Below are 57,025 nucleotides of genomic sequence, written 5' to 3'. Positions count from 1 at the left end.
GAAATTTATATCCTAATTGAATATGTTGATACATGTTGATATGCCATTTGAGTTGATTGTTTACTAGACTACTATGTAAATGGCCGTATCTATTAGGTAAGACGTCTTTTGGTTAGGTGAGGTTTGTTCTATCTAGACATTTGTCTGAAAGGGTGGGGGCTCGGATGCCCTCTCACATGAGGTTGCCTATTGCACATGTAATTGGCAGTCTAATTACCCAGGATGTGGACTCGTTGGAACACTAGGAATTGCTTCACAGGTTTTGATCCATCATGCATATTAACACACAATGTTTTTGCATCTGCTTCATAACAATGCCTTGGACTCTAGATTTGCTATGATCCGTGATACACAGGGAAAAAGCTTAAGGTTCACCCCAATGGGATATAGCATATACTAAAAATCACCCGAAGATATTATTAGGGAGTTCAGGCCATATTATGATGAGACCAAAAAATTGCTGAAGACTCACCCAGATGGGATATTGTACAGCGGCACATTAGTTCTCATGTCCCACATTGGAAACATGTGGCTATCATAAACAAATCTAAAGATACAAAGACCAATCCTGAACAAAAACGATGCATCGCAAAGAAAAGGTGCTTTGCACCACGATTTGTAGCATGGTTTTCAGCTAAACGATTTCTAGCATTTACAATTTCTTATTAAACGACTCCTCCAATAGGCCTAAAATCTGTGTTATTGCAGCAAAGCAAAGCAAAAAATTGAATCCTCAGGCCTCTAAAACCTTCACCAAAGGCTACCATCAAGAACAAGATTCAAAAAGGAAGAGAGAGAGAGAGAGAGAGAGAGAGAGAGAGAGTTGAGACATATAACTGAGCAGTCTGAGCTATATAATGGATTACACAATTTTTATATACAAAGCTTTAAATTATTCCATATGTACAAATTCTGAGGTTTAGGCAAGCTATGTTATGCTGTAACAGCAGGGCACAAGTAAATTAACAGAGGTCCTCAACAGGATGGCTGCATGAGCTATTCAGTAAGCTGTAAGCCATCCCTGGAACCACCAACCCTATGCATTTAGAGCATTCAAATCCGGTTCAGCAACTTTTTGGCTAAATTTAGCAAAAAAAAAAATTACCTTTAATCTATTTTAGTTACCCACTTTTTTAAATTACTCACATCCAACTTAGCATTTTAACTTATCATTTTTATTATCTCATTTAAATATTCTCTCTATTATTTAAATATTATTTCTCTATTCTTTCTTTATTTTTTTTTTATTCTTTCTTTCTTAATCAACAGCATTTTATAATTTTCTCCCAAATTTGGAATCCTCCATGGTTGGCCAGCGACTCCGAATCATCCATGTCTTTGGATTGAAGAGAGACCCATCTTTGGAAAGATGCATGAAAGCAATTCAGATCAAAGAAACCCAGAAATTCAAAGAAACCCAGCATTGAGAAGAAGGGCCTTCTTCCAAACAAGCACCCAAAGAACTTACCTGAGTCAGTGAGTCTGGTTACCCCAAAACAAGACGTTTGTGGGGAAATTAGGAGATTCTGTGGAAAACCCAGAAGCCAAATTCTCTCCTGATGCCTCAACATCCTCTGCTACCTCAGCAGTACTAGCAGGGCCGACCCAATGTAATAATGTATTTTGGGAAAAACCTTAAATGGAACCTTATTTTTTGTTTTTAGTAAACTGAAGATCGGGTTGGAATAGTAAATGTTTGACGTTATAGATTGGTTTTTATTGTAAGATTTGTATGTTTTTGACTTTTATAGTGTAATTTTTTAACTTCGACGATGATTTTGTAGAACTGTAAGTGTGATTATAAGAGCTTTTATGTTTTTATCACTATTAATGAAATTAGATCAACTTTCCTTTAAAAAAAAAAAAAAAAAAAACAAATATATATATATATATATATTTTGTACAATTCTAAAAAAAAATTATAGTTTTAGAGCATGGATTAGCAATATCACATGATTAAGATTATAAAGCCAAGTCTGTTTAAGAGAAACAAAATTAAAGATGTGGCCGACATGATTATACAAAAATTCAAAAAAAAAAAAAAAAAGAAAAATTAAACCCCTCTCTCACACACACACGCAAGAGAAAAAAATTTCTCAAGCCACTCAGTGATTTCACCCCAAATTTTTTCCGTCCCCTCTCTCTCTCCGGCGGCAGCAAAGACGACGCCGGAGCCCAGCCCAGCCTCTCTTTCTCCGGCGACATTTGGTAAAAACATGGGGGCTGGGCTTGAGGTCCCAATATCGCTGGACGGAGTAAGGAACGAGAACTTGATGCAGTTGAAGGAGCTCGACAGGGCTTTCTTCGGCGAAAGCTACTGTGACACGCTCTACGCCGATGCCCTCGCTTCTGGCGAGTTCACCAAGCTAGGTTCGTTTTTTAATTTTTCCGTTTCTGGCTCTGGCTTAGTCCTTTATAATATTTTATTTTTCTGGGATTCGATTGTTTCGTTCTATGCGGCTGCCAACTTAGCGTCTGCCAAAAATTAAAAAATATTAATAAAAAAAATTTCCCTCTTTTCTTTTTTTTTTAGCTAAATTTCTAGGAGTTAATATTTAGGTTCTAATGCTTCAATACTTGTTTTTGAATTCAAAACTAAAACCTAGGGGTAGAAGATTAGGGATGATATCACTTAAAATGGATTCGATCATCCTAAATTTAGTACTAATGCTTCAAATTTAGTGCTAATACCTCAAATTTAGATTCCCCTATCTTTCTTCTTCAATTAAAAAAAAAATAAAAAATTGAAAAAAAAAAGAAGGAAAAATGGCTGACGCTTGGCTGACAATTTTGGCAGCCGGAAATCTCTACTCGGGTTTTATTGGTCTAGGCTTGTAACAGTTTCTGATTTTCTCAGCGACGTTTTGCTATGTGTTTGTAATGGGTTAAAGTAGATAGATATTATAGCCCATTTATGTTACTAGGTTAGTTGTTAGTTAGGCCTAGTAGTTGGCCCAAGTAGTTAGAGTTGAGTTTATATAAGACTCTTGAGATAATTGTAAAGGTATCAAAGAATTTGTAGAATGTTCATTGTGAACCTTGGAGGTTTAAGCATCCTTGAAATGCTTTGTAGGAGACTAGCCATCTCGAATTGGCCCTTTATTCAATGAAGAAGAAGTTCTTTCCTTATTTCCATTCTATTCTCTGTTCTTGAGTAGTTTTACTGTTACAGTGTTCATTGGTTATGCTTATTATTGAGATATATTTACTGGGATTTGCTTATTTTTGAGTCGTCTATGAGGGTTTTATTTGTCTAGGCTCGCAATAGTTTCTAACGTTCGTATGCTTCTGCTATGGATTCTATGAATTTTGCTTATTATTGCGATATAATTTACGTATGCTGTTTTCATAATGCAGTTGTTAATCGTGTCTTCATGGCTTTTGTTGTGGAATTTTGGTTTTTGGGTTCCCTCTTTAATGCATTAGAAAGTGATACTCTTTGACCATTTTTCTGAAGCATTTGGATGCACTGAAGGAGACATGCTTTCTTTTCTCGATAAGTGAAAAAAAAAAAAAAAAAAACAAAACAGATATGCTGTTGAAAAACCGTGGGATAGGCCCTAGTTTTTCATCAGTGCTTTGATGATAATGAAGGCCGTAGCTTTTTATTAATCAATTAAGTACCCCTAGACAGTAAAAGAGAATCTGCTTCGTTTGGTTGCTATCATTCAGGCCCTAGCTTGTGTTAGTAACCTAGTCTTAAGGCTTCACCATAAATGGGTAAGAAAAGGTGTTTGTTATAACATCAATTTTTGGTAGTTTTGGATATGTGTTCTGAGGTCTGTGTTTTTTATCATTTGGAACGTCTGGAACATAGGCTTAAATCTTGTGTTTCCTGTTTGATACCCTCAAAGCTCATGAGAGAATTATATTATTGAAGATAAAGGGTGAGATTCTAGTTCAGTATTGAAATGAAAAAAATCCTAGTGTTTAATTTTCGCTCCATCTATAGAGGAGTTCCTTTGAAACTGTAAGAGGCTTTATATACTGGTGTAGTCCATTCCCCTAAAGTTTTTTGATAGTTTCACTACCACTTGAGCTTTGTAATAAGGCCATTTGGGTCCTCTAAGATTGTTTTTTGGCATGGTTGAGATTGTTGGATAAAGTATAAGAAATATATAACATAGCTATTGTCAGAATTTTTTTTTCCCTTATAATCGTTGCAAGTTCTTGACTACTGTTTTAGTTCTAAAGTTACAATTAGTTCAAATCCAATTTGAGTGGTTATTGTATTTACTCTTAACTTCCCTATTTGTAGGGGAATTAGTGCAGTTTTAACAATTCATTTTATGTTCACATGAAGAACAACATAATTTTTAAGCCATTAGCTTCTTGAAGATATACACTGAGGTTGTTTAGATGTGTTAGGGATGGAAAAGGAAAGGTAAATGAACAAACCGAGAATAGCCTAATTCCAATCAATTTTGATTATCAGCTTGAATCCTTTTTTTTTTTTTGATAAGTAAGTAACTGACTTTATTAAAAGGGTAGGTGCCCCAAAGTACACTGAAAGTATACAAAGAGGATCACCTAACTAGAAAGGGAAAAACGTACAAGGAAATCGTCATAACTAATTGAAACCGGGAAAACAAACGCTACAGTCCAAAGATACAGAGTATGGAAACAATAGGATAAAATGTCCTCGAAAGACCTTTCCTCATCCTCGAAGCACCTATTATTTCTCTCTCTCCATATACACCAAAAAAAGCAAGTAGGCATCATCTTCCAGACTGCAGCACTCCCCCCCCTTCCTGTAGACCACCAATAGGCTAGCAACTCAAAAACCTGACCAGGCATTACCCATGATAACCCAAACCGGCCAAAAAAGGCACTCCACAAAGCAGACGCCACCTCACAATGAAGAAGAAGATGGTCCACCGTCTCCTCACTCATCTTGCACATCCAACATCTGTTTACCACAATCACATTTCGCTTTCTGAGGTTATCTAAGGTCAGAATTTTCCCCCAAGCCGCCGACCACGCAAAGAACGCTGCCCTTGGAGGAGCCTGTGTCCACCATACACTCTTCCAGGGGAACCTCCTCCCTTTCGAGCATGCCAAGGAGAGAAAGAGAGCCTTGACCTTGAACGTACCTCTTTTAGAAGAGTTCCACCATAATCTATCTTCCGACCCTCTTCTCACTCTAGTAGAATGTAACACCTGGTAGAAAGAGGCAAAGGCATCCACCTCCCTCGAAAAACTCACATTCCACTGGTTGGACCCACCTAGCATCTCCACGTTATCCGCAACTGAGGCATCCTTCGCACAAGCAATACTATAAAGGATCGGGAACACTATCTTGAGCGCTGAATCTCCACACCACCAATCATGCCAAAAGCTAATCCTAGACCCATCCCCCACTTCAAATCTCGTAAAGCCTTTGAAAGTTTCCCACCCTTTCCTAATATTCTTCCATAACCCTACCCCAAACGATCCTCCAGGCTCAACAGAACACCACCCTCCCCATAAGCTTCCAAACTTCGCATCTACCACAACTCTCCACCAAGCATCTCTTTCCGACCCATAACGCCCCTAGAAGAGCGCGGTTGAAGACCAATAAGTTCCTGATCCCCAACCCTCCTTCCGTGATCGGTGCGCAAACCTACGACCACTTCACCAAGTGGTATTTGAACTCTTCGCCTATCCCTCTCCAAAGAAAATTGCGCTGAAGCTTCTCAATGCGCTTAGCAACACTCACCGGAATAGGGAAAAGAGACAAGTAATAAGTGGGCAAGTTAGCAAGAGTGCTCTTGATTAGGGTGACCCTACCCCCTTTCGATAAATACAACCTTTTCCAGCTGGCCAACCGATATTCAATCTTTTCGATCACTCCATCCCAAATATGCTTGGACTTATAAGAGCCTCCCAATGGGAGACCAAGGTACTTCACTGGCAAAGTAGCTGCCTCACACCCTAAAATACCGGCTAACGAATCCACTTGCTTCACATTCCCCACCGGAATAAGCATCGATTTAGCCAAATTAACCTTCAACCCGGAAGCAGCTTCAAACAACAAAAACAAACTCTGCAAGTAACGTAACTGGGCAGGCCCAGCATTGCAAAAAATCAAGGTGTCATCTGCAAATAAAAGATGAGAGCCTGTAGTGTTGCCGACTTTGAAGCCTTCTAACAGCCCTCTATGAACCGCCGCCGTAATCATCCTACTCAAAACCTCCATCGCAAACACAAACAGCAAAGGAGAGAGTGGATCCCTTTGTCTCAAACCCTTGGAGCTGCTAAAAAAACCTTTAGGAGACCCATTTACCAGAATCGAGAACCGCACCGAGGAAATGCAATGTTGAATCCAAGAACACCAAAACCCGCCAAAACCACACCTCCTCGGCAAGTACATCAAGAATCCCCAATTCACACGATCGTAAGCTTTTTCCAAGTCCATTTTGCAAATGACCACTGGCTCCCCAGATCTCAGCCTACTACCAAGGCATTCATTGGCAATCAAGATGGGATCTAGAATTTGCCTACCTTTGATGAAAGCATTTTGCGACTTGGAGATGATCTTGTCCAACACAACCTTCAATCTGTTTGCTAAAACCTTTTTATATAATTTTGTACATACCTCCCACAAGACTAATCGGGCGAAAATCTTTGAGGTTGATGGCACCGGGAATCTTCGGAATAAGCGAAATGAAAGAGGCGTTGAGGCTCTTTACAAACAACCCGCCCGCATGGAAAGCACTGAAGACCCTCATAATGTCCTCCCTCACCACATCCCAACAAGCTTGGAAGAACGCCATAGAAAACCCATCGGGGCCCGAAGCCTTATTGCCGTTCATCTAAAACACGACCTTTCTAACCTCTTCCTCTTCAAAATCTCTCTCCAACCAGCTGGCCTCTCCCTCCGAAATAGAATCCAAATAGATACCATCAACCAAAGGCCTCCAACTGTGCTGTCCAGCAAAGAGCTTTTGGTAGAAATCAACAATGTGCTCACTAATCTCATCTTGATTTGAAGAAAGATTATCCCCAATCATAAGGGACTCTATCGAGTTATATCTTCTGTTAGAGTTGGCTATGGAATGAAAGAATTTAGTGCACTTGTCCTCTTCCTTTAACCAAAACACCCCAGATTTCTGTCTCCAACTAATCTCTTCCATAAGTGTACACTTCTCTAATTCTCGAACAACCTCGGCCTTCCTCGTTAACTCCTCCTCGTTCAAAGCCCTACTTTCTTCGTACTCATCAAACGCCCGAAGATCTTCAATAAGTGACCGCTTATTCTTCTTAATGTTACCAAACACCTCCTCATTCCAAGTCTTCAAATTTAGCTTCAAGGCCTTGAGTTTGCGAGCGAGAACAAAGCTCGGCGTACCTTGGAACTCATAAGAATCCCACCATTGTTTCACTAAGGCAACAAACCCTTCCTCTTTAAGCCACACATTCTCAAACCTGAATGGCCTTTTCCCCTGGGAGACCTCCCCCATTTCAAGAATGATTGGGAAGTGATTCGAGCATAGACGTGGAAGCCTCTTCTGCCTCACCCCTGGAAACCAAGCTTCCAAATCCGGAGAAACAAGAAACCGATCAATCCTAGACCATAGCGGAGGATCTTGAGAAACCGACCAAGTACAAGCACCCCTGACAAGGGGAAGGTCCATAAGCCCTTGTTCAGAGATAAAATCAAAGAAACCCATCATAGCAGAATCCAAACAAGCTCCACCAGATCTTTCACTAGGGAATCGAGTAACATTGAAATCTCCCCCAATACACCATGGCAAGTTCCACCAACTAAGAACCCCAGCCTACTCATCCCAAAGGAGCCTTTTATCCCTATCAATATGCGGACCATACACCCTTGCAAACGCCCACACAGAGGGATCTACCACATTCCTGAAAGACACGGCCAGGGTAAAATCCCCTATACAGACATCGATCTTCTCCACCACCCTAGTATCCTACATGATTAAAATACCACCCGAGGCCCCACTAGAATCCAAACAGCACCAATCCATATGGTTCCGCCTCCATAAACTGCAGACAATGTTTCTAAACATACACTGGATCTTGGTTTCTTGAAGGCAAACAACATCTGCATTCCAATCTCTAAGCAAATTACTCACCCTCAAGCGTTTATCCCTTTTATTCAACCCTCTCACATTCCAAGAGAGTATGCTTATCTTCATAAAACTACTACATTCCCCCTCCCCTTCCTGTTTCCCCGAACCGAGCTCCCACTTCTGGCATCATAAGTCACCGAGCACTCCAAATTCCTCATCTCCTTTTTACCCTTTGTGCCGCTACTTGAAGTAGTTACCATCCCATTATTTCGGCGCTTCTCTTCTAGAGAGGTTAACAATGCTAACAACTGCAGCTTATGACTGGCATACGAAATCCCCACGATCGGATAGATCTCATTGGCACACTGAATAACCCAATCTGAATAGCCTGCCACCTCCCCTGAATTAGGCCCATAATTGTTCAAAGGCGAAGGCCCCTCTATTCCGCACGCCCCCTGCCCTCCCCACTTCCTTACTCCTAGCATCAACAATGACTTCACCCCCACAACTCTTTGCTACCCCCACCTGACTAGCCTCTCGAGACTCAACCAAACCTGAACATCAGAATCCTATAATTGAAGGATCACCATCCCAAGCGGGACAAAAATCATTCAACCCACCATTATACACTTGTTCCTGCACTTGACCCAGTCCCTCACTAACCTGACTGACAACCTGGAACACATCGCCGCCTGACCATGGCACCAACTCACTGCTCTCACTCACTGTACCTGCTATCACCGGCGTCCTCTAGTGCGAAACAGCGTCCCCATTGCCCAAAACCACCATCCCTAGAGCTCCTCCAGCTCCAGAAGCCTCCCCAGGCTCAACCCACTCGAAATCCTCACCGGCGGCAACCAAAAGTGGCACCTCCGACATTGTCTGGCTTGACAGAGTCACCGCCGAAGCACTGTAAATGTTGCCGACCAACTTTGATTCGCCGGCGACCACCACAGACGGCATCTCCGGCCTAGTCTGGCACGAAAAATCCTCCCCCCTATCCTTAATCACGACTGCCGGTGTGCAGCAACTATTTCCGGCCAGAATCGACGCCTCCTCTCCACAAGAAAACTCACCGGGTCGGTCAATAAGAATTTCCTCCGTGTGTGCCCCTGTTGCCGCCGAGGACGACACACCTGGATCACCTGCCGGAGTCCTTCGGCAACCCACCTGCGAGCTGATCGAGTTTAACACCTCCGGCGAGCCCTTGGGTCTTGCCTTTTCTGGACCCGACGAGCGTGGGCTGGTCAAACCCAGCCCCAGGCCCACCTTCCTACGCCTATAAACAACGACCACCTTCTTCTTCCCCTTATTCTTTCTCTTGGGCCGTTGGCCTTTCCCCTTAGACCCATCCTCCCCCTCCATAACACTATCCTCCATATTAATCATCTTGGGCTGGGCCTCCCCTTGTTTGAATGAGACCCCTCCTGCCAGACCACAGACGCACGCCCCACCAGGCCTTGTATAACCACTCCTCTCCTCCAGATATTTAATTACACAATCAAACCTATCTAGTCCCACGTCAATTTCTCCCCTCAGCCTACTCAACGACTCCTTCGCATTAATGAGTTTAGATTTCACACGAAACCAGGCCTGCTCTTCGATCCTACCTACCCCCTCCCATCTCTTCACGTGATCAGCTCCAACTTCCGAAGCTGTCATCTTTGCCGAGGAGTTCAACCTGCTCGCCGGAGACTGGTTCCTTCTTGCTGGAATTCTGTTGAACCCACCACGTGACTCCCCTGCCTTTAGGTTGCTCATTCCCTTCGTGCCAGTGAACTGGTTTTTCATTGGTCCCTCCACGCACCCACCACCAGTCCTCACCTGAGGGCTCGCCTTGTTCGAACCCACCCCTGCTCCGTGGAAGCATGGCATGGCTTATCCTTCTCTGCAGCGGCCTCCTTCAGCCATCTAGGCACCCTGGCTATCGGCTCGGAATAAGCAACAAAATAGTCATATGCCGGTTGCAACGATGACCCCAACACTTCCGCAAAACTTCTCCTTCCCGCCCCCTCAAACTTCTTCTTATCTACCCTGACCTCCCTGACCTCGCACAATGAAGACTTAGCCAACCTCCGAGATGAAACGTTCCCAACCTTGACCAACTCGCCCTTTTGGTATAATAATTGATCCTCTTCTTTGCCTTCCCTCGAATTCTTCTACAGTCAGAAAATGTCCATTCCTGTTGGAACATTTCTGCGCAATAATCCTTGGGAACCCTGTTCTGGATTGGTCCCAAAAAACCTTAGAAGTGTCCACCTGCCACCAATGCCTCGACAATGCGCACCAACCACAGCAGCTCATCCTTCTTCAAAAAAATGGATTTTTGTATCCTATTGCTTCTTTCAAAAATCCTTACCCTTGAACTTTTTATCAGTAACTCAAACTTCTTGGACTCCACAGACCACTTTCTCGAATCAGCCATAACACTAACCAATCCACTCACAGACTAGACACCCAAACAGAACTCACACGCCACCCACACGCTTGCACTCAGGCGGAGGTGGAAGAGAGAGAAGAGAGAAAAGTCATTTCTATCCAAAAACAATACTATCAGCTTGAATCCTTTTTCAACATCCATAGCTGTTCAGTACCATTTTCTAAGTAATGTTAAAGGCCACATGTTTTTCCGTGTCAGTTCATTATGTATACCCTTTTTGGTCTTCATCTTGTCATTTCACCAGCTCATACTAGTTGGTTGGTAGCTGTCCTTAACATTCCTCATTTTTGGTGTGTTCACGCTATTTTTTCTTTTTAATTACCATCCAAGATTCAATACATTTTACTTCTGCAAAAGATTGTGTTACATTGTTATGTCCTTTTTTTTTTGGGATCACAGTATGCCAATTATTTACTCTGTAACAGAGATCTTCAGTGACTCTTAAGATAGCAATTTATTTCTTAACTTTTATCAAACAATCTCTTAGTTCCTGAATCACTAGTGAGTTTCTTGAATGATATGAATACTCTGTAAATGTTAACAGATGAATTCTTGGATGTCAAAACCTTTTGTCTTAGTACTGTCCAAGCTTCAGCACACCTTTGTTTTGCAAAGATTGCGTTACATTTCACATATTTCCCTTTTGATACAGTATGCTGAAAGTTATTTTGTAACAGAGCTTCAGTATTTTTTAAGACTGCCATGTATTCTCATCTTATCTGATGATCTCATAATTCCTGAATTTTTAATGGAATTTCTTCCATGCTGCAAAATGCAAATGGTATTTGAATATCCTTGAAAAAAATGTTGGATGTCAAGATAATTAGAAATGGCATCACTTTACAGTATTGTGGTCTCGAATTCCCCTGAAACTTTTTTTCCTAGCTCCTGCATTCATAACTTCTGGTGTCAAGTAATTTCTGAAACCTAATTTTGTTGCTATGAAGGATTGAAGGTTCTCACTACACAACATGTGGTGCTTATTTTTCCATCTTTGATGTCGGTTATTATATTATTATTTACTTCCTTATTAACTAGTTTACAGGCACTTATGGTTTGAGCATGTGTTTCCCGTTGCCTATGATGTCTCTCGAAGATCTTATAAAAAAAAATTGATGTCTGTCGAAGATAATTATTCATTTAACCTCCAAAACTACACATATGCCTAAGGAAGAGACAAATCCACGCACCTAAAATAAGCCTTAGTCCCAACTGATTGGGATTCTTAACAATAGAATCCAGCAAGGAAGACCATATGATGGATGTACATGGTATATTAAAACACAACTCATCCAGGAAAAAAAAAAAGGAACGGGAAAACAGTGCATGCAGAGCACAATTACAGAAATTTAATGTATAGCTGCTTGTTCAAAACTCATGATTTTATACTGTCTCACATCCACTAATTGTCTTGAAGTGTAACTTCATAGCCCAAATCAATAAATATATTGGTCATCCTAAAGTGTTGGTTCTTTTGATTTTTTTTTTTTTTCTCAGCATACTCTGGTGATATCAATGTTGGTTCAATTGCATGCCGGCTTGAGAAGAAGGAAGGTGGGGCTATCCGTGTTTATATCATGACATTGGGTGTCTTAGAATCATATCAGCGTTTGGGCATTGGTAAGTGTGCAACTTATCTTTTTTTTGATTGTAGTTGTGTATAGAGTTTGTTTGTGAAGCCATGGTATCTTGGTTGTTGATTTTTTTTTTTTTTTTTTTTTTTTTTTAAGGGTTAGTATGCTTGTTGATATGACTTGGTCCAAACTGGTAAACTATGTTGGTTAAAGTGGCCCTTTAGGTTTTCCAACTTGTTAAACAGTAGACTCACTGTTTGATAGTCTGAAGTTGTGTGAAATGAAGACTGTGTGGAAATTAAAAAGGGAATATGAAGGAGAAATCCACGCACTTTTTGCTGAACATTGATAAGAATTAATTGGTTTTGTCCTTTCGTATATTTTTATACGCAATGTATAATTTTACTTGGTTTACTCTGTTTTACCATAATGTTAGCCCCCTCTCCCTCCCTCCTTTCTCTCTTGTGTTTGGTATTAATGCTTACAATATCTTTCTAACAAGAATATGTTGTTCCAATTTCAAAAGGAAACAATCATTTCTTGGTATTTTTTTATGTGATCAATCGATGTTAGCACTGTATGAACATTATGTACAGGTTCAAAAGATTAAAACTAAATTGTGGGTAAATTCTGATGGCAGGGGACATATTTATAACAGTGTTGTGTCAACATGGACATATCTCTTCTTTTGAAGTGCTTATGCTACTTTTGCTAGAAATAATTGTTATCTTTTATATGGAGTTGGCTAAACCTCGTATCTTTAAGATGGATTTTCTAATTCAAATTCCACCTAGAAGTTCTGCCAAATATTGAACCCCTAGGAATGACTCCATTGATTTTTTTCCTTTTCTTCATTAACCTAGGAGACCAGTGGCGTTTAGAGGTTGATGCTAGCGGCTAAACCACATGGAATTTGTTTGTATTTAGAGTCTTTATCTGTTCGTGGAATGGTTTGTTTTATTTTACTTTATTGTCTTTGTTGTTCGATGCAGAATATGGAGTCCAAAACTAAATTATCTCCGACCATCACCAAAGCCCACTTTAATTTGACGTGAAAATGTCATAATAATTTTAAGTTTTGCAACTTTTTAGACACTAGAGTTGCTGTTAAATTATCTGAAGTCGTGTGAAATTAAGAAAGAAATACAAAGAACAAACCTCCAACATATTTTTTGGCTGGAATTCTTAATCCTTAGTTCTGTTTATTCTCGAAAAAAGCTTTTCTCCACATGCTTTGGATGAAAGCTCTGTTATTTGCAGGTGTAGTGATGTAATCCTGGGATTTGGCAGGTACAAGGCTGTTGAACCATGTTCTTGATCTCTGCTCCAAGCAAAACGTGTCTGAGGTTTACTTGCGTGTGCAGACAAACAATGAGAATGCCATAAACTTTTACAAGAAATTCGGGTTTGAAACCAAGGCCACCATAGAGAACTACTACACAGACTTCCCACATGGCTGCTATGTTCTTACAAAGTATATCACTCAAAACAAGCAATAGTATTTCAAAGCTAGTCCACGTTGGGAGAGTCCTTGGTGGTTGTGGCATTATTAATTGAACTTTACCTTGCATTGGTTGTACTGGAGTTTTAGTTTCTAAACTTAGGAGGTTCTTAACATGCTGAAATGCATTGGTCACATTGGCTATTTGGTACTTTGGCTGCTTTCTGGTTTAGTGAACTATTTTATTGATCCGATTAGTGTGCAAACAGTTGAAATTTTGTATTGTGTTGGGATCAGAGAGTCGTTTCATTTCCTGAATTATGATAAGACATGCATTGTTGAATGGATTGTAAAAAAAATTTCGTTGTAGGAAATTTATATCCTAATTGAATAAGTTGATATGCCATTTGAGTTGATTGTTTACCAGACTAACATGTAAATGGCCCTATCTATTAGGTAAGACATCTTTTGGTTAGGTGAGCTTTCCGGCTGTCTGGACATTTGTCTGAATAGGGTGGGGATCGGACGCCCTCTCACATGAGGTTGCCTATTGCACATGTAATGAGTAGTCTCATTACACAGGATCTGAACTCGTTGGAACACCACGAATTGCTTCGCAGGTTTTGATCCGTCCTTCATATTAACACAATGTTTTTTCTTTGGCTTCATAATAATGCCTTGGACTCTTAGATTTGCTATGATCCCTGATACACAGGGAAAAAGCGTAAGGCTCACCCCAATGGAATATAGCATATACTTGAAAATCACCCGTAGATACTATTATGATGAGACCAAAAAATTTCCGAAGGCTCACCCAGATGGGATATAGTACAGCGGCACATTAGTTCTTATGTCCTACATTGGAAACATGTGGCTATCATAAACAAATCTAAAGATACAATGAGCAATCCTGAACAAGAACGATGGCAAAGAAAAGGTGCTTTGCACCACGATTTTTAGCATGGTTTTCAGCTGAACGACTTCTAGCATTTACAAGTTCTTATTAAACGACTCTTCCACTAGGCCTAAAATATGTGTGTTATTGCAGCAAAGCAAAGCAAATAATTGAATCCTCAGGCCTCCAAAACCTTCACCAAAGGCTACCATCAAGAACAAGATTCAAAGAGAGGAGGGAGCCTCCCTCCTCCTCTCCCCCTCCCCCCTCTTACTTCCCCCTCCCCTTCTGTTTTTTTTTTCTTGGCTTTCTGTTTTTGTAGGTGCTTTCCAGCCATAAAGCAGCAACGCTGGCCTCTTCTATCCGCTCTCCAAGGTGTTGTGCCGCCCATTTCCTCCATCCGCTCCACCATGCACCAACGCTAGCTAGTGCCTATCATCTCTTCCACTCCGGTTGTTGCTGTTTTGTTGGCTGGTTTGCTTGTTGTTGATGTTTTGAATAAGAGCTTTTCTCCATAGATTTGCTCTCATGAGTGATCTATGTGGAGAAGGATGTAGTTTTCCTGGCTGATGGGTTGAGGAGGAGTAGATTGGTGAGAGTTTTTGCACTCTCACAGCGATCTTTGTGTTTTTCTGTTGGTTTTTTTGCAGTTTTTCATTGCATTTTGTTGAATAAGGTTGTATTTATCTCTAGACTTACTCTTTTGTCAATCTGTGGGGTGAATGCTTTTTGGTCTAGACCCTTGAGTTGTGGATGCTAAGAGTTTCTTGGCTTTGAGGGCCGAGGAGGATGAGGTTTTTGCATGTGGTTCTTGCCCCATGTCCGAGGAACATGTGCTACCTATGTATTGGATTGAGTCTGCCTGGAATAGATCTATTGCTACAACTGAAGATTAGTCATGAGTTAACGGATGATGTATGTTATGAATAGGTTTTGAATGTAAGATTGTTTATGAATGTTTCTATGGCGACGTACCTTTGTAGCTTTGGCTATGATTTTTTAGAGCTTTATACTCTGTGATGTAAGAGGGTTTGGTCGTGATCCTTCGATTAATGAGACATGAATATTTTCCCCTTCAAAAAAAGAAAAGAACAAAAGAACAAAATTCAAAAAGGAAGAGAGAGAGAGAGAGAGACTTGAGACATATAACTGAGCTATATAATTGATTACACAGTTTTTATATACAAAGCTTTAAATTATTCCATATGTACAAATTCTGAGATTTACGCAAACAATGTTATGCTGTAACAACAGGGCACAAGTAATTAACAGAGGTCCACCACATGATGGCTGCATGAGCTATTCAGTAAGCCAAACCACCAGAAAAAGCGTCCCCATCATGAAGTAGACTCTCTGTCAGCCAATAACCATCCCACGAACCACCAACCCTCTGCATTTAAAACACCATAGATCAATAAAGGTACAAAGCTTAGGATTTGTCAACAAAAATTGATATGCCTGAATTGAATTTTGTTAAGTAAAACATTTGACCAAAAACATAATTATTGTAACCCAAAACAATTTGCACGACTAATGGAATGCTGCCTATAATGGTGACATGTGAAGAGGGTCAATTACACATGTCCACACTAATGAGTAATAACATGATTATACAGTTTCAGCAATCACCCAGCTAACCACCCTGAATCAACCATACTTACCATGACCAGTGATGCGCAGGGAAAAGCTAAAGGCTCACCCAAACGGTTACGGCATATCATAATGGCCAAAACAAATTATGAGGATATTCAAGGCATCCCTTGATGTTAGAACAAAAAATTAGGAGCTCATTTGGTTTGCAGAATGCGTACTTCATTAGGAAAGGGAATAGTTATTACAAAGAGAATGGAATAGAATAACTATTCATATTCCTTAGTTTGGTAACAACAGATGTTTTAATTGAAATTTAATCAAAATTACCAAAAGCCCCGTGTTATTATTATTTTTTTCAACTCATATTAAAAAATAAAAAAATAAAAACAAAAGAAAATAAAGTGGGCGGCCAGCCACCTATAGATATGGCTGGGGTGGCCGTGGCCACTCCCGATGGCCCTCAGGGTGGCCGCACGGCCGCCCCAAAGGCAAATCTGGGGAGGCCAGGCCACCCCAAAGGACCCGCGGCCACCCCCGACGCTCTCAGGGGTGGTCGTAGCCACCCCAAAACACCCTCAGGGGTGGCCGTACCACCCTCGGCCGCCTAGGAGGTGGTCCCCCGAGGCGTCCGGGGGTGGTGCAGCCACCCCCAGCCTCTTCTGTGGGTGGCCGACCAACCATTGTGGTGGTCGGCTACTCACTTTATTTTTTATTTTATTTTATTTTTTTTAAGTTTAAAATAAAATAAAAATAATAAGGATTTTTTAGAACATCTATTCCATTCCAAAAGGAATAGCTATTCCACTCATTTTTTAGAGGAATAGCTAATTTTCTGTGTATGAGATTAGTTATTCTCATAGGAATAACTATTCCCAGGAATAGACCTCTACCAAACAAAAAAATGACTATTCCATAGGAATAGCCATTTCATTTTAGGGGTCTATTCCGCAAACCAAACGGGCCCTAAAATGGAAAACAATGTAATGATAAATGTAACAACTTGAATCCATGTGTGACGCAAACAAAAGGTACAATGAGCACCACCTGAAACATGGTAAACTGAAATATTTCTTCTTCCTCTGGCCGACTTCCTCGTATCCAAACCCTCTGCTTGAATCGGTTCTGTTTTTCAGATCATACAAGCATAATAGCTGATTAGTAAAGGAGAAAAATTATTGAGAACATCATAAAGAATCAACAAATTTATGTAAGATGAAAGGCTCATGGCATATATATATATCACAGGAAGTGGCATCACTCAAAGGAACGCAATATGCAGACTAGATGATAAGTAATATGTTTACCATTATATGTATTTCTTTACCATGTAAACAATAAGCCATTTATACCTCCTTCACAAACAAACTGCTAAGAATCTTTCTATCCTTATGACCAAGTAAAACTCGATAGGTTGAATGGTGAAAAATCCGCCTAAACCGTTCAAACTGCACTGACAATGAAGGAGCAAACCAAGAAGAGGTATCAGCATACGCAGTATTACTGGCAAAATTGCTCAAAATAGAAGTAATTACCTGTCCCAGATCGAAGAAGGGCCCAAAATAGGTAGACCTTTCAAAGGGATCGAATCCAGCAAACTGTCTTGGAAAAAGATAAAGTTATTTGCATCACCAAACTGTTCCCTAAGCGATTTTAACCAGCCAAAAGAAGAAAGACTGCCAGAATCTGTAAATTACCCTGTACATAACCTCAATTCCATAATCTTGACGGGGCTGGTCATTGTACTTCAGTGCATCAAGCTGGCACTGGACAGCTTCTTCTGCACTAAACTATAGCAAGAGTTAGCATAGATTGACAAGCAATAGAGACAGAATGGTGACACCCTGTACTAATGTGCATTGTCCGAGAGTTACATTTAATCTTGGGCCAAAAGGTCTCTTCTTGCGTGATTCAAGCCTGCAAAGCAAAAGGCAAGAGCCTACTTAGAACATATGATATAGCACATTAAAACGAGCTGACTTGGGTCAGGCTAAGATTAGAGTATTGCAGAACCTCCATTCTGAAATTATTTCAATATTGGACCTTGGACATATAATAGGTAGGAATGATAGGATTGGAACCCAACAAGCAATTCCAAACTGACCAAGAACAATCCAAAGTATCCAAAGTTTCAACCATTCCAACACATTAACCAACGTGGGAAGTGTTGATCATATTGGGTGAAACATTTCTATCTTCTCATACTTCCAAATTATCAACTGGGTGTTTAAAAGTTCATATTTTGTATATAAAAAGATTACTGTGTGAAAGAACTGAATTCACTGCACAGTTCCAAGTCACTGAACTTCACTCACATGGCACATGCATACAAATTTTTGCTTAACAAACTACCACAGTTTTTTTTTTCCTTTTTCTCTGAGCAATACAAGAGAAAGGAAACTAGAGAAGGACTTAATGGAGGTCTCCAGGCTTGGATATGGAATTTTGCAGTGGTAAGGATTTGCTTTAAGGGTACTCTGAACATCAGGGACGACTTCATTGTGGATGGCTTTGCTTCTAGCCATCCACACAGTTTAATTGCTCAAGCATCACTCATAGAAGTGATCTAGTTATTCTTCTTAATCATATTTGCTATAATTTTGTTTGAGGGGCCAAACTATAGAATTGGTACACAAGAATTGATTTTTTTTTTTTTCAATTACCAAAATTTAATATCAAATTGTATGAATACTGTTGTGGAGATATAACATATTGAAATCCCTTTATGGGTTTGGTCCAACCGTAAATTTAATCATTTAGTTAATATTATAATCAGATAAAATCTAGAGAGTTCGAAATAGCAAAAGCTATGCTAAGCTGATAAGAAATCATCAATTTAATAATTTAATTAATATTCTATCAAGATTAACTATATATAATATTTAATTCTTTTTCACTCACGCGTGTATACTATAGCAACCAACTAAGAAAGCAGAAATTCAATAAGCAACTTTGCACGCATACCAATCCGCGGAGAGATAATCTGGAACGTCAGCAGAAGCTCTGAAGCGAGAGGTTACATGGGATTTGGTTTTGGAGAAGGAAGAGAGAGACCCGGGAGACGATAAAGGTGAACAGAAAGACATCGTCTTCTTCTTCTTCTTCACCAGGCTCTCCTCTCTCGCTAGTCTCCACCCGTCCCTGTGTAGTTGTGTTGAATGAAGAATACTGCTGGGAAATGGAGATGATGACGAAGAGGATTGAAAATGAAATGTTTGGATCTAGGCCGTTGGAATGCATTGAAGAGTATCGTACGGTGGTGAATAGAGGAACAAATTCCACACTTTTTTTCACTAATTGCTGACGTGCCTCGATCAAAGAGGCATTGCACATAAAAAATTGGCAAAACTCCATCTAGCAAGTAAAAAATACAAATACAACATTAATATATTACGAGTGTTACTTATAATAAAACTATTATACACTAAAATAGTTTTAAGTGTGCCATGCTAGGGGTGTTTGTTGGGAGGGGGGTTTTTCTTTTTTAAATGTTCAGGAAATAAAGAAAGGAATTCGAACGAATGACTTCTGTTTCATGAGTCATAATCTCCGACCGATTGAATTATTTATTGAGAACATAAAAAGAGGGATTTGAAAAGAAGAGTCTCAATAAAAACTACTTTACACTTAGAAAAAGAAAAGAAAAGTAAATTATTTTACAAAAAAATTTACACTTATTGAAAATATTTTTTCAGTGGACCATGTTCAAGCACTCGAAAATTTTAAAAATATTTTACAAAAATTGTATATGTAAAAAAAATGAAACCTTAAATAAGTTATTATAACGTGACATTTATGATATCAGTCACTCAACAATTAAAATTTGTTCTATTAAGTTTTATTATTTAATTTTTTCACCACATGGCATTTATTAGTAAATTAAGTGAGTTTGTAAAAAAATTATAGTAAAAGCGGAAAAACTTATGCATTTTCCATTTCATTTATGTGTCAAAATGATGATCAAAATACCCAAAAAAGAAAAAAAAAAAAGAGGTAATTAAGAGAAAAAAAAAAAATTACAATTCTAATTATAACTACTCAAAACGGACAAAAATGAAAAAGACACGCGTCCTGTACCGAGAGTGCCCAACCAACCCAATGCAACAATAACTCATTGCAAGTGGAACAGTCTCTCTCGCTCGATGAGGCGTCCTCCTCTCCAATTCCTCGCCGCAGCTTCCACCGACGTCTCCATGTCTTCTCGGCCTCCGGTACTCTCTCTCTCTCTCTCTCTCTTCATATGCGCATACACACACACTGCACGCGCATCAATTTTGTCAAACTTACCTATCTTCGTTGCAGTACCGAGGTGGTCGCTGGAGAGGCTTCTCCGACCGTCCGTACGACGGAGGGAGAGGCCAAACAGGGCATTTTGTCACCGGAGATTCGCACTTACGGTCTGTACACGACGCCAACCTAGGGTTCCGCCGAGGAGATTCCGGTGGCGTTGCCGACCAAACTGGGGGGTTTCGCCCTCCACCTCTCAACGCTAGACCACCGCATTATGCTCAAAACGCACAGTTCCGTCAGCCTCCACCTTATAATAATTATAAGAACAAGAACAACAATAATAATAATCAAAGCCAACAGACTCGGCCGAACCGGCCGTACTATCCGAACCCAGGGTTTCGTCTGCCTCAGCACCTTCGCCCGAAGCCATTGGATTATCGGAATTGGGAGTATGCGACGGAGGTGCCGCCTCCTAATTCTGGTAATTGAGAATTGTGTGCTTTCATTTATTACTATATGGTAGTGTTTAGTTACTTTTGATGTTCATTCAATTGTATTTGAATTCTACTATTATTTAACTGCCAGTCATCAAAAACTGTTCTGAAGCACCGATATGATATATGTTATCAGAAACATTGTAAAATGAGGTTTAATGTTGTAAATTGTAATAGAAGTTTTTCCTGAAAAAAGAAGAAGAAGAAGATCAAAACGCCCATTTGCTCGTGATGAAAGAGTTTGAGAGTTAGAAACGGTAGAGGACAATATGAGAGAAAGTGAGTAGGGTGGTTTTTCCATGTGCTAATAATTTCACTTGTATGCACATCAAGTCAATGCAATAGAGCTAACACATGAAAAGGGAGTGATCCAGCTGACCCCATGAGTATTTGATAGGGCTTAGTTGAGTAGAACTCAGATAGTAAAAGTGGATAGGAGTGTGATTATGTTACAAGTGAATTGGGATCTTTTTTTGCACTACAGTGTTTAAATGTTCTCTTATTTCATGATTTTGACTGGATTTAATTACTGCTGTACCAATTGCAGAACAAATTATTCTCAATTTAGCCTTTTATATATGGGTTGTGCTGGTTTAACTTTGTTATAATATGTTTTGTGCTTTGCAGAGCGGTTTATAGTTCTTTCGTATAATATACTGGCCGATTACCTTGCTAATGACCATCGAAACAAGCTTTACTTTCAGATACCCCCCCATGTACTGGACTGGGAGTGGAGAAAGAGAAGGATACTTTTTGAGCTTGGATTATGGTCAGCTGATGTAATGTGCTTTCAGGTTATCACTCTGCTACATCTCAGACACCATCATGTTTAGTTCTTGGAGAAGTTTGTGCATCATTACCTGTACTCTTAAGTGATATAGATAACACGCACCATAGGCCATCCTCAGCCTTCTTTGTTTTCGATGAAAAAATAAATAAAATCTCGATCTTCAAAAGCGTTTTCCTTCCCCTGCCGCATCTCCCCGTGTATCATGAGATATTTCAACATTTGATTAAAATTGGTTCCGGTTTATTTGAAAGTTGTGATATAAACACATAGACTGATGCTGTATTACAAAGAAATCCCATCTACTTGTAATGTATGATACATGAATGAAAATGTAATGTACTAAACTTTCTACCTATAGTTTCTAAGTGATACTGTCTGGTGCATTAACATCTCTTTTGATTTTTTTGTTTTGCTGGGTTTGAGTCTTCTGCTTCAACTTTCCTTTACAAGTGAGGATACCATTTATCCTTGCCAGAGAGAATTTTTAATATTAAAAAATTGTATTCATCTATCTGTGTAATGCATAACTTATCAAAAAAAAATCTGTGTAATGCATAAATAATTTTTGTTTGCATTGCTAGTATGTGGTATCTAGTTAAGGTCAATTTTGGTTATGCGCCTCAGCTCACTCTGGAAATTGTAATCCATCATCTCAGATTGCTTGACTTCTATATGTTTTAGTGCAATATCGATAATGTGTACAAACCAAGTTGCTTCTTATGGTCCTGAAACTGTTTGTGCTCTTATGGTATCATTTTCAGGAGGTTGATAGATTCCAGGAGTTGGAAGATGAGTTGAAGCTTAGGGGATACAGTGGCATTTGGAAGGTGCGTTTTCCTGCGATTATGTCACAAGAACATTCATATTCCCATCTCTCTACATGTGTTTATCTCAAAGGCATGTATATATGTTGGACACTTTTAAACACCAAGATGCACTTTCATTTACACGTTGGTCTTCTGAATATCAGAGGATAGACATCTTATTGGAAAGATATATCATAATCAAAGTTCAGAAACATAAATTTCCCACTTAACTGGGGTTCTTCTGTTTAGCTAATGGTTGACTACATCTGGAATTTTGGGTTACTGTATGCATAAAAGCCACTAGAAGAAGAATACCATCAACAACTGGTAAAATTTTAAACAAATACCTTTTGGGTTTAATTGATTGTTAAAATGAAAGAGGGTTTAAGTTTTTTATTTATTAAGTTTAATGGATCTATATTTTGGATAGACTAGAAAATCTGTGCAAGTCTGAAACTTCACAGGACTGGTTTAATTTCTTTTGAATGGGAGAAAATTCATATCTTGTGGTGAGGAATCCATCATTAGTTGGATTTGAGCTTGGTTGTGGTTTATGTACTTGTTAGGTCTCTAAACCTACTAGCTAAACTCTAGAGTAAGATGCTTTAACATGATAGCGAAGGCTAGTTTATTTGGCTCTGTTTGCCAATGGCTTGGAAAAAGAAAGTGGCCTGAAACTGTAGCAAGATTTGATTGATGTGTAAAAAAAGTAAGAATGTTTGATATGGAAAAATGAAAAATTTTGTTTTGCAGTGATTTTTTTATTTGAATAGTAATAAAATGTGATTGATGTGATGTAAAAAGTAAGAATGTTGGGAATTGAATTTGAGATGAATAGTATGGGGCTTGTTTTGAGTCCATTGGCAAAAAGCCTTTGTTGTTGGATTCAAAATGTCATACCCATTTCTTGGATCATTGGACCTGTTTATCTTTTTCTTGGTTGGGCCTCATTGTGCCAGCAAATCCACTGTTGTTGGGGTCTTTAGCGTGTTGTTGGTAAAGTGGTTAGTATCAGGATTGTGCCTAGGATTTTCAGGATTGGATTGTAGGATGGTATTGTATGATCGTAGTATGCTAAATAAAATAAAAAATGAATAAAAAGCTCAAGACTAGTATTTCCAGCGCCTAAAATCATAATTATATATATATATAGATGGAATCAAGTCTCTTTAAGAGAGGAGTTTCTAGAGAATATTACATGGAGTTTTTTTTGCCTCTCCTCTCCCGATCTTCTTTTCTGCCCCATAGACCTTAGCTGAATAAAATTAACCCACACAATGTTGTAGTGTAGAAACTTCCTTGTTATTTTTGCTCCTTCTAGCTAGATGTTTTCTTTTGTATGCTTATGGGAGCCTTATGCTTTTAATGATATATGTCGATTACTTTTCTGGAGGTGGCTTTCAGTGAAACGTGAACTTTGCTAGAGTAACTCAAGATTAGGAGGTGGATGCCTTTGCCTCATTCTTTAGGATGTTGTATTTAGTAAGAATGAGAAGGGAAGGGGAAGACAAGTTGTGGTGGGTCCCTTCCAAAAGAGGGTTGTTTGGTGTTAAATTCTTCTACAGGGTCATGGGTTGTCATGGTGGTTTCCGTTTCCCTTGGACGAGTGATTAAGGTTCCGTCGAGGGTGGCCTTATTTGTGTGGTGGCACCGTGGCGGCTCTAGGAAAAATCCTTACCATGGATAATCTTCGGAAGCAGCGTATCATTGTGGTTGATAGGTGTTGTATGTGCAAAAAGAATGGAGAGTCCGTGGACCATCTTCTTCTTTATTGTAAGGTTGCTTGTGCCATTTGAAATTGTTTCTTTAATTGATTTGGTTGTTTTAGGTTATGCCTAGGCGAGTAGTCGATTTGTATGCTTGTTTTTGGACTGCCGGTAGAACTCTGAGTGTTGCTATGTGGAAGGTGGTGTCTTCATTCCTTATCTGGTATTTATGGAGGGAAAGAAATGATATAAGTTTTAAGGATTGCGAGAAGACTTTGGAGGAGATTAACTCTTTATTTTTCAACACTTTGTATCTTTGGACAACTACTTATGTTTTTCCTTTGGCGATTAGTTATCAAGGTTTTATTGTTCTTTTTGCTCCTACTAAGTAGGTGGCTTCTCTTGTATACTTCTTGTGCACGTAGGGTTGCTTTACGCTTTTAATGATATCTTGATTAGTTATAAAATAAAATTAAAAAAAAAAAAAAATGCAGTATAGAAAGTGCTATTGCAATGTTGTAGCTCCTACATCCCACAAAGAGCATATTCTATTCACCTATAGTAGCTCCAAGGCCAGAAGCAATCTGTGTGCGCACGCGCGCGCATTCCAACTTCAAACTATTGTTGGGTTGTAATTTTATGAGATCATATGACTTGGTGATTCTGCTATGATCCCACCAAGATTCGACTTTACATCTAATTCGGATTATCTACAACATTTTTTCTTTTTCTTCATATATATATATATATATAATTTTTATTTTTTATATATAAGTAATGCGAATTAATTAAAATCAGCATAAGGAGCCCCTGTGTACACACATAGTATACAAGAAAGGCGCAACGAAACACTGACCCAACCCAAACAAAAGTCCCATAGAACGTCGAAACCCTAGACCCTTAATACTCAAAACCCACAATCTTATCCTCCCGATAATTCTCCTCATCAAGGGTAGAAAGGAAGGCCACAATCATTTCCTCTTGCGCCTTGGTGCCGAACCCCACCTTGGAGCAAAGCAAAGACCACTCCCAGGGAGAGAACGAAGGAACACTACCCGAATCCTCATCCATCCCTTCCCCGAGAACACTATCCAACGCCGAAGAAGAATGAGACAGACCGGGCTCACCGTGAGCTGCCAGAGAAGAGCTCGGCTCGAGTAAATCCCGCCTAAGAAAACCCACATCAACACAAGCCTTTGACTCCCACTTGTGCTTGTTTTTGTGCTTATAAAACATCAAGGGCTTAAACATCTTTTGGGAGGAGTCTACTGACACCTTTTGCGAAGATTGAATAGGGCTACCCCAAGACCCAATGCTTGAAAGCCCAGGACCTTCTTTAGGACCCAACACCAACCCGGGGCCTGTGTCCACAGAATAGAGGATGAACTTGACTTAAGAAAACCTCATTGGTGAGAACCTCACGAGGAAGAGGACCCCTCATGTCGGGCATCAGGACTCACCTGTACGTCTGCAACCCCTGGAGAGTTTTGGTCTACGACCAGAATAGACTGTGTAACACTCATAAATATAGAGTTTAAAGTGCACATATGGGTAACACAAAAATCATCATGGGTAGCAAAGATTAATTATAGATATATATATTTATGCCTAGCAAGACCAATTAGAATAGGAGACCCGAGACTACTTGTGGGAGACATTGACCAATTAGATAACAGGAAGAGCCTTCTAGAATATAGTGGGAGATTTCTTTTTAGTTTAAAATTCCCAAACCAACGTATTGTTCAAAAACTCAGGGTGAAATGTGTCCCTCTTCCCTCTCTCCGTTTGCCACATCTTAGCCATGCTTCAGCCTACTCCGATTTTTGAAATTACATCTCAGTCATGCCTTGAGCAGGCAATAAGCTCGTGACACGAGTTGCCTCTTTCTCTGATTATTTAGAAACCCAAAAGTCCTCTCATCTCCCTCACGCACATTCTGAAACATAGCAAGCAAGAAGGCCTGTCTCAAGTTCTCGCCCAATCCATTTAATCTGTATTTTTCTTTCTTTCTTTCAGCATCATTCACTCACACCCACATTTGACCCAGCCTCCCAAGCTAAGGAAATCACCTCATCACTTCTCTCTTTCTCTGTTTGACGTTCTGTTCTTGGAGAGATTGAGAAACAAGTGGTGGAGTTGGAAGTATGCTAAAGACAACCTTGTGTTCTTTATAATCTCATTGCATTAAGAGGTTGTCTCGAGGATTTTGAGTTTTATCACCGAATTGCCAAATGGGGAGTTTGTTAGATATTTGTCTGTATTTAATTGGCTAATTTCGGTGACTAAAACTTTTGTAAGTTGTTTACTTTGTTTCTGGAAGTTTTTGTAACACTTATAGGAAGGCAGTGCTGCTTGTTCGCAATGCCGTTCGAATGCTACAATTCACTGAAGAAAACACGGGAGGTCAGAGTTGACCGTTTGAATGCCCGTTCGAATGCCATTGTTCACGGCATATGTATTGTTCACGACACTGTTCACAGGTACTGTTCATTGGAGGCTAGAGCTGATCGTTCGAAGCTCCGCTCAAACGGTGGTCGCAAGAAGTTGTAATATGTTTATTTAATCATCTGGACCATGCTAGGGTTTCATTTGACAGCTTGGAATCATGGAAAGTTTCACTCAGCAGAAATTAGTGGAAGCATGGAAGCATAGGAGCATGTGAAGATTCCCACTCAGCAGGAATTAGTGGAAACATGAAGATTCCCACTTAGCAGGAGTTAGTGGACAGCCTGTCAGAGCACTTCCAGTTGTGGAAGCATTGACCGTTTGAACGCTAGGGTTTGTCGTTCGAATGGCTAGTGGTGACAGCTTTGAATCTTTAGGGAGCATGCCTGTCTGAAAATATACTAAGACTCCCAAATACACCTAGAGGGGGGGTGAATAGGTGTTTATCAAAATAAATGCGGAATTAAAATTAACCACATGCAGCAACAACAATCACCAAAAATATGTAAAGCGATAAAGCTTGAACACAAGTATTTTTGCTGACAAAGTGGAAACCAAGAACCTCTTCTTGGAAAAATCACTCCTGGGAAGCCAAACCTAGAATAATCACTATCAGACAAATTATCAAGAGATTACAGACACCGGGACACTTATAACCCTTTGCAAGTCCTTGGTTCTGTACGAATCAACAAGCCTCCAGCTCGTCTTTTTAGCTCACAATCCTCTTCAAGTGATTCTCTTTTATCGGACCCTTCTGGTAGACTTCTTCTTCAAAGTTGATTACACAATACAAATGATCAACAACAACACTTGCTATCACAAAATAGCAATTACTCGAAGAGAGTTATGGCTTGATGGCACATGACAAAATCTCTCTTAGCACACAATGAAACAAACAATAAAGCACTAAGGCTTTTCCCTCAAAGTAGAGCTTCTCTCTTGCTTTTTGCTTAAGAAAAACGAATGCCCACTCCCATATTTATTGCTTCCTAAGAACAGGGCTTGTCAACATTAATTAAATGACATTTGTTGACGGGCGTTCGAACAACTATACTGGGCGTTCGAACTACAAGTGCTCCTTGTGCTGGAAGTGTACGACAGAGCATCTTGAAGTGGGTGATAGACTGGTAGTGGGTGTCAAGCTGTCTGTCAGATGGCGGTCGACCGGTCAGAGGCCCATGTGCTGTCAGTAAGTGGGAGATAGGCATGCTCCACTAAAAATGCTTTATGAAAAGCAGATTCGAAGTTGTCACCACTAGCCATTCGAACGGCAAACCCTAGCGTTTCAAACGGTCAGTGCTTCGACAATTGGAAGTGCTATGACAGGCTATACACTAACTCCTGTTGAGTGGGAATCTTCATGTTTCCACTAATTCTTGCCAAGTGGGAATCTTCACATACTCCCATGCTTGCATGCTTCCACTAATTTCTGCTGAGTGGAATTTCCCATGATTCCAAGCTGTCAAATGAAACCCTAACATTGTCCAAATGATTAAATAAACATATTACAAGTTCCTGCGACCCATCGTTCGAACGGAGCTTTGAACGGTCAGCTTTGACCTCCAATGAACAGTACCTGTGAACAGTGTCATGAACAATGCGTTCGAATGGGGCTTCGAACGATCAGCTCTGACTTCCTGTGTTTTCTTCAGTGAATAGTAGCATTTGAACGGCACTGCGAACGAGACTTCGAACGAGCAGCACTGCCTTCTTGTAAGTGTTACAAAAACTTCCAGAAACGAAGTAAACAACTTAAAAAAGTTTTAGTCACCGAAATTAGCCAATCAAATACAGACAAAAATATCTAACAAACTCCCCCTTTGGCAATTTGATGATAAAACTCAAAATCCCCGAGACAACCTCTTAATCCAATGAGACTATAAAGAACACAAGGTTGTCTTTAGCATACTTCCAACTCCGCCACTTGTTTCTCCCCCTTTTTGTCACAAATTGACAAGGGGGCGCACCTATTTCTTGAAACACTCCACAAAAATCATAACACATGTGGAACAGGAAAGCTCAAAAAACAAAGCACAAACTCAACAAAATTCATGAAAAAGAGATGCATGATCATGAATACGACTTCTCCCCCTCAATTTATGACCCATTTAACATGTAAGAGCAGGAGCATTAAGAAGAGTATATCCAATGAATGATTAAGAATTGCATGATAGGATAAACTCTTTGTTGAGTGTGCCAAAAATACCCAAAGCATGTAAGAGTATCAAAAGATGAATGAACATGTCATTTTTATACACCACTCAAATGTCAATATGTACCATCACAATCCATGCCATTGTGTTGTGTGTGACAAGCCTCAATTAGGAGCCAAGCAATGGACAAAAATAAATTGACAAAGAAGCACATAAAACTTCCAAACCAAGTGAAAGAAATTCATATCTTGTTTTGAGGTTAGAAGTCAAACCTTATTGCTAGGGCCTAGTAAGGTGTACATAAACAAACGCTCCTATAAAAGATCTAAAGCTGCACAGTCTACATAAACAAAAGCTGCATAGTCTATGCTAGTCCCAAGTGATCTAGTCTATCAATGGAGTCCCAGACACTACTACTACTACTGCTCTTGCTAATCCAAAAAGCAATAAGTTTAAGTGTCCCAGTCATAGGGCCAGATGATCGAGTCTTTAACAACCAGAAGGCCCACCGGTACCCCTGTCCTCAGTGCTATGATATATAGGGCCATCTGAAAAGTTTATAGTGAAAGAGTTGAGTTCAACAACTCAGTAACTAAACACAACACCATATTAACAAGATGCTAAAATGCATGCTATGCAGATTTTTATGTCATAATCTCAGTCATGCACAACAATAATTTTTACATAATAAAATAATTAATAAATAAAGGAAGAATAGTACGTTGGTTATAAAATGAGTAAGCACTTTCTTTCATTTTTCTTTAAAAAAAATGTTTCACCCTTTGACCCAACTTCGCAATTTTACTATGAGCGGTGCACGTTGGTTTGTCCCGAAGGAATCCATAGGCTCATCCTGTCGTCACAGGGAAGAGCTACCGGGTTGGGAACTTCCCTAGGTGAAGGCCACCCAGCCGATAACACACACCTTCTCGTAACTGTTCTTCGGTGTTTTTGCCATGCTACTCATGCGATCCAGTACCAGTTGTGACATTATAGTGCCTCGAGGTTAAACATTTATAAATATGAATGTACATGTAACAGTTCATATAAACTTGCGAGCTCATTTATAATTGTATAATACACCATGAAACCTTGAGAGCTCTTTTCATTCATACTTATAGTCATGTACAAATCATAAAAATGTTAAGGTAATTGTAACACGTAAAACTCTTTAAACAATGACATGTGAATGAATAAAACTTGGCAATAAAATATAAAAGGAAGTGCAATTTAAAAGCATGTATGGATGAGTTATAAAATCACCAACCTTTTTCCAAAAGTTCTGTTGGGGTTTTTAGGGTTGCATCCCCATACCTGAATTCGATGATGGGTAGCGTTGGGTTGCTCTTCTACCTAGATAAATTGTAAGGATATGCTTAGAAGAGTATTTTGAAATTTCAAAGTCTAAAATTAAATCAAGGTATCTTTAAGGATTAATCTTATAAGGGCATGAATCATTAAAAGGAGTTAGATTGATCCTATGGTTTCCGAGGTGTAGTCCCACCCCAATGACACACGATATTGTCAGCTTTTGGCTCCCCTGAACAAAACTTCTTAGGAGGTCACTCATCCTGGTACTACTCTCACAGAAGCACACTTAACTGTGGAGTTCTAATGGGATTATGACTGTCATGGCTTTAAAATGCGTTGTTGTTATGAAGGGTGCGAGTATACATATAAGCACATCCCCATCTTCATACCCAGGCGACGTGGGACGCTACAGATTGCGAGTGCCGGATCGCCATTGGCGTGGTCTTTGACGAGAAAGAAAGCTCACTGGCGTCAACTAGGCACTTCGAAATGACCATCTACAACTATCATATTGTAAGACTGTATGTCCTACGATTTGGATTGTGATTTATACAAGGGTTATGTGTTTATGTGCTTGTTGGGCTTCTCTACCTACTAGTGTAAGTTTTTGTGTTGGATGCATTGATGTTTTATTTTTTGGATAAGTAATAAAACTTTTTATTAGAAAACAAAATGGTTATCCCATGTGCAGAAAATGTGTACACGAAGCCTAAAGAATCACAATCAAAAAGAAAGAGAATTAATAAAATTTACAAAAAAAAAAAATGAACGTCATGGAAGTGGTTTCTACACATGAGACCACTCAAACAATAGTCTTAAGAACATATCAACTCAATAATAGACAAATCCACACCAATGACCATACAGTTATTTCTTTCCTTCCCAATTGTCCATATTAACTTTCCTTCCAAATTATTTCTCTTCACCTAATGAGCACATCATTCTCCTTCTTGAGCTTCAGCCATTGGACTCCACATTCTCGTTCTCCCATTGAATCAACAAATGGTACATAGTTTCACCATTGCATTTGCACAGAGAACTCAATACTAGAATAATATATATATTTTTAATGAGAGTTTGCTGTTAGAAGCAACTTTTGTGGGAACCTTGCTGCACGAAATACCCTTTCAAGGAAATAGCACTCCATTGGATCCTTGTAAGAACTCATAAATAGAATGAACATCAAATTTACCACATATGTTTAACCTCCACGTCAAATGATCAGTTACTTCACCCATTGAAGTCTAATTTAAGAAATCAACTTACTCCAATTCCCAATCATGGAAAGCTTGTATAGATCTGAAGATTCAATGGGCGCGTTTTCCCATAATCTACAGGCCCTAAATAAGAGCGCATGGAAGCATTTTTGTCCTCTGCAATTAAATAGAAATCAGGGAACAACTCTTTCAAAGCATTATCTCCATACAACCTATCATGTCAAAAACGCACTCGTGTACAATCCCCATCCACAAAACTAATACAACTAGCAAATGTTTCCAGCCTGCCCTAATGCTTCTCCAAAGACCACCCATGAATATTTCTCAACAACTCCATGGTCCAATGGCCCAAGGTTTCCCCATACTTGGCGCCAATAACTCATCTTCCAAAGATGACCCCTATACGCTCCAAATGCCACAACTGTTTACCTAAGCTTGATTGAAGTTCTTAATTTTCTTTACCCTAACCCCCATTCCCGAAAGAAGAACACATCTTTATTTTTACTAATAAGATCTGGTCAACTTCTCTAATCTATTTTCCATATGGTGGGGTGGGGGGGTTGGGTGGTGTTAGTAAAGAGGATAAAAAGTAAATTAACAGGCTAGATAGAGTACCTCAGATATACACAAAGTTTGGGTTTATGGTTATGAACTTGTGATATTGACCAACTATTAATTGATTCACTGTCTAATATCTTTCTATTTAGAAGAGAAATATGTAGAAGTTCTCATGGTACAATATGTCTAACACTGTTTTTGATTAAAATATAGATGCGCACTGGAATGCCAGTTGATGGCTGCGCAATCTTTTGGCGAACATCAAGGTAAATTATATGTGTAGCGTTTACGATCCCTTATTAGCATGTATTAACTGGTATTTAATGTCAAATTATGTCCACGAGCACATATACCACATAAACTCCCACAAAATGTCTGATTACTGTGTATTTGTGAATCAAACATATGTATTTGTTCCTCTACTTATCCAGATAAATAAATGTTCCTACAAAATTGTAGTTTTAAACAAGCAAAATTTTCCAAACCAATGTTCTAGTACTAAAATTTACATTATGTTTAGGACAGAGTTTTCCTCTAAACTGGGTTGGAGGAATTTTCTTCAAACCTTGTCTATAAAAGTGACATATGTCCATTTTTTTAATAACATGTGAGATGCACATGAGTTTTTAATAAAATTTATTTCAACTTTGTCCTTGCTATTAAAAAAATATGTGTTTTTCATATGTTCAAGTGACACGTGTCACTTTTATAGATTAGGTTGAAAGAAATTCGTCCAACCTAGTTTGGAGGAAAACTCTGTTCTTATGTTTAATTATCTCCTCCTTACCTTCGTGCCTTTCGTACTGTCTATGGAGGGAAAGAAACAATAGGAGTTTTGAGGACAGCGAGAGGACTTTGAAAGAAATTAAGTCTTTATTTTTCGACACTTTGCATCTTTAGAGAGCTGCTTATGTTTCTCTTTTGGTGATTAGTTATCATAATCTTCTTGTTTTTTTTTCTCTACTAGCTAGGTGGTTTCTCTTGTATACTTCCTATGTATATGGGAGCTCCTTATACTTATTGATATTTCGATTACTTATAAAAAGAAAAATATCCCCTCATTAACTTTCTTGGTACCATGAGATTGCTTTGTAGGATCTATCACGTTGATAGTGAGTCTATCTTCACAATGATTGAGTAGATGGTCACATTTCTACATAAACCTAATTAAGGTTCCTTGAAAGTGTCGTTCTTTGCTTTGTTGGCCGCTTTAGGGAAAATCATTATTATGGATAATCTAAGGAAGCAGCGTATGATAGTGGTAGATTGGTGTTGTATGTGGAAGAAGATTGGGGAATCCTTTGATCACCTTTTACTCTACTATGAGATTGCTAGTGCCTTATGGAATTTGATATTCAGTCTTTTTAGGTTAGACTGGGTTATGCGTAGACGAGTGGTAGATCTCTTCACCTATTGGACAGAGCAGTTTGGTAGTATTCATAGGGCAGCAGTGTGGAAGATGATTCCATCTTGCCTAATGTGGTGCATCTGGAGAGAAAGTAATTATTGAAGCATTGTGATTTTGTTTTGTTTTTCATGGTTTTTCATGAATGCTAGCGCCGCCAAGAGTTGGGTTTTTTTTTAAATTTTAAATTTTATAATTCATCCTGATGCTATTATGGTTCTTATCTTCAAGAAAATGTCTTGGTAATGGAGTTGTCTAAAACTTAATTGTATTATCTCTACATTAGATTCAAGTTGCTTCATGAGGAGTGCATTGAGTTCAATAAGCTTGGACTTCGGGATAATGTTGCTCAAATTTGTGTGCTGGAGGTACATCAGATCTTTGTAACCATTAACCTGAAATACAGTTTTCAATTGTTTTTTCTCAACTTCCCCATTCCCTCTGATTTGACATGCCTTCTAGCCAATAAATGCGATGTTATGTTTTTTCTGACAGTTAAATAATCAAAATTGCACTGAAGAGACTGCAGCCCTACCGATAAGGTAATTTATGGTTAACTTGCCGATAAAATGTATATTTGTAATAAATTTGCTTTTGAATATCTTCCATATTAGGACATAATTAGTCTACTTATGACTTAATATTTGCAGATTAAAGTACTTCATGAAACATTGATCTTTAAGGATGGGAAGCTCTTTATTGTTAATAAAGTTTTCATTTTTCTTCTAGTCCTTTATTGTGAATTTATAATATGATCATAATTCTGTGGTGAAAATGAAGTCTCAACGCCACTGATTGTACTTGTTCTTGAATTGAACTTTAGAAACCCTAAACTTGAGTTTTAACCGTGTGCTTGTTGAACAAAATAATGAACTGGATGAGTTAGTGTCTTTCTGGATACTTGGTTTCTTAATAATATGGGGCCTGGAGGAGGAGAAATAAGACAAGGGTAATATTATCCATGCATTACTTTATGTTAAACAAGCGCGCATCCCTTTTTATTAACTATTATTAGTCTCAGCTGATTTTTTTCCCTTTATTTTTAATTCAAATTGCGACTTCATGTGTAGTTAGATGTTTGAAGCATATCTTCTCTGAATGATACTGTGCCATTTACTTGGCCAGCTTTGTGCTCTCTTGTTGCATGTATTATGTGCTTTTCAATTTTTGCATATGATGAACCTTACTGCTTTTTTCATGCATGATCAATACAAATTTAATTTCTATATCTGCAGCTCATCAGGTTCGTGTAAGGTTGTCATATGTAACATTCATGTGCTTTACAATCCTAAAAGAGGAGAAATTAAGCTTGGCCAGGTATTTACGTTCTCTGGTGCAGGCTAGGCAGATTTTTTCTTTCCTATGTAATTCTGTTATCATCATTTGTGTGTTTATCTTGATTTGTAATTGATTGACATGATCATGGGGCAAATTGACAAGATTGACACCCAATTTTCTTTTTCAAAGATGTAAAAATTTGCCCATGTTTTTTCTTTACTATGATTTATTTTTCCCTTATAGTATTGAAGCATTTGTTATATCTTTGTACTATGATTTTGATTCTTTCAGTGCAGCTGATACTGCTGTATCACTACCTAATATTGTTATAGGAAGGTTGTTTTCCAATGTACTTCTCTGTTGGTGTTTTTAACCATTTTCCTTCTCTACTCTTAACCTTTTATCTCTATATTGTTTATGCAAATGATGTAAGATATTTGCTTCAAGGTTTGGTGAATATATAAATGGAAAAAGGGGAAGGTTTATGTGCTTGCTTGAGGTGGAGTATTTTATGCCACATTATCTATTAACAAAAAGAAAAAGTTTTTGCCGTGTCAATATTTTTCATTCTAGATCAATTTGGCACTTTTTTTTTTTTTTGATAAGTAAATATCAATTTGGCACTTGGAGACTAGATTGACTATATTGCATGTAATCATTGTTTGTTGTGCGTATTAGGTGGTGTGTTGCACTAGATGTTACTCATCTTGGTTTTTGACAACCGCACTGTGATGCTTGTTGAGGCTGCCCCATAATCTGAAGCTATGCTCTGTATCACATTGCATGTAAAACCTGTTTCATGCCAATTTTGTATAAGAAATCACGTAAAGATTTATTGTGTGCGAACTGTGAAGTCCATCATATACTTCTTGACCTGCTACAATGCTAATGTTTGTCTGTTCCACCTGTAATTGCTTTCCGCCCTTATGTCTGCTTCAAACAGGTCAGGGTGCTCCTAAACAGGGCTCATTCTGTTTCAAAGCTCTGGGACGATGCTCCAGTTATTTTTTGTGGGGATTTTAATTGTACCCCAAAGGTTATAACTTTTTTGACACTTGAAGTTTCAGTTTTGTGTTTTGGTGTTATGCAATCTTTGAATTGAATTTCTGTTTTAATGTATCATGACAACTACATTCTTGTTCTCACATCAGAGTCCATTATACAACTTTCTCTCAGAACGGAAGGTAAGCCTTTTCTTTTCTATGTTTGATAATTTGTTGGGTTTATGAATTACAATATGTAATGTATATCAGTCTGTTGCAGCTAGATATATCTGAAATTGGTAGAGATAAGGTATCAGGACAAGCTAGTGCAGTAATCCCTGCACTAAGACGATATAATCCAAATCCTGGGTAAGGCCTGTACATGTCAAATGTTCATTTGATGAGATAATCTAGGTTTATTTGTGTGACCCTAAATGTTGAAGCTTGCAAGATATTGCAGGACTGGATCTGCTAATAATTCAAGTTCAGATCCATCATTGGTAGATGGCAAGGAAATTAACTCAAGTACTTCTTACAGTGAAGGTGGGCTTCCTGCTGGTCATACTACGCATAACGAGATTCATAAATACGCTCCAGTAGCTTCCCATCCTGAAGAGGTTTACTCTGATGCGAACCACACTAGATACAATGAGAACGTAAATGCCCCAGCTCATTTGAGTACTGGATCACTAGGTGGACATGCCGAGTCCAATGACTATGTAGAAAATGAAAGTGTGAACTGTGAGGATCCTACAATCTCCTTTCTGGGAAATCATGATTCAACCATGGCCAGGATTGATCCAGAGTGTGCCGATCCTTTTAACTCAGAAATTTCATCATCTGAGCGATCCTGCCAGACTTCCTTCTCCAATGCTGGTGAAGTCTTTCCTCCAGGGAACTTAGGAAATCTATCACCCCATCAAAAACCAAATGATGATGTTGGGGAGAAACTGGAGAATTTATCTCTAAATGAGCTTGATAAAGCAGTGGCAGAAGGTGGAAATGTAGGTGAAGATAGTACATTTTTATCTGCATTGCACGATAGTCGAGATGCCTTCCCATCTGATTTTGGTCAATTAAGATCAGATCTTGCAGTATCAGATCACTCCAAGGAGCTTGAATCCATTCCCCACAACTCACCTTCGAGTTCTCTGAATGATGAAATTGAGGATGATTTATCTACAGGCTTGGATTCAGAGCCTGTTGATATGGAGAAAACAGCTTATGACCCATCATTATGGACTCCAATGGAAATAGAAACAGCAACGGGCAATGCAGACTGCAACCTTTTAGAACATCCTTTAATGCTTAGGAGCACATACACAGAAGTCAAGGTGGATCAAGCTTTTACTTTTGCTCTTCCTTTGAACTTTCTATTCGATGTGCATAACAATCATTGATTTTTAAAATTTTGCAATGATTAAATATTATGTAATCTTGATTGCACAACTATGATCTGCATCGGAAGTTATACATTTCTGCGTCTTTGCAGGATTATTCAGGGACTAGAGACTCAAATGGAGAGCCTTTGGTGACCAGTTACAACAGGTGTTTTATGGGCACAGTTGATTACATATGGTAAGTGCTTCCAAGATTCTGCTGTTCCTGATGCAGTATTCTGTCAAATGCTTATTAAAGTGGAGTTTAGATAGGAGCAATCACACATGAGGAACATGTTTTTTGATCTATTCACACGATGACTGTTTTTCCTGTTATATCTAGCAGTATTATGGGTATACCTAATGTGAATTTGAGATTTAATTTATGTTCTTTTGTTAGTTTTCAAATTTGATTTGACATCCAGGCGTTCTGAAGCTCTCCAGACCGTCAGGGTTCTTGCTCCGATGAAAAAACAGGCTATGCAATGGACTCGAGGATTCCCAACAAAGGTATATTAGGTGTAAAAATTTGAGTTCACTTTAAATGGGTGGAAGGCCATGCTAACTATAAAATCCAGCAAAGATCAAGGGACTTGAGTGGTTCAAATATTAACTATAGTAATATCTAATCAATTTTTTGACAATATATGTGCCCTATAAAAGAAAAAGTTGTTCTATTCCTTCCGATATTTTGTAAGATAAACCTGTATATTCTGGTTAAACTGGTGCTATTTTTACTGTAAATCACGTTATTGTGGCAGATGAAGTGGTTCTTCAGATAAACCTACCTCCCCGCCCTTTTCTTTTTCTATTTCTTTTGCTGGCAGGTTAAGCTTTACATGTTTTCCTAGCCCCATATCCGCATCCCAGCTTGAAATTCCATACTTAAGAGCATTGCTTGAATGAATGACAGATTAATTAATCCTAGAAACTACCTGCACTTTAGAATATAGTTTAATTTTATTGTAGTTATATTCCACTTAAGCTATTTTTTACCAACTTTGTTCTACAGAAATGGGGAAGTGATCATATTGCCTTGGTTGCTGAATTGGCCCTCGTGAAAGGCGTGAGAAATCATAACAAGGAAGTTAAATAGCAGTGGAGTTGTCAATATCTGAGGTTTGCACAGAAAAGTTGCAGGACTAGTGCACCAGTTCATTCAGTATTTAATTTTTACCCTGTACCAGCAGCGAGCATTAGCTCGTGGAGAAGTCCACAGTTTTACTCACAACAATTTAAGGTCAGTATAGTCCTTTGCATCATTTTTGTTTTTTGATTTTTTGTGTATATCTTGTTACTAAATTAATGCTCAAGTTGTTTTCTTGCGAATAAAAAAAAAAATGATTTTCATTTAATGTAATGTCTGATTTTGACCAAGAGAACTACACTAGTGGGTTCTTGATCATACAAGGTGATGCTTGGGTTATAGAATTCATGCATATTACAGGAATAAATTTATGGAAACCTCCAAATTATTGGGAACCATATTTACTTTAGAAGGATTAAAATTTCCTTGGAAGGTGAGATGAATTGAAAAACTTTCCCCGAATCCAAGCAGTTACTGGGTTGTTGAGTGAATAGATACAGTTACTGGGTTGTGGAGTGAATAGATATTCTCCAGTTTTTGCATTCTAGGCGTGACAAATTGTCTCTCTCATTTACAGAGATAGACTTTGCCTAAAGCTTAGTTTATGAACCTCATTCAAGCTTCTTCAGGAATAAGCTAAGCTTTTTTTTTTTTTTTTTTGTAAAAAGGAATAAGCTAAGCTAAGCTTATTGCTTAGTTCTCATTTGTTTTGGTGTAAAATATTTTTTTTCTAATTTTCAGGATTTGGCACATTGCAAATTATTGGTCAATTTAAAAACGTTTTCAATTAAGAAAAATAACTTTCATGAGGCGTAAAATGGTTTTCGCTTTTCATCTGCGTAAGCTATGGTTGAAAATGCGATTACTAAATTTTACTAACCGCATCCGCTAGGCGGTTAGCGGATAACGGTTTGTAAACATATAACCACTCGCTATAACCGCTTTTTTCAAAGTTGAGCCTTTGGGCCAATTTTCAATTTTAGGCTTATATATATATATATATACCACATTGCGCCAAATTGCTCCAAAAAGAGCACATAGAAAAATCTAAAATATTTCACCCTAAATTTAAATATATTTGTACTTAAGTCATTAAATGTAAATCATAACTTGTTAAGAATACAAGTTATACTAATAGAAAAAAATAATGATGTGTAAAATTAGATTTGCCATAGAAGTAGATACTGACGTACCTCCACTTTATAGTGTAAAATCAGTTCTTGTGGTTTATCTGATTTGGAATTAACTCCATGTAATATCAAAATGATTTCAAAAGTCTTTCAGGTATGTCAAAAAAATAATTTAGTTTATGCAATCAAATTTCGTTCATTAATTTAACAGATTATGATAATATAAAACATTAGAGCCAATAAAATTGTGACATTTGTTTTATATAAATCGGCCACACTAACATAATTTGTTAAATTAACAGACAGAATTTGACTGTTGGACTAAATTGTTTTTTTTGGCATATTTCAGGGACCTTTGAATTTATTTTGATACCACATGGAACTAATTATAAATCAAGTAACACATGGACTAATTTTGCATTTTTTTCCTAAATATAACTCCCTACTCTTGGCTCTATAGTGTAAATCTACGCATAGTCAGCACCTATGCTTGGCTTAAATTTTTGAATTTTCATGGGTTGCAACATAATCTTTTGTCGTTTAAAAATAAATGAGTATATGTTGGTGAAACCATCGTAAGCGACTCTCATGGGGATAATATCACACCAAACAACATCCTCATAGGAGTTTTCTCAAAGAAAAGGAGACCAAACAACGATATTTCACTGGAATGGATGTATCATCAATCCAACCTACTTTGTACGACTTAGGGTGCTTTTCAATTAGGAGCTTCAATTTTTTTACAATCTCTTGGGACACAATGTTCATGCCTCTACCATTACTAATGATCAAATTTAAGGCAAGCTTGTCATGTTCAACTTGTGTATGAAAGATATTTGTCTTAAGCGAGTCTTTCACTTCACCTTCCTCATAATCAATCGGCAAATATTTTTCCTTCAACCTAAGTTTCATCTCCTCCCAATCAATGATGGGTGGTTGCCAAAGACGATACAACTTTTCTTTGACGCTATGGTGGCCAACATAGTCGAGCTTGCCCCTTAAGCTTCATCTTCATCTTCATCTTTCGAACTGAATTCAAAATTGCAAATATCAAAAAAGAAAAATAGTTGAAATTATGTTTGGATTGTTTGAAGAATATAAAATTTTGAATGAAGTTGAAAATTTTTGAGTTGAGTTGGGTGTGAGTGGTGTCAATTCAACCTAAAAAAAAAAAATTGAGAAGAATTGGGAAGAATTGTCTTCCTAAACCAGCCCTAAACATCGACTCACACACGCTAAATGGTAATATCTTCATTACATAGTTTCCTGCTCGGCCCCATAGCTGTGGCAACGTTCCACCTGCATGGTTATCTTCTATGTCAATTTGGAAGCTGATGCTGGTGTTAAACAAGCTACAGCCCACCAATAATTCAAGAGAAAAATTCACCACAGCTTGCCTACGAAATGAGCCAAAAAGCTCTTTTCTGGATATAAAATTTTTATTTTCTAATATAATCTCAAATATGCTTTTTAATTAAATATATTTCGCATACTTATTATTTTTAAACTTTTTTTTAGGCGGAAAGTCTTTAAATCAAACCAGTTTGGATTGTCTTTAGGAAAAAAATAAATGATAAAAATTAAAAAATTGGAGAAGCACTCCAATTGTTTTTTTCACTGAAAGCAATTCTATTAGGAGTTTAACTTATATTAGGACTTGCCTTAAAACCTCATTTTTACAGCCCCCAATCAACAAGTGACACATAAGCTAAACCACAACAAGTGCACAAAATTAACCTACAACCAAATACATTTGATGAAGAAAAGAGACCTGTGGCCGTGGGTCTGGTTGTGACCCACGGCTGGCCAGACCAACCACGCACGGCTGGGTCACCCTCTCCGGCGCCGTCAGTCATCATCTCCGGCGCCATCAGTCACCTTATTCGGCCTTTAGGGTGATAAATCCTTAAAAGGTTAACCTTCCACCTTTAGGTTTTAGTTTTGAATCTATAAATGGGTATTGAGGCATTATAAACGGGTTTTGAGGTATTAGAAACGAGATTTTAGGCATTAAAAACGGGTTTTTGAGGCATCCACAATCGAGTCACAGGAGACCTAGCCGACGAGACCTACGGGATGGTCTGGGTGGCTCGCCGGCCACCCAACCCATTCGGCGAGCCACTCAGTTCAAAGCTCTTGTGTGTCACTTCTCATTTTGATCAAGTGTTTTTGTTCTTACTTTGATTTTTTGCATTTTTCTTAATTTGATGATGTGTCATGTTGGGCCATGGATCGGCCACATAGGGCCCAACAGACCTCTAAACCTGGTCCAAGGTATAAGCCCATTATGGATCAGGCCCGAACCGAGACTTACTTGGCCCAAACGACTAATAAATCGGCTAACCGAGGATTCATCAGATCAAATGACTCCTCGTTACCTAACACAAGACATGTATTCTCGAGGAATACTTGGGAACACGTGTATTCATATCCGTATCTTCTACCCATGATCCACCCTACAAATGTAACACACGTGGACTCTAGGGAAATGTGGGACCTACTATGCCAACGTGTTAGCCGCTACCAAATGCCTATAAAATTGGAGCTCCAACTCATTTTTTGGGAATCAATTCTTCTTGCTTGATTTCTCATTATGCTTATACACTTTCAAAATACAATTATTGATTTAAGCATCAGAGTTATCCCTCACCAGCTACCACAGACAACTTTTATCCTATTCTCATCTTCTTTTGTAGCTCAATGAATCCTCGGACACTGCTATAACTCCCAGGAGCTGTGCCACGTCATCATAAAAAACTGTTATCAACATGTCACATGGTCATTGAATGCTTTTGGCTGTTTTGCAGACCGGAGTGATGGGGCTCTCTTCTATCATTTATTTTTTACACAGAATATTCAAATAATTTTTTTCCCGGTATATGCAAGTTTCAACATGGCTACTAGAAAAGTAGAAAGTGTTAACGCTGTGCGGGGGACCAGACATTATGTCGTGCTGACAACTCTGGAGCAGAAAGTGATTGTGCTGTCATCTCCTCAAGATCTTCATGGACCCCGGACATGATTACATGAAGTTCATGTCAAAGTAATTTTTTTTTTCTTTTTTTTTTTCTGCAATTACATAATTTACATGCAGCTTTTACAATAATTATATTGGGCTAGTCAAAATATTCCTAACAAAAATAGCGTGCAAAAAAAAATAATAAAAAAAAATTCACTTAATACTCACAAACGGCTACTCCAATAAGAATCTATCTTCTAAACTATCAATTGTGACAATTTACTCCTCAAACTATCAAAACGATAACAATGTACCCCTAATTTTAACAAAATGACAAAATTACACTTAGTAAAATAAAAACAAAAATACTAAAATTTAATTTTTTTTTTCAAAATTTTAAGAGTATTTTTGTCTTATTGAAAATTCTATATGAGTAATTTCGTCATTTTGCTAGCATTGAGGAGTACATTGTCAGTGTTTCTGTAGTTTATGGAGTAAATTGTCGTAATTGATAGTTTAGAAGGTAAATTGTCGTAATTGATAGTTTAGGGTATAAATTATTATTGAAGTGGTAGTTTGATGAGGTCAAGTAGACTTTAACAAAAAAAAATAAAAATAAAAACTCTTCATTCAGCCAGTTACCTTAGCCAAAGAATTGGCTAACCGTTAAGTACCATAGCTCAATAATACATATCATTCATTGTCATTAATATAAAAAAAAAAAAAAAAAAAAAAACCAAGTATCTTTTTCGAGCGAAATAAGAGAATAATGCATATGAAATTACTCTTTTGGGAAATAATTCATTGTCGTTAAACTTGCAAAATAGTTTATTATTTTTTTTCTTCACGTGATGCTTGTTTTTTTAACAAATTCATTATTACTTTTTGGTGAAACTTCACTTTGGCTCCCTGAACTTTCATATGATTTTACAAACTCTCTTGAACTTTCAAATCTCTCATTTTAGACCCTTGAACTTTCAATTACTCTTAGTTAGAATCATTCCGTTAATTTTAGCACTTAAAAATAAAACAAAAAGACCAAAATGTCCTTGATTTTCATTTTTTTAAAAAATAAAAAAACGTTTTGGAAGTTAAAATTTTATACAAAAGTCAGGGGTATAAACATCATATAACGTTTAAAATCTAACGGAGGTGTCCACATTGAGAGTAATTGAAAGTTCAATGGTCTAAAATGAGAGATTTGAAAGTTCATGGGGGATTGTAAAAGCGAATAGAAATTCAAGGGGCCAAAGTAAAGTTTCCCCTTACTTTTTAAACAGATTCAACCTTTTTTTTTTTTAAAGAGTCAACTTTTATAAAAAAAAAAAAAAAATGGGAACTTCATGATCTTTTTTCCAACTCCATGGACAACTCTTTTTATTTATTTATTTATTTTTTTTTCATGAACTTCATGAATTACTAAAATTCACTATATTTCATTTTTTGTTGGAACATATGAAAAATATGATAATTAGGAAAGATAAAATTAAAAAAAATATGATCATTTGAAAATTATAACCACTAGGAAATTACAAACTTTTAAAAATATGATTATTGAAGAAATAATATGAAAACTATAACTACTAGGAAATGACAAGCTTTTAAAAATATTGATGTATTTTTTTGGTCTAACAGTCTCTGATTGGACTCTCCGATGCTTAAGTTAGCAGTCGTATATGGGGTCAAAATGTAGCCAGAGCTAGTAATGTATTGAGAAATAAATGATCGATCTCTTGTACCGATGCCTGGTGTTCCCTTTTATAGGGTTTTTTTGTGTAATTGCTCCCTCAATCTTCTCCCTTCGAGTGATTGAGAGATAATTTAAAATAGTGGAGAAATAATGTGAGGTAGTTGAGATAATGTGGGATCTTATGAGATAATTGAGGGTTGTTGAAAGATAGTGGGACCCATAGCGAATTTTATCCCCAACAGTTACCCCCGATTCCCATGGGTGACTTGTCCAACTGGTCGGGCATCGGGGCTCCCGAAGCTGGCCCTTCTGAGGCTAAAGATTTGTTAAAAATATTTGAAACATGTTTAATAAGAAAAAGATCTTTCGCTCGACTTTATTGTCTTGCTTATTCTCTTTTTCTTTTCACAATCTTAAAAATGAAACTTATGAGTTTAATTTTTGTGATTGCTTGACTGAATGCTCGGCAGAGTGCTTTGGCAGAGTGCTTTTGGCCGAGTGCTTGACCACGGAGAGTACCTAGGAACTTTTTCCTTCAAGAGTTTTCGTTCTAGGCTTTCTTCGAGTTTGTCTAACCGCTGAACATTCCTGCGTGGAGGCTTTTATGTTCGAGACGGGTTTAACCCTTGAACATTCCTACGTGGAGGCTTTTATGTTCACAGCGGGTTAAGTTCAAAAGCGCTTTGACATTGTATTTTTCGAACATTTCCTCAGGAAAGTGCCTTGGGTATGTCTCACCGATTTATTCTTGAGAGATTGCCTTGGCTGCATTTCACTGAGGGTCCAACCTTAGAATTATCTTGCGTGGAGGCTTTTCAATTCTTAGTCAAACTGAGTTTGGAGTGCGCCTCTTCGGCTGTGTCTCACAAACGTCCTCGGGAAAGCCTCTTCAGCTGTATTTCCCGAGGCGGATTTTTTGTTTATTTGAAGCTAGTTTTCCCTCGGCTGGGTCCTTGGTGGTGATGGTGACTTTAGTGCTTGACTTTTTGATTGAAGTACTAAGTTGCTGTCTCTTGGTATGCTACCATGATTACTTGGGGTTGGTCTTGCTTGTTTTGCAGGAAGTCAAGGTGTAGCTTGAGGCCTTCATCGTTGCACTTGGGCCGAAAGGTCTTTACGCGAAAGCTTCTCGATCCAACCCTGGCTAGGATGACTGCTTCCTTTGCGCTCACCAAGCCTTTTCTTCAAAATTTTGAAGATGATCTTCAAATCAGATACCCCCCATTCCAGGATATGTGACTCTCGGGATCCTAGGTGAAATTTCGGGAAGGTTCGACGATGGTGAGCAAGGGCAAGGCGACCATGGACTCAGCGAAGCTCGGCAATGGCAAAGCTTGGCCTTGGTGCACCAAAGCGAGGTTCGGCCATGGTGAGGCGGAACGATGCTCACAGTGGAAAGGCGGAGCGAGGCTTGTCATGCTAAGGCGAAGCGTTGCTCGGCCATGCTGAGGTGGAGCGATGCTCGGCCATGCTGAGGCGAAGTGATGCTCGGCTATGCTGAGGCGGAGCGATGCTTGGGCATGCTGAGTCGAAGTGATGCTCGGCTATGCTGAGGCGGAGTGATGCTCGGCCATGCTGAGGTGGAGCGATGCTCAACCATGGTGTGGCGGAGAGAGACTCAGCCATGATGAGGCGGAGCGAGAGTCGGCCATGGAGAGGTAGAGTGATACGCTCGGCCGTGGTGAGGCGAAGCGATGCTCTCGGCCATAGAGAGGAAGAGTGATGCGCTCGACCAAGGAAAGGCGAAGCGCGACTCGGCCATGCTGAGGCGAAGTGATGCTCACCATGGTGAAGCGGAGCGATGCTCTTGTCCGACGAGAGGCGGAGTGATGCGCTAGGCCATGGAGAGGTGGAGCGCGGCTCAACTATGCTGAGGTGAAATGATGCTCTCCGTGGTGAGGCAGAGCGATGCTCTCGGCCATGGAGAGGTAGAGTGATGCGCTCAGCCATGGAGAGGCGGAGTGTGGCTCGGCCGTGCTGAGGCAAAGTGATGATCGTCGTGGTGAGGCGGAGTGAGACTCGGCCATGATGAGGCGGAGCAAGACTCGGCCACGGAGAGGCGGAGTGATGCCCTCGGCCGTGGTGAGGCGAAGCGGGACTCGGTGTTGATGAGGCGGAGCTAGACTCGCCATGGTGAGGCAGAGCAATGCTCTCGGCCATGGAGAGGCGGAGTGATGCGCTTTGCCATGGAGAGGCGGAGCGTGGCTGGGCCGTGTTGAGGCGAAGTGATGCTCTCTGTGGTGAGGCGGAGCGAGACTCGGCCATGGAGAGGCAGAGTGATGCGCTCGGCCATGGAGAGGCGGAGCGCGGCTCGGCCGTGCTGAGGTGAAGTGATGCTCACTGTGGTCAGGCAAAGTAAGGCTCAGCCATGCTGAGGCAGACCAAGACTCGGCCATGGAGAGAGGCAAAGTGATGCGCTCGGCCGTGGTGAGGCGGAGCGATGCTCTCGGCCATGGAGAGGCGGAGTGATGCGCTCAGCCATGGAGAGGCAGAGCGCGGCTCGGCTGTGCTGAGGCGATGTGATGCTCGTCGTGGTGAGGCGGAGCTATGCTCTCGGCTGAGGAGAGGCGGAGTGATGCGCTCGGTCATGGAGAGGCAGAGCGCGGCTCAGCCGTGCTGAGGCAAAGTGATGCTCGCCGTGGTGCAGCGGAGTGAGGCTCGATCATGATGAGGCGGAGTGAGACTTGGCCGTGGAGAGATGGAGTGATGCGCTTGGCCGTGGTGAGGAGGAGCGATGCTCTCAGCCATGGAGAAATGGAGTGATGCGCTCGGCCATGGAGACGCGGAGCACGGCTTGGCCGTACTGAGGCGAAGTGATGCTCGCCGTGGTAAGGTAGAGCGATGCTCTCGGCCGTGCTAAGGCGAAGTGATGCTCGCCGTGGTGAGGTGGAGCAAGACTCGGCAGTGGAGAGGCAAAGTGATGCGCTCGGCCGTAGTGAGGCAGAGCAATGCTCTCCACCATGGAAAGGCGAAGTGATCGCTCGGCCTTGGTAAGACGGAGTGAGAGTTGGCCGTGTATAGGCAGAGCTAGACTCGGCCATGATTATTGCAATGAAATTTGAAAGAAGAAACATAAAGCATGAAACTTCCATCTTTCTACGATTCTACCTTTCCATTCTTTTATCCCCATTTCAGAATATCTTCCCTAGCAGTAGGAGAATCATCGATTAAAAACTTCTTCATAACCAGACTCCATAGATACATTAATAAATTATACATACATTGATACGTATAGGTTTACTAACTTTATTCAATTTTCTAGTAACATGCTAGATCACGCTCAAGAATTGGTTCTTCTTTTCACTTCTTTTCATTACTTCTTGATTTGCTCATTTGCTTCAGTACATGGTAGCAAATAAATGCTTGCATGCCCTTATCTACAAATTACTGCATAGTCTACTAGCTGGTGGATTAGTATTTACTCTCAACTCTTACTAAAGTGCCATTTAATCTATTTTCTTATTTATGGACTAGTGTTTTAACTCCATATTACAAAGAAGATGTCTTGTTTTCTGAGGATGAACTAAAGATGGAAAATGAGGGTGGGATATCAATTTTGGTCTACCTACAAAAGATATATCCTGGTGAGTTTAAATTTCATTGCTGCATATGCTTTTCATTGTATGAAATGGCTATGAACTTACAATTGCCTACTATGGTCACGAACTAGATGAATGGCTCAACTTCTAACAACGCATAAACGATCCTCAACTTATCGAGAAAGAAAAGATAGATTTAACTATTTTTTCTAAGCAACCAAACAGAAGATAATTAAATGAAAACAACAAAAAAATTACAAATTGTCATAAAAGATAAATATGTGGGAATTCAATTAATAATCAGAGAGATCATATCAAGACCTAATTTGGCAGCTGCATCAACGTCTTTTCCTGTTCTCCAGTTTTGAGTTCTCCACGATACAACCTCAAGAAACTGATAAAATAAATCGAAAAATCCAAAATTAAAACTAGGTAAAAAAAAGAAACTAGAACAAAAAATTAAAACTGTAACATAAAACTACAAAAGCGACTGAGAAGCCAGGGAGGAGGAGACGAGGAGTTACCTATGAATCTGTGATAGAAAGAACAGAGAACAAAGAGACTAGAGAGAGTCTGAGAGATTGAGAGAGAGAGAGTCTTAGAGATTTTTTATTTTTTTTATTTTGGGTGCAGGAAAAGGGTTGCCATGGGTTCACTGGGTTAAATGGAGGTGCGGCCGTGCGGGAGAAGGGATGGGGTGCGGGAGATTAGGTAATGGGTAGGTAAAATTGTAAAAAGAATATATATATATATATATATATATATATATATATATATATATATATATATATATATGGGTGCCGTGGGTTAAAAAAAAAAAAAAAAAATTAAGGGTAACGTGGCTCCGCCACTATGCGAATTGGACGAACTTGTGGTTCCTTTGGCAGACATCGCGGATTCGCAGGAGGGCTCGTTCATGGTGTTGTAATATTTGCTACAAACATTTATTTTTCAGTCATTTGAAAACGTTTTATCATTTGATAATATATTCACGAGTTTTTATGATATATAATTTTTATGACCGTTTGTATTTATTACTCGGTTATGAGATATAAATTAAAATTGGTTTTAATTGATTTTTACCGTTTTATCCATTAGTCTTTAACAAGTTTTATTGTAGTTTGACCATTTGATTATTAACAAATGTTTTACCATTTTTTTGGTGTTATGACCATTTGGTCATTAATCCATTGATTTCCTTACCATTTTATAACTGTTTGGAGTTAATATGTTTTATTGCATTTTATAACAAGTTTTAAGCTTAGGAGTTTTTTAACATTTTGACCGTTTGGTCATTAGATTTCCTTTATGACATACTTTCCAGCACTCATATATATATATATATATATATATATATATATATATATATATATATATATACTAATACATTGAAGGTTTGAACATATATGAGAGAAAGAAGAAAAAATCACTTATTTTCTATCTAAGGTTAAGGCCGTATAGTGTGTTGCAAAACACTTGTTTCATGGCATATGCTATATTATTGGTTTTTCTACAAATAATATTTTGAAGTCCCTCATCAACTTTGACAATTGGGTTGTTCTATTACTCTTCGTTATTTGGAAGTGCGTCCTTAACGAAGATAGACGCTATAATCTAATCCTAGGAGGTTACGCGTCAAAGGATCCGATCGCACCGAGTTATATACTCCGGGAGGCACGAATCAACCTTTAAGGACAACGCTCTTGCGTGATTTTATAGCATTGTGAGATCTTTCCATACTCTATTTTCATCTCTTGTATTTTATTTATTTTATTGTTAATATCCATATTGTAATTATTTTATATCAATGAGAATTTGTGCACCATCCAAAATTATTTCCAACAATCTTAAAGGTTGATCATGATGGTTGCACAAATATTTTTATTAAAATTATAACAATAGTATTTAAACTTATGAGAAGTCAAATACTATAAGAGTTAATTTGCAGTATGCAATTCGTATACAAGAAAGATGAAATCAATCTTGAGTGGAAAGATTTTGTTGTGAAAAAAAAAAAAAAAAATTGGAAATTGATTCATTTATCAGAAAAAGAATTTAATTTCATGTGTAGTTATTGAAAATGAAAATATTTTGATTGAAAGAGTTTTCAATTATTTGAACTCAATTTATTGATTGTCAAATAATATTTTATTGTTGGGTTACTATTTTTACAATAAAAATAGTTAAGCCTTTTTATGAATTTTTTAGAACTTAGCATTTTTTTTGTTATGTTGTGTAAGCTTGGCTGGAAAACATCCATGTAAATTAATAATAATAACTGTGGGTGATTACTCATTTTTGCGATGGAGAAAATAAATAGGTATTGCTAATTGTGTGCAGAGAGTACCATTTTGCTAAAGATTTTTGCAGGTAAGCACATAGTAAGAGGAAGAGATGTGGTGCGTGTATTGAGTCGATTGGTTCTCACGACACCTAGTTAGTATGTGGTGACGACAATCTATTTTGAAAGATCTTGGAGTAAAGCTGTTGGCTCCGCTGTGAGTTTTAAATTCTGATTTATAGGTCTTATTTTTTAAGACATAATATACATTTCATTTATTGAAATGAAAAAAAATAAAATTGAAGTTATGGTGGTGCTCCTTGATTGAATTAAAGCTGGTGCAAAATTTTATAATTACATGAATTTTGTATATGATAAGCGGTGGCTTCTATTGATTCATTTATTTCAAAAAAGAAATAGTATCTAGCATTTATGTTAGCTATGACATCCTAGATTAGCATAACCACTTTAAGTTATTTGGTAATTCCTCATATATATCATTCAGCTTTCAAATTTCTCTAACATGATGGTTCAGAATAAAATATATGTGATTATTGAGGTTCATTTGATACACGATAAATTTATCATATCATGAGAATGATATCATTGGCGTATTTATTAAAAATGAGCCAATAATAGTTGATTATTATTTGGTTGGGCTTGATACTTTGCATATTTATTGGGGCTTTAGCTAAAAAGATTTTATTTTTAAAATCTTGATAGAACTTGAAATATGCAACCCCTATATATATATAATATATATAAGGATCATGTTGAAAAATCACAAGTGGTGATTAGTATTTTTAAAACATCTTTAGAACTGTCAATTGACAGAAAAGAAAGAAGAATAAATGATAGATCATACTTATAGAAAAATGGGCTCATAGAAGTTATTTCTTAAAGTTCTTGTGAGCTATTAATGGAATTTTATTTTCTTGTGATTACTTGATTTATTTCATTCGGTATGATAGATTTATACATGTAAATCTTGGCGACACCAAGGAAATGAAAAGAATGTAATAAAAAATTTCGACTAATATGGCATATTGTAAAACACACCGTTTCATTTAGACTAATGGCGATTACACAATTTTGATAGTAGAAATTTTATTGGCATTTCGATTGACCTAGGAAGTAAAAATTCGAAGAAAAAAAAAAAAAAAAAAAAAAAAAAAAACTTAGGGATTTTTTAGCTTTGGTGGGTTGACTCAGTGACTTATAATATATTTACCCTTTTATAATAATTATATTTTTGAACGGTTATATTTTTCAAATATCATATTTGCCAACGTTATGTATGAAAACCATATTCTCATAGAAATGTCAATTATATTTATGAAATATCTTTTTATTAAAAATTGTGAAAGAATATTCTCATAATGATCCCTTGAAAAGTGGTAAAAACTTTGGGTAAAAGAGAACACATGAGAGAAATAATAAAAAACAAAATGACTCCATTGACAAGTGCTGCTACATGTAGCTTTTTTTTTGGTTAATCGAATCAAATATCCATTTTGCATTTTTTTTAGCTAATCCAATAGGGGGTTTTACAAATTTGATTAGCCATTTTAAATAAAAGTATCATTTGGCTCCTGCTATTAGGATTTAGCGGAAGGTATACAAGTATAATATCTCTTATATCTCTATAAAACTTAAAAAAAAATACAAAATACAAAATACAAAATTACCTTAACTAAATAATTCATTTTTTTTTTAATAAAGAAAACAATCATGGGTCAACAAACCAATCAACATTCATTTTAATTTATTTTTATTTTTTATAACACTAGTATTTTAAATATTATAGCGTCTTCTATAATGATTTGACATAAAATCTCGAAGGGTATTGTAAAATTTTTCAAACATGACAATCTAACATTGAAACTTTTAAAAATTGAGGGTATGATTACAAACTGAGGTGGATATAAAGGTGGGTTGGCTAGGGTGTTCTCCTTTATATCCCCCTTTAAAATTTCTCATTTTTTTTAAGGTTAATATTTTTTAATTTTCTTGACCCTAATCCCTACTCCTCCTCCCGTCCCTCCAATTTTTTTTTTTAAAAAAAATTATAATTTTAATTCTGTCCCTCCTAATACGAATTCTTAGATTCACCACTTACTACAAAAGTGTTTAAACATCATAAAGGATGAGTGGAATTTTCCCTAAAACATTTGACGTGACCACGATATAAAATTAATATTTTTATAACAGTTTAAAAATATTTTGTAATTAGTGGAACCTTCATAGACCAATGTAACTCCGCCCTAATTTTATCCGTTGATAAGATTAACGCTTTCGCTAAAGTAGCCGTTGGAAATGTCCCGTCCGCAGATGGCGGAAGGGGCTTTCACATTCCTACTGTTCCAAGTTGTGTGCTGCTGAGAATCTTAGCTTTTTCTGAAATGTGGGAAGAAAAAACAAAAGGGTCGTTGGCTTTGGTTTTATACGTTATATATAATTATATTTTGTTGCATTGTTTTTTATTTTTTATTTTATAAGTTATATATATTATATTATATTTTAGATGGGTAGTTGGCATTGGTTTATACTTTATACGTTATATAATTAAATTTTCTTAAATTTATTTATTTATTTTATAAGTTATATCTATTATATTTTATAATTTTTTGTTTAAAACTATGGACATGAAACGATAATATTGGGCATCCGTAAGATAAGCCCTTTTTTGGAAATTAGAATCCTCTCCCATGTATTTGAATCGAGAATATTCAATTAGGAGTATTTTTGTCTCCTTAAAAATTAAAAAAATAAAAATACTCCTCAAATATAACTAGTTATATTTTTTTTTTTAAAGAAATACGTTAGTTTTACGTTGCTTTAAATTCTTTAATTATTGAATCACTTCTCACACGTGTCCACCCCAACTGTTATTATTAAATGCTACTAATGTGGTAATGTCAATTAGCTTAATTGTGTTTTTTTGAAAAAATTGCAAAATTGGTTCATGTAGTTTACTTGATTTGCAATTAGCCCCATGTAGTATCAAAATCAACTCAGAAGTTCCTGGAGTATGCTAGAAAAACAATTTACTTTCTATAGTCAAATTTCGTTCACTTAACATATTCTAATAGTGTGACATATCAAAGTTAATAAAATTGTGACATGTGTCTTATTTAAATCGGTGTCGTACTAATAGATTTTGTTAAGTTAGTGAGCATAATTTGACTGTAGGAAGTAAATTATTTTTTTTAGCATATCTCAGGAACTTTCATATTCATTTTGATACTACAAAGAGTTAATTGAAGAATAAATTGACATTGTCACGTTAGCATAAGAGATAATAATAAAATATTGGTGTCAAATGGTGTGTGTATATAATAGTATTACACTTTTAATAAAGGATAAACCAATAACTAATTGACGCAGCTACATCCTATCGAATAAAATAATAGTAAAATCAAAATAGAAAAATATTAGGGATCAATAAATTTTTTATATTTGGTCTATATTCTCCTATAAATTCAATAGATCAACTATTAAATTTGTGACGTTCACTATTGACTTATATGACATAAATCCACAAATCTAATAATTAATTTATAAAATGAAATCAACAAAATATAAGAAAAATATTAATCCTTAGCGTTTTTGATAAAAATATTATAGCCTGATTCTTAAAAAAAAAAATATGGATGCTATTAATGGTATGGTGCAAAATTGCGACTCATCACTCACTGCATAATAAATGTAGTGGTGCTACATAATAATATCTGTAGTTATACAGTTATCTGTCCATCATGAGTTGGCCTATCAATGCTACTGATACTTTGACGTACTTCCAGAAATTTGAATTTGGCACTCAGCATTTAATGAGAATTACTCTCAAGTTATATGGAATACAGTTGCTATTTATCATTGTTTTAAAATTAGCGATTTAAAAATATAATTTTTAAAAACGCAGTTAAGTATTTAATAAAATTACAATTTAAATTTTAAAATCGAAGTTTAACTTTTAAAATTGTGCGTTTTCAAAAAAGCGAAACTTACCTGCTTTTTGAAATATGTGTTTTCAAATTGGAATTTTTTTAAAAATGCAATTTCAAATGGCTCATTTTTTCCGAATTCGTTTAAAATTGTACATTTTGTCTACGAATTCACAATCTCAAACACACTAAAAAAAAGTGTGAACCACTTAAAATACATTACATTAACTGGGATGAAGCTGATATAAAAATCTAGTGTGAAAAATAGCATTATTTCATGTCCTTCTCACCTATCTAACAAACTCTTTTTCCATGCCCTCTCTATTTTTCTTAAAAATTGTTTTTTAATGATTCATATTTTGTTTGGTTGTACTTAATGATGTGGCAATATTTATACACAATCTTGAAATTTCATCAAAATCATAAATTTTAGAGAAATGTTAAGGGTCAATAAGTTTTTCATATTTGATCTATCTTATCTTACAAATCAATCATTCGATTTGTAAACTTATGTAGACCCTACATAAGTCAATGGTAGACCTTATAAATCTAATGGTTGATCTATTAAATTTGTAAGAAAATATGAGCCAAATATAAAAAATTTATTGACCCTTAACATTTCTCTAAATTCAATGTTTTCTTTTTACTAGTATCATTAATTATTGGTGAGTTGGCATACTCTTGAAAACAAAGTTAACACCTACAATATTTGAAGAAATATTAATAAATATTTTTATAATATATTTACGAGAATGGACATTACTTATTGTTAAGATATTTTCAAAATCAATTTATTATTTATACTTGCTTATGGTTTGGAAATGTTTTAAATGAAAGCTTTTAATGAGCCTCAAAAGAAGAGAGTTTTACATGAAAAAAAAATAAAAAGTTTAGTTGGCATTTATAAATTCTAACTTACACCAACTATTGCATTAAAGCAAACAATAATTGAGTCTATCTACTTGTGTGTATGCTCTAATTGGGTGTGAAGCACCGAACTCATACTAACAATTAGAATCTAACGGTTATAATTAAATAATCATTAATTTTAATTTTAATTCAACGATTGAGATTAAGTGTCAGTTAAGATATAATAGTCAAATTACCTAACTATCAAGATTAAGTGTCTGTTACAATTTGATGGTCGTATTTTAATACCGGTTAGACTTGTAGTTAATTATTATTAATCGAGAAATTACATGTTTATTACTAAACAAACCTTTTTTTTTTTTTTTTTTGAAACATATCATTACTAAACAAACATTAAAACTACTGTTATAATACTATAAGGAGTCCACTGTAGACCAGTTTTACAGTATTATAGCACAAAATATTCTCTTTTATTATTATTATTATTATTATTATTTTATTTGTTCATGACCGTCAGTAGCTTTAAAATTCGAGTCTATCTCTCTTACTAGAATATAAATTCTGAGGATGTTTTGGTCTCGTTTCAATTTATGCAAAATGTAACCAAAACTACTGAGAATTTTTTGGCTTCATTGTATTATGAAAAAATGTTTGTTATAACCCAACACATGCATACAAATTTGTCATAATTGGTGGGGGCAAATAATTTCTTGAGGAGAACTACCAACTAACACACTTTAGGAGCATTTCATTTCATGTTTTATATTCTCCCAATTCAAATTAAAGAGAATATAAAATCCTTAATTGCCTTTTTGTTTTTTTTGTTTTGTTTTTCTCAGCAAATTACAAGCAGAGTACCAACCGCACCAAGTTCACCGGAGACAACGCATTTGCAAGCAGAGTTGTGTATAAATTTCATAGTTCTCCACCGGACGCCACAGCACACACAAACTCCATAACACAATTTCAAGTTTCTCCACTCTGCACCTCTCTCTCTCTGTGGCATTGGTTTCTCAGGCACAAACAAGAACACCTCTTGTTCAAATGTTCCATTTAAGGTAAGGTTGTTTTTTCATCTGGGCCTCATATTCCTTTCTCAACTGGTGTCTGGTTCTCTTGCTTTGCTTGAAGAATCAATCTTCTGCAGTGGTATTATTAATATTTTTTTTCTTTTTTTTGAAATTCTTTTTGGCAACTTTACGTTTGAGAAACTTTTCTTAGATCTCTCATCTAGAAAATGTGGGATGCAAACTTTTCATAAATATATTTAAAAGTTTGTCTTTTTGGTGGTTCTTTTTCTGTTGCTGATATATGCTTCTTTTACTTTTACTTTTTCTTCTTTTTAGCAGGGATGTTTGGCTTTCATTTTCTGATTCTCTGTTATAAAGTTGCCATTTTGATATCAGACTCTGAAATCCGAGAAAAATCCAATTCCAAATACATTTAAATTGTGTCTTGTTAGAATTCTGAGAAAATCCAATCCAACCCAACAACCTAAAGGTTATTTAACTAAATACCCAGATCATACATTTCGATTTTCTAAGCCAATGCGCTTTCTGTGATCACAAATTCATAGAATTGTTGCTCCAAAGGAAAAGGGGTTCATACTCTTTTCCTTCACTGTTCAATTTGGATCACTGGGAAGGCCTGTCTTTATTTTCAAATTCAAAATCTTAAACAAAAAATGTTTGAATCCAATCCAAACAAGCCGTTGATTCCACCTTCCTCTTGTTCGAGAAAGCTCCCTGATTTCAAACAATCTGTGAAGCTGAAATATGTGAAACTTGGCTACCACTACCTCATAACTCATGGAATGTACTTGTTTTTATCGCCTCTTGTTGTTGTAATGGCTGCACAACTCTCTACATTTTCACTCCAAGGTCTCTATGACCTTTGGGACCATCTGCGGTTCAATCTCATATCCGTGATTGTATGCTCAACTCTCCTAGTCTTCCTATCAACCCTTTATTTCCTTACTCGTCCCCGCTCGGTTTACCTTGTCGATTTCTCATGCTATAAGCCGGAGGATGCCCGGAAATGCACGAGGCTGATATTCATGGACCGGTCCCAGTCGACGGGGACATTCAAGGAGGAAAACCTTGAGTTCCAAAGGAAAATTCTGGAGAGGTCAGGTCTTGGGGAGTCAACATATCTTCCTGAAGCAGTGTTGAGAGTTCCTCCGAATCCATCGATGGAGGAGGCAAGGAAAGAAGCTCAGATGGTAATGTTTGGTGCCCTTGATCAGCTTTTTGAGAAAACACATTTGAAACCAAAAGATATTGGGATTTTGATTGTGAATTGTAGCTTGTTTAATCCGACACCATCGCTGGCTGCTATGGTTATTAACCATTACAAGCTTCGAGGGAATATTGTTAGCTATAACCTGGGTGGGATGGGTTGTAGTGCTGGTTTGATCTCGATTGATCTTGCTAAAGATCTTCTTCAAGTTCAACCCAATTCATATGCTTTGGTGATTAGCATGGAAAACATCACCTTGAATTGGTATTTTGGGAATGAGAGATCGATGCTTGTTTCAAATTGCTTGTTTAGAATGGGAGGGGCTGCAATTTTGCTTTCGAACAAGTGGTCTGACCGGCGTCGATCCAAGTATCGATTGGTTCATACGGTTCGAACCCACAAAGGTGCAGATGACAAGTGCTTCTCTTGCGTTACTCAACAAGAGGATTCCACTGGGAAGATTGGAGTTTCTTTGTCCAAGGATCTGATGGCAGTTGCTGGAGATGCTTTGAAGACTAACATCACCACATTGGGTCCTCTTGTGTTGCCAATGTCTGAACAATTGCTCTTCTTTGCC

At 37.6% G+C, this 57,025-nt stretch overlaps 4 protein-coding genes across 11 annotated transcripts in view; 3 read left to right on the top strand and 1 right to left on the bottom strand.

Moving 5' to 3' along the window:
- Window positions 1-2,033: 2,033 nt before the first annotated feature.
- LOC132189117 (uncharacterized) lies at window positions 2,034-15,369 on the top strand. Of its 6 annotated transcripts, none has more exons than XR_009441008.2 (5): window positions 2,034-2,370; window positions 11,953-12,075; window positions 13,320-13,503; window positions 13,927-14,090; window positions 14,519-15,369. XR_009441008.2 is itself a non-coding variant. In XM_059603650.2 (4 exons), the coding sequence occupies exons 1-4, from the start codon at window positions 2,217-2,219 to the stop codon at window positions 13,928-13,930; spliced, it is 465 nt and encodes a 154-aa protein (XP_059459633.1). In that variant the 5' UTR covers window positions 2,034-2,216; the 3' UTR covers window positions 13,931-15,369. The 6 variants fall into 6 exon arrangements, 2 of the variants coding, with proteins under 2 accessions (XP_059459633.1, XP_059459632.1); XR_015909062.1 differs by having other exon boundaries at window positions 14,186-15,369; XR_015909061.1 differs by having other exon boundaries at window positions 14,161-15,369.
- Window positions 15,370-15,492: 123 nt separating this feature from the next.
- On the bottom strand, window positions 15,493-19,113 carry LOC132189116 (DNA-directed RNA polymerase subunit beta). Its single transcript, XM_059603648.2, has 7 exons — window positions 18,920-19,113; window positions 17,830-17,872; window positions 17,653-17,745; window positions 17,491-17,553; window positions 17,308-17,403; window positions 17,003-17,080; window positions 15,493-15,755 (listed from the first exon to the last, which is right to left on the bottom strand). Exons 1-7 carry the CDS (start codon window positions 19,039-19,041, stop codon window positions 15,669-15,671), a joined length of 582 nt encoding a protein of 193 aa, XP_059459631.1. The 5' UTR covers window positions 19,042-19,113; the 3' UTR covers window positions 15,493-15,668.
- Window positions 19,114-20,059: 946 nt separating this feature from the next.
- LOC132189788 (DNAse I-like superfamily protein) lies at window positions 20,060-38,065 on the top strand. Of its 2 annotated transcripts, XM_059604578.2 has the most exons (15): window positions 20,061-20,166; window positions 20,258-20,666; window positions 21,307-21,473; window positions 22,231-22,296; window positions 31,879-31,931; window positions 33,357-33,438; window positions 33,566-33,612; window positions 34,306-34,387; window positions 35,292-35,384; window positions 35,500-35,532; window positions 35,612-35,700; window positions 35,792-36,665; window positions 36,824-36,909; window positions 37,136-37,220; window positions 37,723-38,065. In XM_059604578.2, exons 1-15 carry the CDS (start codon window positions 20,098-20,100, stop codon window positions 37,804-37,806), a joined length of 2,319 nt encoding a protein of 772 aa, XP_059460561.2. In that variant the 5' UTR covers window positions 20,061-20,097; the 3' UTR covers window positions 37,807-38,065. The 2 variants fall into 2 exon arrangements, with proteins under 2 accessions (XP_059460562.2, XP_059460561.2); XM_059604579.2 differs by lacking the exon at window positions 37,723-38,065 and having other exon boundaries at window positions 20,060-20,166; window positions 37,111-37,169.
- A 17,013-nt stretch (window positions 38,066-55,078) lies between these two features.
- LOC132189110 (3-ketoacyl-CoA synthase 11) overlaps window positions 55,079-57,025 on the top strand; it is a 2,818-nt gene continuing 871 nt past the window's right edge. The window contains exons 1-2 of one of the 2 annotated variants that reach the window (XM_059603638.2): window positions 55,079-55,268; window positions 55,560-57,025. The exon at window positions 55,560-57,025 is cut by the window's right edge and continues 871 nt beyond it. In XM_059603638.2, the coding sequence (XP_059459621.2) occupies window positions 55,895-57,025 (1,131 nt within the window). In that variant the 5' untranslated portion in view covers window positions 55,079-55,268; window positions 55,560-55,894. Of the gene's footprint in view, window positions 55,269-55,556 lie in introns of both variants that reach the window. The other variant, XM_088510479.1, reaches the window with a different exon arrangement.

Source organism: Corylus avellana, chromosome 9 (assembly GCF_965113065.1).
Source record: "Corylus avellana chromosome 9, dhCorAvel1.hap1.2, whole genome shotgun sequence".
Lineage (NCBI taxonomy): Eukaryota > Viridiplantae > Streptophyta > Magnoliopsida > Fagales > Betulaceae > Corylus > Corylus avellana.
Note: the sequence above shows the minus strand (reverse complement) of the source record. Positions and strands in the feature narration are given on the sequence as shown.

Coding starts and splice junctions, on each gene's coding strand:
- LOC132189116 (XM_059603648.2), bottom strand. CDS start 19,041: ATGTCTTTCTGTTCACCTTTATCGTCTCCCGGGTCTCTCTCTTCCTTC. Junction 17,746..17,829: donor CTTTTGGCCCAAGATTAAAT/GTAACTCTCGGA, acceptor CTCTTGCTATAG/TTTAGTGCAGAAGAAGCTGT. Junction 17,081..17,307: donor GCAGTTTGTTTGTGAAGGAG/GTATAAATGGCT, acceptor TCTGAAAAACAG/AACCGATTCAAGCAGAGGGT.
- LOC132189117 (XM_059603649.2), top strand. CDS start 2,217: ATGGGGGCTGGGCTTGAGGTCCCAATATCGCTGGACGGAGTAAGGAAC. Junction 2,371..11,952: donor TGGCGAGTTCACCAAGCTAG/GTTCGTTTTTTA, acceptor TTTTTTTCTCAG/CATACTCTGGTGATATCAAT. Junction 12,076..13,319: donor ATATCAGCGTTTGGGCATTG/GTAAGTGTGCAA, acceptor GGGATTTGGCAG/GTACAAGGCTGTTGAACCAT.
- LOC132189788 (XM_059604578.2), top strand. CDS start 20,098: ATGAGGCGTCCTCCTCTCCAATTCCTCGCCGCAGCTTCCACCGACGTC. Junction 33,439..33,565: donor CTCAAATTTGTGTGCTGGAG/GTACATCAGATC, acceptor TTTTTCTGACAG/TTAAATAATCAAAATTGCAC. Junction 35,533..35,611: donor ACTTTCTCTCAGAACGGAAG/GTAAGCCTTTTC, acceptor AGTCTGTTGCAG/CTAGATATATCTGAAATTGG.